General features: G+C 47.0%; 1 protein-coding gene and 4 non-coding genes across 5 annotated transcripts; all 5 read right to left on the bottom strand.

Moving 5' to 3' along the window:
- Positions 1–19,820: 19,820 nt before the first annotated feature.
- On the bottom strand, positions 19,821–41,818 carry dkc1 (dyskeratosis congenita 1, dyskerin). The gene is made up of 15 exons (XM_056295601.1): positions 41,801–41,818; positions 40,911–40,963; positions 40,616–40,702; positions 38,417–38,508; positions 37,510–37,694; positions 37,108–37,172; positions 34,295–34,421; positions 34,025–34,155; positions 31,860–32,003; positions 31,458–31,578; positions 30,975–31,093; positions 30,676–30,779; positions 29,849–29,909; positions 26,629–26,784; positions 19,821–20,186 (listed from the first exon to the last, which is right to left on the bottom strand). The coding sequence occupies exons 1-15, from the start codon at positions 41,814–41,816 to the stop codon at positions 20,115–20,117; spliced, it is 1,533 nt and encodes a 510-aa protein (XP_056151576.1). The 5' UTR covers positions 41,817–41,818; the 3' UTR covers positions 19,821–20,114.
- Positions 31,259–31,335, bottom strand: LOC130126934 (small nucleolar RNA SNORD83). The gene has a single exon (XR_008811781.1). It is a non-coding gene; the product is annotated as a small nucleolar RNA SNORD83 (small nucleolar RNA).
- On the bottom strand, positions 33,725–33,857 carry LOC130126940 (small nucleolar RNA SNORA36 family). The gene has a single exon (XR_008811787.1). It is a non-coding gene; the product is annotated as a small nucleolar RNA SNORA36 family (small nucleolar RNA).
- On the bottom strand, positions 38,223–38,300 carry LOC130126933 (small nucleolar RNA SNORD83). The gene has a single exon (XR_008811780.1). It is a non-coding gene; the product is annotated as a small nucleolar RNA SNORD83 (small nucleolar RNA).
- On the bottom strand, positions 40,041–40,254 carry LOC130126941 (small nucleolar RNA SNORD17). The gene has a single exon (XR_008811788.1). It is a non-coding gene; the product is annotated as a small nucleolar RNA SNORD17 (small nucleolar RNA).
- Positions 41,819–72,089: the final 30,271 nt, after the last annotated feature.

The following is a 72,089-nucleotide window of genomic DNA, read 5'->3' as shown; positions in this document are numbered from 1 at the left end:
AGAGAGTCGACCAGGGTGTTAAGCGTGCTAACATTAGCTTGAAGTTCGGCTAGCCTGCTATCGTGGTCGTTAGCCGAGCGCTCAAGGTCAGTTATAGTCTCAGTCTGAGAGGCCAGTTTAGCTTCGATTGACTCCAGAGCCGCCGTAATCTCTCTTTAGACAGCACCCGAGACGATGGATTCAAATTTATTGATGATATCGGAGCGCATTTCATCCATCATCTGCCTCATATTCATTAGCAGGGCTTCATTAGCATCTAGCTGCTGCTGCTGGGGCCCTGGCTCAGGAGAAGGCCGAGGCTTGTTGCCGCGACCTGATTTGGGAGCGTCGGATTTCCCTCTATTTGCCATCATAGATCGTCCGCAGTTGAAAAAAAAATCACTTGAAGCAAGTAGCTGCAAAAGTAAAGCTCAAAAAGCTACAAAAGTGTAAAATAGTGCAAAAAAGTATAAACTAAGTCACATTTCGGCGGAGCACCTGCAAAACACGTCCTACACCAAGCCTGCTCAGCAGCGCCGCTAGTGTAGTCTTTTTGTAAAGACTTTGGAATGACAGCCTTTTGACCTTTCATGATAACACCATTTTCAATAGTCAGTTCATCTCTGAAAGGATAATAGGAACGAATAGCATGAGGAAGGCTGGATGGTCTGCTAGGCCATCCATGTCTGATGATGGAGCTGAGAGTCTGCAGAGTTGTGTCAGTTGCTGTGTGTTCTTTCAACTCCAACAGCCGGGAAGAAGAGATGTAGTTGACCGTCATCACATCAAAGCTGTCCTCCTCTTCAGCTTCCTGAGCAGTTGAGCTTCTGGGAGCTCGAGACAGTGTGTCTGCCACATACATAAGTTTGCCACTTTTGTATACCAGTGTGAGGTCATACTTTTGCAGTCTGAGCATCATCTTTTGCAGTCCTGCTGGAGCTGCATGTATAGGCTTCTTTAGTATGGTGACTAGGGGTTGATGGTCTGTTTCTATGGTCACTGACTTGCCATAGATATAGTCATTGAATTTTGAGCATGCAAAAACTACTGCTAGCAGCTCCTTCTCAATCTGTGCGTATCTAGTTTCAGCGTCAGTTAATGTGCATGAAGCATAGGCTACAGGTTTTCCTCCCTGCAGACATGCAGCACCAAGTCCATACTGTGAAGCATCGCATGTGAGCGTCACTGGTTTACTGACATCGTAGTATGACAGAACTGGTGGACTAGACACGTGTGTTTTTAGCTGTTCAAAAGCATTTTGCTGCTGCTCATGCCATGTCCACGCTGTGTCCTTGTGTGTTAGTTGTCGTAGTGGAGCCGTAAGCTCACTAAAGTTGGGAATGAACTTTCCAAGGTAGTTAACCATCCCGAGAAATCTTTGTAAAGCTGGAACATCTGTTGGTGTTGGCATTTCACTGATCGCTTTTGTTTTGGAGGGGTCTGCCTTGAGGCCTTCACTGGAGAAAACATGACCAACATAGCTGACCTGGTTCAGCCGGAACCTGCACTTGAGAGGATTGAGTCTCAAGTTCACCTCTCTGGCACGGTTAAGCACTTTTCTCAAGTTAGCATCATGTTCTTCCACAGTCTTGAGTATAAGTATGTCATCCACTATAATTGCACAGGGATCTCCAGCAAAAATCTGTTCCATGGAGCGCTGGAAGACCTCACTGGCTGAGTTGAGTCCGAAGGGCATTCGCAGAAATCTGTAACGACCAAAACTGGTGCTGAAAGTGGTTAACATTGAGGATTTATGATCAAGAGGAATCTGCCAAAATTAATTCTTTGCATCTAGAACTGAAAATACAGTTGCATTTGATATGTGTGCAGCCACTTCTTCTACAGTGCACATGGGATGATGTGGTCTTTTTAGAGCAGAGTTAAGGTGTCTTGGTTTTATGCATATTCTGATTTCTTGCTTGTCCTTTTTGTTTGTAGCAACCATTGATGACTCCCAGTCAGTTGGCTCAGATACTGGGGTGATGACACCTAATTCCTGCATTCTGTTCAATTCAGCTTTGACTCTGTCTTTCATAGCCACAGGAATGTGATGTGCAGGACGAACAACAGGTCTCACCTCTGGATCAAGTGTCATGGAGTAAGTCACAGGTCGTTCCCAAGCTCATCTGAAAAGAGGTCGCTGTATTCAGTGTAAATTTGCTGCGACAGATCATCATCAGTAGGACCTAACTGATGAACATCTTTGCTGAATGAGACAAGTCCGATCTCTCTACATGCACGTAGACCAAGCAGTGGCAAAACATCCTCATGAACAATGAAGAACGGCAATGTGTGTTTGTCCCTCTAGGTGACACTGCAGCCGAACAACACCAACAGTTTTAATTTTGCTGCCCCCATATGCAACAAGGTTTGTGGGTTTCATTTTTACTTCAAATTGTTAATTTCTCTCTATCTGTTCAAATGTCCGAATTGACAGGACATTGCACTTAGCACCGGTATCAACTTTCAGCTCAACTGGACTTCCATTTACATGTACAGTAACAAAAGCTTCATATTTTTCACTTATGTGTACATCAGGTGAATCAACAGTCTTTGCAGTGTTAGGCCATCAAGATAGAATGTATCTTCAGCCATATTATCAGCTTGGTCAGGTTCAATCTGGTGAACAGCTCTCCTGAATTTTAACTTGTTGTGGCCCTGTTGTACAGATCTAAAACATCTTTTAAAGTGATTCCATTTTTTACAGGCGTTGCACTGTTGACCAAAAGCTGGGCATTTGTCTCTCCTGGCCGCATGGCTGCCTCCACAGTTGTTGCAGTTAGCAATGCTCTGTTTGACATATTTTTCTGATTGATTGTCCACTTTGTCTCTATCGTGCTTTTTTTATTCTCATGAATTTAGGTTGGACTGCATCAACATTTGTAGCATAATGCTGTGGTGAGGCTAGTGTCTTGTTGTGCTCTTCCGTCATCTCATGTATTTGACAGACAGAGACTGCTTTGGCTAGCGTCAAGTCACTATCACGCAATAGCACTTTCCTCAGACTGTCATTATTTATGCCACATACAATCTGTCCAGAACGAGCTCTTCACATAGATCTCCAAAGCTGCAGCTTTTTACTTTTATTCTCAAGTCACTGACATATGATTCAATGGACTCACCAGCCCTCTGATTGCGTGTGTTGAACTTGTGTCTTTCCGTTGTAATGTTGGACCGTGGGCTGCTGCAAATCTCACCAAACTGTCTTTTCAGGCGTTCGGGATCCTCCTTGGATTCAGCGGGAACGAGGACTTGTCCTCCCTCGCCGGGTGCTCTCACTTCTGCTGCATACACTAAAGACCGTTCGCGTCCAATGGCCTCCGGTCCTGCTAAGCTGAGGAGGATGTGTGCACGGCACGGGTACGGGCTGGCTTGTCAGAGTGCCGCCGCCGCCGCGACGAAAACGTCATATTCCTGTTGGAAGATCCGCCAGTTTTCACTGAAATCCGTCCGCCATGTTCGCTGATTAGCTCCGTAGGCTAGGCGGCTCCGTTGTCCTCGCTAGAAAAAATAAAAAGTATCGGCCGAAAAAATGTGCGTGAAAGTTCCAAAATCTTCCGCTTCTGACACCGTGTTTCGTGTTCTCATGAATGACGCAGGGTTAGTGCTCATAACCTGGTTTATTAACCAACACGACGAGGATGCAATAAGACGACATACAGGTAGCTGGCATCCAGCACTATCACCACGCGGGCCCCCACCCGGTAACCTGTATAACTGAGCGTTCCTCAGTACGGTGTCTGCAGTGGCTCAATAAACATCAGCAATAACACAGTGACTGATCTACAGCTGTCTTTCGTCCCCTTTAACATATCAAAAACGTTGTCGCAAATTTCAACTTATTTTTTAAATTAACAGTAGGCCTGGTGCCACACAGAACGAGCAGCTAGCTAGCATTTACGGGTTAGCTCCCGAGCAGCCTAGCTAGCATTTACGGGTTAGCTCTCTGTAGTTCGCTAGCCACATGGGCATCAAACGTCATAAAACAAAACCATTTTCACAAACTAACAACCTAAAACATAAAACGATATCTCTGGCACACATGTTTACATATAAAACTGCATGGATGACCATTTAAACATAGGGTTGCAGATGGATTTAACAGATCACCCCGTTTCAACATCTTACCTTTAACATATCAAAAACGTTGTGACCTAAAATGGCCACCACGACCAACGACGGCAGCCCAAACAGCTGTTCAACCAGGCATAGCAACAAACTGAGCGCCCCCCAGTGGCTACTCCCAGACTACCTTGTAAATTGAACCAGGAATGAGACATCTCAAAAATAAAACAGTACAGCATAAATGATGTGTCACCTTCACCATTTTACATGAACATCGCGTCCTTTTCCCCCTACCCATAACGGGAGGTAACGTGTCTGTGAATGTTCTCATTCATCCAGGTCATGGTTCTCCAAAGGAGTTGAATCAAGTGCAACTGGACTTGGTATATATCCGTGAAGACGTTTCCCCTCTCATCCAAGAGGCTTCCTCAGTTCCTGCCTAAGGGGGTAACTGCATTTCTCCCCCTCGGTCTTTTCGCGCAGGGGGCTTGCGAACATCAACTCTGCGTGCTGCCGGAATCGTCTCCATGCTTCGGGTAAATTCGCCGAATCCCAGGCTATCCGTGGAGCTGGAATGCCGTAAGATTCCATTTTCTCGGCGACGTGTGGGTAGTCAAACCTCTACTCTGACACCATGTAGTATTTGCCCTGTGGCACAATTATAAATGTAATAAAAGATAAAGGCAAGTTCCGGTTCAGCATTGTGTTTATTCATTCCACCATATTGGATCACATATATGACTGCCCCAATCTCGCGGGACTTGCCGATGTCACTATTCTATGGCAAGCTGTAAGGCACAAAGGTCATGCTGAATAGCATAAAAGAATGTTACACTACCCTTGCTGGACATGGTTGAGTGATTGTCCACAGCAGTGACAGTGATATTGTAGTGCTGGCCATTGCCACCTTTGTGGCCCTTGGACAGAGGATCGACCAACTCTCGATTGCCTTTGGAGTACAGCGCCACTTCAGGTACAGTCATTTCAGTAAGATGTGTTTATGCTATTGTAACCGAGGGTTTGTAGATGTCGCCTATACTGTATGAAACTATAAAATAACAAATACGGAGGTTCCACTTTCACACGAGGACCACTTTATTTGGATTCTTCCCCCAACAGAACTCCACAGCAACAACACTGCTTACAGCACTTCCGCTCTCTCTTCAGCCTTCAAAATAAGAGCTCAAGGCATATACTGTGGCAACAGCTTATAACAGGAACTTAAAATCACTAACAGGCTAAGTCCAGAAAAATAGGTTACACTATTAACTTTTATTTCAGCTCTTGTTTCAGTAGGCCAAGGAATAACTCATTTCTTTTTCCCTCACCAGGTACATTCCAGTACATGCCATTGCTCAGTCTTGGACCGTCCAAGGCAATGGCACCGCCAGCATTTCATGAACTAACGGCGTGTGACTCTTCCGCCGCATTCTTGGGCAAAGGCAAGAAGATAGCCTGGTCTGTATGGCAGTCCCTGCCTGAGTTCACCTTACCTCTTCAGCGGCTCTCATAAGAAGCATGAACTGACTGTTGAATCCGACTGTGTGATGTGGGGTTTCCGGGTAATCATACCAGAGGTGTTAAGACCACAGATGTTACGTGAATTGCATGAAAATCACCGGGGAATGGTAAAGATGAAGGCATTAGCCCGTAGTCACTTTTGGTGGCCAAACCTTGATTCTGACATAGAGTCACTGGTAAACAGTTGCCAGACATGCCAGTTAAACAGACACCAACCTGCCACAGCTCCTGTTCACAATTGGAGCTGGCCTAACCATCCTTGGCAGAGGATACATATAGATTATGCTCAGAAGGGAAAGTTCGACTTCCTAGTGGTCACTGATAGCTATTCACGTTGGCCAGAAGTAGCTTTGATGAGTAGCACTACATCTGAAAAGACCATAGAAGTTTTGAGGTGATACTTTGCCACTTGGGTCTTGCAGACGAACTTGTGTCTGATAATGGACCACAATTTGTATCTGCTGAGTTTGAAACATTCTTGAAAAACAATGGGGTGAAACACATTAAGAGTTCTCCTTACCACCCAGCTTCTAATGGGGCTGCGGAGCATTTGGTGCAGAACCTGAAAACAGCTCTTGAAAAGGGAAAGAGTAGCAATATGACGTTGCAGCACTGCATACACAATTTCCTATTCTGTTATAGGAGTACACCACAGTCTACTACAGGGAAAACACCTGCAGAATTGTTTCTCAGACGTCAATTCAAAATCAGGATGTCTCTCACCAAACCTAATTTCCCAGAGTCCATGCAACAGAGACACAGTCCAAGCAAGCAGATAAGTTGGCACAAGTCAGACACTTCCTACCAAAACAGAAGGTGTTGGTTCGAAACCACAGGGGAGGGGAAGGTGTTAAATGGGTGTCTGGGTGCATTGTAAAGGCACTTGGTCCTGTCACATATCTTGTGAGAGTGTATGGAAAGGTGTACAAGAGACATGTCATTCAAATGATCAATACTGAGATTGAGAACTGTAATGTGTCAGATGAATTACACTACATAAATTACAGTCATTTAGCCGATGCTTTTATCCAAAGCGACTTACAATAAGTGCATCATTTAGCATAGGAAATCAGGAGAACTACTAGTCATCAGCGGTCATAAGTGCATCTAAACAAGCATCTAAGAGCAAAACCAGTGCTAAAGTAAAAGTGCAAGAATGAGATTTTGAGTGAATACAATAAGGGCTAAGAAAAAGTAACAGGGTAGTAGTTCTTGAAGAGGTGAGTTTTCAACCTGCGCCGAAAGATGGGCAGCCACTCCGCTGTCCTGACATCAGTGGGGAGTTCATTCCACCACTGTGGGGCCAGGACAGAGAAGAGCCATGACCGGGTTGACCGGCAGCAAGGGCCTCTGAGCGATGGGGGAACCAGGCGTCCTGAGGCAGCAGAGCGAAGTGGTGGGGCGGGGGTGTAGGGCTTGACCATGGCCTGGAGATAGGAAGGAGCTGTTCCTTTCACTGCTCTGTAGGCTAGCACCAGAGTCTTAAACTGGATGCGAGCAGCTACTGGGAGCCAGTGTAGGGACTTGTGTTGGAGAACTTAGGGTGGTTGAACACCAGACGAGCTGCAGCTTTCTGAAAAAGCTCCAGAGGTCTGATGGCCGACGCTGGGGCGCCAGCAAGGAGGGAGTTGCCATAGTCCAGGCGGGAGATGACCAGAGCCTGGATGAGCACCTGTGCCATCTCATCAGTGAGGAATGGGCGAATCCTCCTGAAGTTATAGAGGAGAAATCTGCAGGAGCGAGCAACCGATGCAACGTTTGCAGCAAATGACAGTTGGTCGTCCAGGATCACACTCAAATTCCTCACAGTCCGAGTTGGCGTCACCACGGTGTTGTCAATGGTGATGGCCAGGTCTCGGTGAGGGCAACCTTTCCCCGGGAGGAACATCAGCTCTGTCTTGTCCCGATTGCGCTTCAGGTGGTGTGTCGCCATCCACTCCGAGATGCCCGTCAACCACGCAGCAATGTGTGTCTCTACTTGTGTGTCAGAGGGAGGAAAGGACAAGATCAGCTGGGTGTCATCGGCATAACAATGGTAAGAGAAGTCATGCGAGCGAATAACAGAACCCAGGGATGTCATGTACAGGGAGAAAAGGAGAGGACCCAGAACCGAACCCTGTGGAACGCCTGTAGTCCGTCTGTGAGGCTCCGACACAGATCCCCTCCATGTCACCTGGTAGGAGCGACCCGTCAGGTAGGTTGCAAACATTGAGAGTGCAGAGCCTGTGACACCCAGCCCCTTGAGAGTAGAGAGGAGGATCTGGTGGTTCACAATGTCGAACGCACCTGACAGGTCCAGGAGTATCAGAACAGAGGAGGGAGAGTTTGCTCTCGCAGAGTGCAGCAATTCTGTCACTGCAAGGAGGGCCGTCTCTGTCGAGTGACCGACCCTGAACCCAGACTGGTTGGGGTCCAGGAGGTTGTTCTGGTGGAGGTAAAAAGAAAGTCGGTTAAAGGCAGCACATTCAAAAGTTTTGGATAGAAAGGGTAGAAGGGAAACTGGTCTGTAGTTTTTGACATCAGAGGGGTTAAGTGATGTTTCTTGAGAAGGGGGGTGACTCTAGCAGTCTTGAAGGCAGATGGAAAACATCCTGCCTGGAGGGAGGTGTTGATGAGGTGGGTTAGATAGGGAAGGAGTTCAGGTGCTATAGACTGAAGAAGAGGGGAGGGGACCGAGTCAAGGCAGCATGTGGTGGGGCGACTGGATGTGATGAGGTTTAGAACCTCATCGGGGGAGAGGGGAGCGAGGTGGGATAGGGTGGGACGTGGAGAGGTGAGGGAGGGTGCAGAGGTTGGGATAGTGCAAGCAGCACTAACCGGGTGGTGAGAAAAGGAGGCTCTTATGTCATTTACCTTCTTGTCAAAGAAGTTAGCGAGGTCATCAGGGAGAAGGGAGGAAGTAGGAGGAGGAGGGGGTGGGGGTCGAAGAAGTGTAGAGAAGTTTTCAAAGAGTTTCTTAGGATTAGAGGCAAAGGATAGGATTTTAGAGCGATAGAAGGCAGCCTTAGCAGCAGAAAGGGAGGAGGAGAAAGTGGAAAGAAGAGATTGGAAGTTGAGAAGGTCCTCTGGGAGTTTGCCTTTTCTCCATTTGCGTTCTGCCACTCTCAGGCTCTGTCTGTCAGTACGTACTGAGTCGGTCAGCCAAGGGGCAGGTGGAGTTGGGCGTGCAGGTCTGGAGGTCAGGGGACAGAGGTTGTCCAAAGAAGAGGAGAGGGTAGAGACAAGATCAGTAGCAGTGTCAGGGGGTAGGAGAGAGAAAGATTCAGGTGTAGGGAGGATAGAGGTAACAGAGGAAGAAAGATCAGTGGCGGAGAGAGAGCGGAGGTGTCTACGGGTGGAAACCATGTGGGTAGGGGAAGGGGTGAAGAGAGGGAGAGAGAGTAGGACATGAAATAGGGGTCAGAGAGCTGGAGAGGAGGAACAGAGAGATTGGAAATAGGACAGTGTCTAGTAAAGATAAGGTCAAGCTGGTTGCCAGCCTTGTGGGTAGGAGGAGATGGTGAGAGGTGAAGGTCAAAGGAGGAGAGGAAAGAGAGAAGAGGATCTAGCTTGTTAGTGTGGATGTTGAAGTCACCGAGAAGGATAAGTGCAGAGTCATCAACAGGGAAGTGCGAGACAAGTGTGTCAAGCTCCTCCAGAAACTCACCAAGGGGGCCTAGTGGGCGGCACACAACCACAATGGTGAGTTTGACTGGATAAGAGACAGTAACAGCATGAAATTCAAAAGCGGGAGGAGAAAATTGTGGAATGGAAACAAGAGAGTATTTCCATTTCAGGGAGATAAGCAGGCCAGTACCACCACCCCACCTCCCAGCTCTGGGAGTGTGAGAAAAAGAGTACACATCAGACAGAGCTGCGGGTGTGGTAGTGTTTTCTGGCATGATCCAGGTCTCAGTTAGAGCAAGAAAGTTGAGGGAGAGCAAGGATGCGTAACCTGAGATAAACTCAGCTTTCGGCACCGCAGACTGGCAATTCCAGAGCCCTCCCGTCACCACCTGCTCACCGTGAGTGGAGAGAGTGGGATAGATGAGATTGGATAGATGAATCTGATGATGATCTGAGGGTTGTTCCAAATTTATCACATGCATGTGTAGCAATGCCTGTAAACGTTCCAGAATCCACTGAGAGGGTTGTGCAGCAAGGATCCAGTGATACTGCTCCCTCCTCAGTTGCAGAGGGTGTCCAGAGGCCGCAGCGGCATGTGAAGCCAACTGATAGATTAAATCTGTGAGAACCCAGTTGTTGTTATAACAATGTAATGTTGAAAAGATGTAAAAAAAAGAGGAAATGTTGTTGTACTGTAAATGTACTGGGTTCAGATTTCAGGGGAGTGTACTGTATGGAGATACACACGAGAGCAAATGTTTTTATTTGCAGTAATATGTATTTTATGTTTGACTTCTGACTCTCGATGTCTATTGGTTGTGTATGTTGTATAAATGTACGTGCGCCACTCTGGTGCGCGCCCTTGGAAGAAGACAGACAGTCACTCATGTGTTTTCCTGCCTGCTTAATGCAGTCGTTTTTTAATGTTACTAAGGTCTAGCAAATAAAAGAGGAAGACCAAGATACACCTTGATCTTTGTATAATTCAGTTATCCTGTAGATAAACGACAAACAGTCGCAAACCTTCGTTCTTTCTGCAGGTACCCCTATATTGGCAAACCTCAATAATTGGTGCATCTCCTCTTTTTCTCCTTGGTCCCACCGGCGGCCACACTAAGAAGTCGTTTTCACTCGGCATGAATTTATTTTCTCTGTGGCACCGCGATATGTCCCTTCAGAAACTGCTGCAGATTAAACTGGACTAATGAAACCTTTTCAGCGCCGACTGAGTAAAAGACTCACTAGAAAAGAGACTAAAAATACTCGCTAGCCTAGCAACATTAAGGCTACAAACGATGCATAATGCCACACCCTAAAAGACCGTAGATACTCCGGTCCTCTCAGTTCGGAAAGAATTTTGTACCATATCAGGATTCGGTAACCTAGCAACGAATGGGGGTGGGCTTTTTGGGGGTGGTTTTTGAGCGGGAGTCGGGAGGAAGTGGGGTTTTTTCATGTTTTGGTCTGCGTGGCGAGCAGTTAGTGCGAGTCGTGAGTGTAATATAAAAGGGCAATAAAACTCAGCGATTGACCCGACATCATGTCTCATTACGGATCTTAACGCTTCATTGGTGTCAGAAGTGGGATCCATGTCTGGTAATCCACGCCGGGGGAGAGAAGCTTCGAACCATCCAGAGCTAGTTATGGAGGCGCTAGCTTTGGAGGCGTAAGACCATTACAACGGGAGATCCGGGAGGAGGATAGCAAAGACAATGAGCCGGTAATAAAACTAAGCAGCAGACAGACTGAACGACTGGATAAACTCCTGGAGGAAACAGAGCGCCTCCTAGCCGACCTGGAGATGGAGCAGACAGGTGCGACTGCGAGATCCCCCACCCGTCAGAGCACTTCTGCTGCCGCAGCCGCTGATCAGCCAACCCGTTCCGGAACGGAGGGGGGCAGAGAACATTTTCGCCTTCGCAAACAGCCCCGTACCTACGAGGGAAAGTCCAGTTAGGAGGTCTTCAGAACGCAGAGATCGTAAGTGAACTCAACAGATGGAGCTATGAAGATAAAGGGGCTTATTTGACTGTAAGTTTAGCAGGGGATGCTATGTCAGTTTTAGCTAGCCTACCGACCCTGAAGCGATGCGATTATGTCATGCTATGTGAAGCACTAGCCCTCCGCTATGGAGAAGAAAACCAAACTGCAGTAGCTACGATCCGGTTCAAACACAGAGTGAGAGAGCGAGATGAGTCCCTGCCGAAATATGCAGGCGAGATAGAGAGGTTGTTCCGTCTAGCATACCCCGGTGCTAATTGTGAACTACAACAACAAATGATGACTGAACAATTCATTGGTGGGCTAAACGACATTGAAATGAGAGTTCGGGTTAAACTCAGACGCCCTGTGACAATGAGAGAGGCACTCAACAGCTATGGAGGTGGAAACTGTGTACTGGGCTGAACGTCAAAATGGTAGCTCCGTCAATCGCTCCAGCTGTGCTATCGCTCTCTTCGCTCACTCGCCTCAGATGAACGTTGCGCGAGTCCCAACAGGAAGTGACGTCATACCATGGCGCTCGAGAAAAACGCCATTTTGGGAAGGTCAAATCGCCCAAAAATGCACGAGAGAGCTACAGTAAGGGAAATTGACATAGAAAACTGCCAGTGTTACCCAATCAGTCAGCCAAGCTGGTTCTGTGGCTCTTGAGAACAACAGTGAACAGTCAGTGGGGAGAAATTTAACACAGAACCAGAAAATGATAACACCCCCTCAATACAACCCCACACCAGTGATGTAGAGAAACAGAGCCACTGCCACCCAGTACTGTGATGAAAAGCCACAGTTACTGCTCCCAGGGAGGGGGGTAGCCACACCCGCAACCATACATGCTGAAGAGGAGGAGTTCTATGCCATGGTCCGCGCTGTGGGAAACGTCCTAGCTACAAGGGGCGGGGGGCCCAGGAGGAGCAGACAGCAACTTGTTTGCTGGGTTCGTGGGAGCACTGAACATCTGGCCAGGAACTGTGATGAGAGGAAGGGACCTAGGTCTCAGGAACGGGCAGACTTCGTGACAAAGGACCAGGGGGAATACTAAGGGCCAAGCACAAGGGACAGTGCTTGGTCCAAACTGAAATAGTGGAGACCCCACAGAAGAACATCAAAGACAATACCACCAACCTCAAGCTAGAACCAGGCTGCCTAACACCCTATGGGGGCAGACAAAAACACAAATGGAGAACATATGCGCTGAAGATCACAATATGAGAGAATAGAGTGGAGACAATGACCAAGGAATAAGCATGGTGAAAAAGAAAACAAATACAGGAATGGAGAGCCGGGGGCCCCTAGGCGCTAACCACATCTACATAGACTGCCAGGTGAATGACATAGTCTGTAGAGGGCTGATTGACACAGGAGCTTCTGTCACTGTCGTTAGGGGAAGTGTGCTGGACAAAGGGGGTGGGGCGTGGCGCACCCAGGTGAAGCTCAGTCAGGGAGTGTTACATACGGCCACTGCAGAGGTCGCTGACAGCCAGGGGAAGATCACTTTGAAAATCCAGATAGGAGATGTGGCGGTAGAACAGGAGGCCTGAGTAGCCCCCATCCAGGATGACCTGATACTCGGGCTGGACTTCCTTCGGGCCACAAAAAGTCATCTGGATCTAGAAGCTGACCTTCTCATGCTGGGTCCGGGGGGACAGACTTTCCAAATCGCCGTGATTGGTCAGGCACCCCAGATAGGATTGCTGGATCCTCCAGTGGAGGACACCAAAATCCCCATTCCAGAGTTCCTAGAGGCAATGTGTAAACGTGCTGGGGAGCATCTTACAATGTCGCAGGAAAAAATGGTGTGACAGTTAGTGGTGGAGTTCAAGGATGTTTTCTCCACAGGCCCCGATGATATTGGCTGCACTTCAGTTGTGCAGCACCACATCGACACGGGGAAAGCTTGCCCCATCCGCCAAGCCCCATATCGTCTGCCCATCCACAGAAAAGCAGCGGCCGAAAAGGAGCTGCAGAGGATGAGAGATGCTGGCATCGTTGTCCCATCCAGGAGCCCATGGGCATCGCCGGCTACCCTTGTCCCAAAGAAAGATGGATCGACACGGTTCTACATGGACCTGAACGAGACTCAACGAGGTCACCATAAAGGACGCCCACCCCATACCCTGCGTAGATGATGCCCCGGACAACCTGCCCTGGATGCCCTGGACAACCAACAATGTGTTGGTTCGCTACACTTGGCCTGAGAAGCGGGTACTGGCAGGTACAGTTGGACAAAGAATCAAGGGAGAAAACAGCCTTCTCATTGGGACAGGGCTCTGGGAGTTTACAGTAATGGCTTTCGGTCTCTGTGATGCCCCGGCAACCTTTGAAAGGCTGATGGAGATGATATTTGAGGGCCTGCCTAAGTCTGGCTGCCTGGTCTACTTGGATGATTTGCTGATCGATGCCTCTGCCTTTGAAGAGGAACTTGCAAACTTGAGAGACGTTCTGGGAAGACTGCGGCAGGCAAACCTGAAACTCCACCCCCAGAAGTGTCAGTTTTTCCAACGCCAAATGCTGTTCCGGGATCACATTGCCAGTGGCGCTGGAATAGCCACCAACCTAGAGAAAGTCAAGGCTGTGGCAGAGTGGCCTCAGCCAGAGAATGTCCCCCAGCTACAGAGCTTTTTGTGCTTGGTGAACTATTACAGACGTTTTGTAAGGAGTTACGCAGACATTGCCAGCCCCTTACACCAGGCAGAGACGGTGAAACAGTGCCAGTGGACAGAAGAATGCAGTTGGGCATTCGTGGCTCTGAAGGAGGCCCTGGTCACCTCCCCAGTCCTAGCCTACCCCTTACCAGACTGCCCCTTCATACTGGATACAGATGCCAGCGACAAAGGGGTGGGGGCAGTACTCTCACAGGTGACAGGGGGGGAGGAGTGGGTGGTGGCATCCTACAGCCAAACCCTTAGCCAGCCAGAGCAAAATTACTGCGTGACGAGACACTAGCTGTTAGCAGTGGTGAAGGCTAAGGAGCATTTCCATCCTTACCTGTATGGCCAGGCATTCACAATCAGGACAGACTACTCCTCCATACAGTGGTTGACCAACTTCAAACACCCGGAGGGCCAGCTCACTAGGTGGCTGGAACAGCTCAGTCAATACGACTTCCAGATCCAGCACAGAGTGGGGAGGCTTCATGGAAAATGCGGATGCCCTTTCCCGCTGCCCATGTCTGGAGACCCACTGCCTACACTGTGAGCGACAGGAAAAGAGACAGGAAGACCTGCAGGAAGAGACCTGCAAGAAGAGCACCACTTACTGCGCAATGTGGAGGAACTTCCGGAGGGGTTGGAGAGGTTAACGTAGGAAGAGCTGGGTTAGATGCAGGCTGTTGACAGCGAAATTGCACCTGTGTTGGAGTGGAAACTCAACAGACGACGACCAGCCGGGTGTGAAGTGGCTGCACGGGGCCAGCTGGTGAAGAGTTTCTGGGCCATGTCGGACTGCCTGGAGCTGAAAGAAGGAGTCCTGTACCGCAAATGGGAGTCCTCCAGTGGAGGTAGGGTGGTGTGGCAACTGATAGCACCAAATATCCTCAGACAGGAGATCCTCAGGCTAGCTCACGACCTACCCACTGCAGGGCACTTCGGAGTCGACAAAACCCTAGCCCGCGTAAAACAGAGATTCTTCTGGGTTAGGCTGCACAGTGATATAGAGAGCTGGTGCCGGAGATGTGATGCTTGTGCCGCCAGGAAGGGCCCACCGTGGCGTTCCCGGGCCGAGATGCAGCAATACCACGTGGTGGACCGGATGGAAAGAGTGGCCATCGACATTCTCGGCCCCCTGCCTCTCTCAGAAAAGGGGAACCGGTATATCTTGGATGCTATGGACTACTTCTCCAAGTGGCTGGAGAGCTATGCCATCCCAAACCAAGAGGCAACCACAGTAGCTGAAGTCCTGGTCAACAGGTTCTTCACAAGGTTTGGTATACCTGATGAAATCCACCGCAACCACGGTCGAAATTTTGAGAGTCAAGTCTTCAAAGAGATGTGTCGCCTACTACACATCAAGAAGACGCGCACAACAGCGTTGCACCCCCAAAGTGATGGGATGGGATGGTCGAGCGGTACAACCGCACCCTCCTGGTGCAACTGTCATTTTTCGTCCAAAAGTACCAGCGTGACTGGGACGACTACTTAAGTTGTTGATGATGGCTTATCAGAGAGCAGTCCACCGAAGCACCGGCTGCACTCCAGCTTCGATTATGTTTGGCCAAGAACTGCACAATCCAACAGAGCTCCTTTTTGGGCGCCCTCCGGGAGAAGAGCTGGGTGAAACAGGGCCCGTGTATGTCCAGCGCATCCAGGAGCGGATGGAGAGGGTTCACGAGTTTGCTCGACACCACATCCAAGGAGAATCCAAAAGACAGAAGCAAAAGTACGATACCCGTGCTCATGGGAAGCTGTACCAGCCAGGTGACCGTGTGTGGCTATACTGCCCCCGACTCCAGAGGAAGATGCCCCAAACTGGTGAGTCAGTGGGAGAGACCCTGCACTATACTGGAAGCCCTGTCCGATGTAGTGTACTAGGTACAGAAAAATGGCCGGTGAAAGAAGGTTGTGGTGCACCAAGACCGTCTAACTCCATACAGAGGAGGCAGAGAAGTTGAGCCAGGCTCTACACCTTCAGGACACTACTATGGCAGACGACAGCCAGCCAGACTTTGAAGCAAGGGTGACAGCAGCTTCAGATGGAGAGGAGACAGAGGCGCCTATGTGGACAGAAATGGATGAAGAGGATGAAGTGTCAGCAGGGGCCAGTTGGGAGGAGGAAAAGAAGACTTTTGAGTTGAGAAGATCAAAGCGACAGCGGCACCCAGCTCAGTGCTACTTTTGTGCAAGCATAGCTGATGACGAAATAGACTGAGAAAGAAAAAAATTAAGATCTGAAAAGAGAAGAGTTCCTGGAAAAAAAGGGCTCCTAAAAAGAGAGTTCCTGAAAAAAAAAAAAACTGAAAAAAAGTTCCAGAAAACAACAAAAAAATAATTCCTGATTTCCCCCCCACCCCCTTCTCCGTTTCTGGGTTCCAAGGGCCAGGCGAGTTCAAGATCCAGGGCCATCAGTTCAAGTTGCTGTTACATAGAACTGTCACATTTGGGGACGAATGCTTTCTTTAAAGGGGGGGGGGGCAATGTAGCATATCAGGATTTGGTAACCTAGCAACGAATGGGGGTGGGCTTTTGGGGGGTGGTTTTTGGACGGGAGTCGAGAGGAAGTGGGTTTTTTTCATGTTTTGGTCTGCATGGCGAGCAGCTAATAAGTCGTGGGTGTAATAAAAAAGGGTAATAAAACCCACCGATTGACCTGACATCGTGTCTCTGGGCCTCATTATGGATCGAAACCCTTCAATATGTGGTAAGGAATGAACATGCAATCATCCAGTCCTGAAATAAAAAAAAGCCTTTTTTAAACTGACATTTCAGAAAAAATTTTTTTGTTTTACGTTGGGGCCAATACAGCATCCTCTCTCTCCAGAGCGGGAGAGAAATCAGCAGGTCTTTCGGTTTAGGCGCTAAATAAGTCTTATGAGGAAAACCTTGTACCGATCTCATACATGACCTCAAACCCTGGGCTTCTTATTTTGGATGTTAGACTTAATTTCAGTACAACTTCTCTTCATAAGAATATAGTATATTGCCATTCTATCTGTAGTTTAGTTTACAGACAAGAATAGCACATTTGTTTTAAAGTCCACCATTTTCCCCCCCACCAATACAGCACCGAGGTCAGCTCAGTTGATTTCCAACAAGGGATCATGCCAAGAGGACTTTTGTCGAGGGACACTAAGCAGTACCAATTGCCTCTTTGTAAGTTATTGTGTGCTCACAATATGTGTTTACCGTAGTGCAATAAAGCTATAATAAATACTATAGCTCATGTAGAAGGCGCAATCTAAAAGGGATTGGAGACTGCAAGGTGGTGACAGGGGAGAACGTAGCTAGGCAGCATCGGATGGTGGTCTGCAGAATGACTGGAGACCAAGAGGAAGCGAGTGAAGGCAGAGCCGAAGACGAAATGGTGGAAGTTGAAGAAGGAAGACTGTTGTGTGGAATTCAGGCAGGAGTTAAGACAGGCACTGGGTGGTAGTGAAGAGTTTCCGGATGGCTGGGCAACCACTGCAGACATAGTGAGGGAGACAGCTAGGAGGGTACTTGGTGTATCATCAGGACCGAGGAAAGAAGACAAGCAGACTTGGTGGTGCAATGAGGAAGTACAGCAAATTATACAGAGGAAGAGGTTGGCAACGAAGAAGTGGGATAGTCAGAGATGAAGAAAGTAGACAAGTGTACAAGGAGACACAGTGTAAAGCGAAGAGAGGTGGCAAAGGAAAAGGCGTATGGTGAGTTGTATGACAGGTTAGACATTAAGGAAGGAGAAAAGGACTTGTACCAATTGGCTAGACAGAGGGACCGAGCTGCAAAGGATGTGCAGCAAGTTAGGGCGATCAAGGATAGAGATGGAAATGTGCCGACAAGTGAGGAGAGTGTGCTGAGAAGGTGGAAGGAGTACTTTGAGGGCCTGATGAAGAAAATGAGAGAGAGAGAAGGTTGGATGATGTAGGGATAGCGAATCAGGAAGTGCAGTGGATTATCAAGGAGGAAGCGAGGGCAGCTATGAAGAGGATGAAGAGTGGAAAGGCAGCTGGTCCTGATGACATACCTGTGGAGGCATGGAGATGTTTAGGAGAGATGGCAGTGGGGTTTTTAACTAGATTGTTTAACACAATCTTGGAAAGTGAGAGGATGCCTGAGGAGTGCAGAAGAAGCATACTGGTACCGATTTTCAAGAACAAGGGTGATGTGCAGAACTGTAACAACTACAGAGATATAAAGTTGATCAGCCACAGCATGAAGATATGGGAAAGAGTAATAGAAGCTAGGTTAAGAGGAGAGGTGATCAGTGAGCAGCAGTATGGTTTCATGCCATGAAAGAGCACCACAGATGCGATGTTTGCTTTGAGAATGTTGATGGAGAAGTATAGAGAAGGCCAGAAAGAGTTGCATTGTGTCTTTGTAGATTTAGAGAAAGCATACGACAGGGTGCCAAGAGAGGAGGTGTGGTATTGTATGAGGAAGTGAGGAGTTGCAGAGAAGTATGTAGGAGTGGTGCAGGATACGTATTCACCACCTCACCACTGTCACAGTGTGACAGTGGTGAGGTGTGGTTGGAATGACAGATGGGTTCAAGGTGGAGGTGGGATTACATCAAGGATCAGCTCTGAGTCCTTTCTTGTTTGTAATGGTGATGGACAGGTTGACGGGCAAGATCAGGCAGGAGTTTCCATGGACGCTGATGTTCGCGGACGACATTGTGATCTGTAGCAAGAGTAGGGTGCAGGTTGAGGAGAGCCTGAAGAGGTGGAGGTATGCACTGGAGAGAAGAGGAATGAAAGTCAGTAGGAGCAAGACAAAATACCTATGCGTGAATGAGAGGGAGGACAGTGGAATGGTGAGGATGCAAGGAGTGGAGGTGACAAAGGCATATGAGTTTAAATACTTGGGGTCAACTGTCCAAAGTAACGGGAAGTGCAGAAGAGAGGTGAAGAAGAGAGTGCAGGCAGGGTGGAGAAGAGTGTCAGGAGTGATTTGCGACAGAGGGTACCAGCAAGAGTTAAAGGGAAGGTTTACAAGATGGTTGCGAGACCAGCTGGTATATGGTTTGGAGACAGTGGCACTGACGAAAAGACAGGAGGCAGAGCTGGAGGCGGCAGAGTTGAAGATGCTAAGATTTTAATTGGGAGTGATGGAGGAGGACAGGATTAGGAACGATTATATTAGAGGGACTGCTCAAGTTGGATGGTTTGGAGACAAAGCAAGAGAGGCAAGACTGAGATGACTTGGACATGTGTGGAGGAGAGATGCTGGGTATATTGGGAGAAGGATGCAGAATATGGAGCTGCCAGGGAAGAGGAAAAGAGAAAGGCCAAAGAGGTTTATGGATGTGGTGAGGGACGACATATAGGTGGCTGGTGTGATAGAGGAAGATGCAGAAGACAGGAAGAAATGGAAACAGATGATCTGCTGTGGCGACCCCTAACTGGAACAGCCGAAAGTAGTAGTAATAGTGCAATAAATCTCATTGTAGCTTGCCACTTGTCTAGCCTAATGCTTAGCATTAGCAAAGGCTCATTAAATTCATCTGAACGTTAGCTGTACCCAATATCAAACTTTTGGATTGCCTCATCTCCAGGGTTTCAAATATCTCGCCCCTACTAATTTCAAGTGAGAAGGGAACCTCATGAGGGGTAGAAGTTAATGAGGGGAATAAAATGTGATAAGTAGGAATACTGGTTACACTTGAAAGGGTTAAGAGGTGCTAGAAAATAAGTGAGAATTTGAGCAGAGAAGTCACATTACAGGCTCGAGCCAGTCTGTGTGAAGGCAGACAGTACAGGAGCCATAACATATATCGTCATACATCTCCTAGGTTCACATCAGTACCTGGTGTAGACAGCTGCTAAATGTTTTATCTCATGAGGGGTATAAGTTCATATGAGGGGAATAAAATGTGGTAAGCAGATACCGCGTCCTGTTGCTTTGTGGCTCACCGTGAGAGTCGATTCTAACTGTCGACAAATACCAAGGATTTTACTCAGCTCCTCCCACCTAAGGAGAAACTCAACTGTATAACTGCAATTCAACAAATGGTAAGAAAACAAATAGTTTATTTTTCAAATTACAAATGTAGGCTACATGGCCATATACAGCTAGGAAAAAAACTCATTATAAAAACAAAAATAATTGTCCAAACGAAACGCCATCATTCCCCCTTCCCGCCAAAAAGCGGTATGCTTATTACAGTTACGGCCCAGGATGCGTTGAAAGTCACTGCATGGTGTCCGAGAACCACACCCTGCTCATGTTGACTGATTAGAGCGATGGGTGGACCATAGCATCTGGGCAAGTCCTTTTAATGTCCATTTTTTAACGGGCTGAGCAGAACTATCATTCTGAGCCACCATCTTCTTCTTTCTGCTTCTTTTTCTTCTTCTTCTTCTTCTTGGCACTTTCCCCCACCTTCAGGGAAAACAAAGACAAAGTTCAGCCCTAAAAGTTTCTTAGAGGAGTCACAAGCACGTGAATTTTAGATTAACCCAGCAAGAATTTCATAACTCGGGAATTTCAACAACCCATTCCGACCACAAATTTGGTCCAACATCCCCATTTCACTGATAAGGAAAACATGAATTAGAATAAATAAAAGGTATGATTTGAGACTGACCTAAAAAAACTTTTGACTATTAAGGCACAAAAAACAACGCCGAGCTGACCATGCTACTCTTGGACAGGTTGGCAGCATTGTCATGTGTGATTACTTAAAATACTGTATAGCGTTTCACATGATTACTTCTTTACTTGACATTTATATATTTGGTAGCTTACAAAACTGTGAGTTTGTATTAGTGTAAGTTGTGTCACCTGTGAGCGACTGTCGCTCAAACTTGCTGTCGCTTCAATTCCTACTGGTCACTGATAATGGCTACTACAGAAAATGTTTTACTGATTGTGCCTTTGAATCTACATTAGGTGATTTTCTGACTGCTAGATTTGTCTGATGGTAGTGTAGATTAAAAAAACACAACTAAGCCGCTCCACACCCCTCCCCTTGCTACGGTTGTCAAAGTGGAACAACAACATGCCTGGGATCCATCTTTTTTGAAGTGGATGTTTGCTAGCGAAAAACTTTGCACTTGTGTTGTCCCCTTAGGGTAAAACCTCAGCTTTTTATGGGTATGCTCATAAACACTCAGCATATGCATCAGCTTTTGGTTTCATTAGTTTAATTTGTCGTTGAGTTGTGGCCAATTCTATGTTATGCTGCAGTCACACCAGAATTGGTATGGCTGGCTTTCTGGTTTGTGACTGCAGAATTTTAGTTAGGGGCACATATGAGGCTTGTGGCTTGACGGGGTACAGCCATAGACAGAAGTGAAATCTCGCCGGGCGTATTTTGTTGCTATGGCGCTAGCTAGCCTCCTGAGAGACGAGGTGGCAAATTCAGAAGCAGCCCACGAAGGCTATTTTCACAGCGTCTAAACCAGGGGTGTCAAACTCCAGGCCTCGAGGGCTGCAGTGTCTGCAGGTATTTGTTGCAACCGTGCACTACACCACCTGATTTAACTAATTAGCTCACCTCCTGGATCAAGGAGGGAAAGGAACTAGTTTAATCAAGTGGTGTAGTGCATGGTTGGAACAAATACCTGCAGACACTGCAGCCCTCGAAGCCTGGAGTTTGACACCCTTGGTCTAAGCTGATATCTAATTTTAATGGCCTTGATGATTTTGAAACTCAACTGCAACTTTACCATATAGGCCTGGGTTTTGTTAGTGCACATAAGAAATATGCCTTTCAAGCTGACAGTCAATTTTGATGCTTTTATTGGAAAGCTGTAGTTCAACAGAATCTGTGTTCAAAGTACAAAAAAAAAAAAAAATCTATTAGCCACTAGTAAATGGACTGCGTTTATATAGTGCTTTTCTAGTCTTCTGACTACTCAAAACATTTTACAACACGCTTCACATTCACCCATTCTCACACGCACACGGATGGCTTAGGCTGCCATGCAAGGCACCAACCTGCTCATCAGTAGCGGTAGTGGTTAAGTGTCTTGTTCAAGGACACTTTTGACATGCTCTCTGGAGGAGCCGGGGATCGAACCAGTGACCTTCCAATTACTAGAAGACCCACTCTACCTCGTAACCCACGCTGTCCAAGTACTTGAATTTCAATACATTCCTTTGTGTTGATTCTATATGATGTTTACAGTTAATGTTTACAGTTAAATATCCAATACAAGCTCCATTCAGTCTTAAGGGAAAAAAAGCAATTAACATCATAGCGAACTGGGCAATTAAAAAAATAAATAAATAAGGAGCAAAAATAATCCAGTGATATATATATATATATATAAAGATAGATGTAGGATTTTTTTTTTAAATTCATAGCACTACAAGCCTGTTTTGTGCGTCACACATTCATCAGCTGCCAAGTTGGCGATACCACAGGAAAAAAAAAAAAAACAGTGAATAAATGCTGTATTGCCTCGCACCACACCCCTAATTGCGGTACACAACAACCAATGGGAGGGTAGGAAACATTTGAAAAGTAACATCAGGGACATTACAACCAACGAGGGAGGAGCTGGGGCTCGATTTGGAAAAAGTCAGGGCTTAAAGGGGCGGGGGCACTGTTGGAATAGCTTTTAAAATATAACAAAATAAAATAACATCCATTGGGGTACGTCATCTAGCGGAGTGGGTCTGGAGCACAGCCGAAAGAGCAGACAGACAAAACATAAAAATACCACATCCAATAACGGCCATCACATGTATATCATCCAATGGGGGGATAATAAAGACAATGGCTTATTTGTAATTGCAAAGCAGATTTTATTTTTCAGTGTCTACAGCTGGTGGGCAATTCATTTCTACTGTTCAGGGTGGACATAGGCTTGCAAATGAAACAGTTCTCTGCTAGACACAGATTGCGTCTTTTGTTGTCAGGTGAATATGCATTGCTCTTTGTGAGGGCTTTCCATGAAATAGAGTAACTAATGTCCTTGTCCACCAATGACCAAATGTGGCGGCTTAAGGCCGTTGCATGTTCACGTCTGACGCTACTCATATGGGCGTTAAACCGCATTTTAAAAGGGTCCTCTGTTAGTCCAACGTCAAGTGTCCACATCGCAGTTGTCTTCTCTTGTCACCGGTGCCTGGTAGATGACTCCCTCTGTCTGGCATTTTCCTTCAAAAGGACACGATGCCTTAACACGGCAGTTACAGTTGGTGGCGTCTGGCTGTGGTGAGGGGGTGTGTGTCTTGGCCATGATGCTTGTGTTGTGGGATGAAATAACCTGCTGAACATCTGGCCTGCAGCTGTAGCTCATTTTGACTGTGTTCCTGTTGAATATTTTTCTCAATAGATGGTCTGGGGTAAAGCACTCATCCAAAAGTTCGAAAAATAGCTTTCCAATATTAGAGGCCACACGGTGTCGCTGTAGGAGGATTATACCAGGTGATGTTACGCTTTCTGCTGTGGTTTTTTGCTGTTGTTGCTGGCTGTCGCTAGCTGATGGTGGATTGTACTAAAGCCTGAAATTATATCCACATGTTTGTAAGGCTTCCTGGTATGGGGGGCTGCTTCATTAAAGATGGCTTCGCTGGATGATTAACATGAGAGTCTTTTGTTTATGCTCGCTGGGATATTTTTCCAGATGGAGGGTGGATGATTGCTTTCTCTGTGGATGTATTGCGGTGTGTTATTGGGCTTCATGTACAGCCTGTATGTACCATTTCTAAGGACTAATGAGATGTCAAGGACGTCAACGTGGTTTTGTTTGCTGCGATTGAAATTTTTAGCCCAATTGTTTGAGAATTTACTGCACATTTTCTTTTTTATTCTCTCGACTTCTCTTGCCGGTTTATTATTCCATACCGCCCCCTCCCCCCATTGGATGATATACATGTGATGACCATTATTGATATGGTATTTTTGTTTTGCCTGTCTGCTCTTTGGGCTGTGCTCCAGACCCACTCCACTATATATCATTAAGTACCCCATTGGATGCCATTTTATTTTGTTATATTTTAAAAGTATGCTATTCCAACAGTGCCCCCGCCCCTTTAAGCCCTGACTTTTTAAAATCGAGCTCCAGCTCCTTCCTCGTTGGTTGTAATGTCCCTGATGGTATTTTTCAAATGTTTCCTACCCTCCCATTGGTTGCTGTGCACCGCAACTAGGGGTGTGGTGCGAGGCAACATAGCATTTATTCAGTTTTTTTCTTTGTGGTATAGTCAACTTGGCAGCTGATGAATGCGCAACACACGAAACAGGCTTGTTCTGCTATGATCTTTTTTTTTTGCCTACATCTATCTTATTAATATTCCGCTCCTCATTTGTTGAGCACTTTCATCAACGGTTTCCGAAAAAAAAAAAAAAGGGAAACCCCCCGCTACATATATATAATATATATATATGTGTTGAGCACTTCCCCTACCATTGAGTGTTTCACTTTATATATATACAAAAGTTTTGGGACACCTGGCCATTACACCTACAGGAGCTTTTATGACATCTCATTCTAAATCCATAGGGATTAATATGGAGTTGGTCTTCCTTTGCAGCTATAACAGCTTCCACTCTTCTGGGAAGGCTCTCCACAAGATTTTGGGGTGTGTCTGTGGGAATTTTTGCCCATTCATCCAGAAGAGCATTTGTGAGGCCAGGCACTGATGTTGGATGAGACGACCTGGCTCGCACTCTCCGTTCTAGGTCATCCCAAAGGTGTTCGATGGGGTTGAGGTCAGGGCTCTGTTTAGGCCAGTCAAGTTCTTCCAGACCAAACTCACCTAACCATGTCTTAATGGACCTTGCTTTGTGCACTGGGGCACAGGCATGCTGGAACAGAAAAGGGCCTTCCCCAAACTGTTCTCACAAAGTTGGAAGCATAGAATTGTCCAAAATGTCTTGGTATGCTGAAGCATTAAGATTTCCCTTCACTGGAACTAAGGGGCCTAGCCCAACCCCTGAAAAACAACCCCGTACCATTATCCCTACACTGTCTCCAAGTAGCTGCTCGCATCCAGTTTAAGACTCTGGTGCTAGCCTACAGGGCAGTGAAAGGAACAGCTCCTTCCTATCTCCAGGCCATGGTCAAGCCCTACACCCCCCACCCGACCACTTCGCTCTGCTGCCTCGGGACGCCTGGTTGCCCCGTCGCTCAGAGGCCCCTGCTGCTGATCAACCCGGTCACGGCCCTTTTCTGTCCTGGCCCCAGAGTGGTGGAATGAACTCCCCACTGATGTCAGGACAGCAGAGTCGCTGCTCATCTTTCGGCTCAGGTTGAAAACTCACCTCTTCAAGAACTACTACCCTGTTACTTGTTCTTAGCACTTATTGTATTCACTCATTAAAAAAAAAAAATCCTTGCACTTTTACTTTAGCACTGGTTTTGCTCTTAAATGCTTGTTTAGATGCACTTATGACTTCTGATGACTAGTAGTTCTCCCGATTTCCTACGTTAAATGCACTTACTGTAAGTCGCTTTGGATAAAAGCATTGGCTAAATGACTGTAACGTAATCCACCAAACTGTACAGTTGGCACAATGCAGTCAGGCAGGTAACATTCTCCTGGCATCCGCCAAACCCAGACTTGTCCATCAGACTGCCAGACAGAGAAGCGTGATTCGTCACTCCACAGAACACATTTCCACTGCTCCAGAGTCCTCCATCCGACGCTTGGCATTGTGCTTGGTGATGTAATGCAGCTGCTCGGCCATGGAAACCCATTCCATGACAGTCCCGGCGCAGTTTTTGTGCTGATGTTAATGCCAGAGGAAGTTCGGAACCCTGCATTTATTGAGTCAACAGAACGTTGGCGACTTTTACACACTATGTGCCTCAGCACTCGTTGACCCCGCTGTGTGACTTTATGTGGTCTGCCACTTCGTGGCTGAGTTGCTGTTGTTCCTAAACGCTTCCACTTTTCAATAATATCACTTACAGTTGACCGTGGAATATCTAGCAGGGATGAAATTTCACCAACTGACTTATTGCAAAGGTGGCATCCTGTGACAGTACCATGCTTGAATTCACTGAGCTCTTCAGAACGACCCATTCTTTCACAAAGGTTTGTAAATGCAGACTGCATGACTAGCTGCTTGATTTTTATACATCTGTGGAAATGGGTCTGAACAAAACACCTGAATTCAATGATTAAGAGGTGTGTCCCAATATATAAATCAAAATGAAGGCAATTGAAAGTGGTACATTGGTTGAAGTCAGCATCTTCCAAAGAATCTATGTACACAAGGTTTACCTCTACGACGAACAAAAGTTACTGGCCAAAACCTATTACTGGTTGTAGTGCCACAATATGGCTATAATTGATATAGATTGTGACCGAACTAGTGGGTCAGACTGTATTCTGAGATCTAGATACCTTTAGGACAGAATCAAAGAGGATAGAATCAGTTCATCTGGATACCATGTTTATTGACAAATAGGTTTGTCAATAAATATGGTATCCAGATGAACCGATTCTACCGTCTTTGATTATTGTACCTGGATCATTGAGCATCCTAAATTGCGTGTGGGTCCCAGCGCATGGAGTGCTTGGGCTCCTTTTCTAGCTGTAGCGCCAGTCTTCTCCAAAATGACAAGTTTGTCTGGCTAGCTTTTGGAAGTATCATTTGAAAGGATTAAGACTACCGTTTCCCAGTGTTGGTCTTCCAAGTACCCTGGTTATTCATTTTTCCAGGAAGTTCACTACATTCATCTGTCAGGTATTTCAACCTCCAATTAGGGAGGTTTTAAACCTGGCATTACAGGTGACTGTAATTTGTCTGGTAAAAAAGAAAACCAGCGGGGTTGGGGGGTAAACGAGGACAAAGACTGGGAAGCACTGGATTAAAACTTTATCTAAATCTGGACAAGTGTGTGAGATGTCCAAGTCTTACCTCTGTTTCAGGTTCTTCAACCTCCTCCTGTGTTGTCTCTTCCAGTTTTTCTCTCTCTTTTCTTTTCTTCTTCTTTTCCTTCTTGACCTCCTCAGATGGAGTTGAAGGTGCAGTGGTCGCGCCATCATTGTCACTGTCAATTGCCTCCCTCTTCCTCTGCAAGAAGTTTGTTAGTCAGATGGGCCGAATCAAACCAGTGTAATAACCAAATAGTCCTTAACGCCTGTCCTTAACCCTCACTTAGTTCGCAACTTAATCTTCGTTTATCAATACACAAGCTACATGGCTACACTGGGCCCAGTTCATTAGTGAATTTCATGACTTCATTGGGTAAAATACAAATGTTCAGTCCAGTAGATTTATGGTGTTTAAATACACCGATGAGCCAAAACGTTAAAAACCACCTGCCTAATACTGTGTAGGTTCCCTTCGTGCCGCTAAAACAGTTCTGATCCATCAAGCCATAGACTCCACAGGACCTCTGAAGGTGTCCCCTGGTATCTGGCACCAAGACGTTAGCAGCAGATCCCTTAAGTCCTGTAAGTTGTGAGTTGGGGCCTCCATGGATTGGACTTGTTTTTCCAGCACATCCCAGATGCTCGATCAGACTCAAGTCTTGGGAATTCAGAGGCCAAGGCAACACCTTGAACTCTTTGTCATGTTACTCAAACCACACCTGAACAATTTTTGCAGTGTGGTAGGAAGCATTATCCTGCTGAAAGAGGCCACTGCTATCAAGGAATGTCGCTGCCATGAAGGGGTGTACTTGGTCTGTAACAATGTTTAGGTAGGTGGTACGTGTCAAAGTAACATCCACATGAATGCCAGGACCCAAGGTTTCCTAGCAGAACATTGGCCAGTGCATCACACTGTCTCCGCCGGCTTGCCTTCTTCTCATAGTGCATCCTGGTGCCATCTCTTCCCAAAGTAAACAACACACATGCACCCGGCTGTCCAAATGATGTCAAAGAAAATGTGAATCATTAGACCAGGCCACCTTCTTCCATTGCTCTATGGTCTAGTTCTGGTGCCCACTGTAGGTGCTTTTGCCGGTGGACAGGAGTCATCATGGGCACTCGACCGGTGTGCAGCTATGCAACCCCATACACAGCAAGCTGCGATGCACTGTGTTCTGAAACCTGTCTGTCACAGCCAGCATCAACTTTTTCAGCAATTTGTGCTACAGTAGCTCTTGTGGGAATGGACCACACAGGCTATCCTTCACTCCTCACACACTTCAGTGAGCCTTGGGTACCCATGATCCTGTCGCTGGTTCACCGATTATCCTTCCTTGGACCACTTTTGGTAGGTACTGACTACTGCATACCGGGAACACCCCACAAGACCTTCCGTTTTGGAGATGCTGACCCAGTCGTCTACCATCACATTTTGGCGGTTGTCAGTCATTCGGATCCTTACACTTGGCCAATTTTCCTACTTCCAGTACTTCAACCCTAAGAACTGACTGTTCACCCAACACAGAGATCACCGGTTTGAATCCCTGTGTTACCTCTGGCTTGGTCAAGTGTCCCTACAGACATAGTTGGCCATGTCTGTGGGTGGGAAGCTGGGTATGTGTCCTGATCGCTGCACTAGCACCTCCTCTGGTCGGTCGGCGCGTCTGTTTGGGGGGTGGGGGCGGGATCCTCCCACATGCTACGTCCCCCTGGTGAAACTCCTCAGTCAGGTGAAAAGAAGCAGCTGGCGAGTCCACATGTATCGGAGGAGGTATGCGGTAGTCTGCAGCCCTCCCCGGATCGGAAGAGGGGTGGGGCAGTGACCGGGATGGCTTGGCAGAGTGGGGTAATTGATCAAGTACAATTGGAGAAAAAGAAAAGAAAAGGGGGGGGGGTCAAAAGAACTGACTTTTCACTTGCTGCCTGTTAGAGCCCACACATTGACAGGTCCCGTTGTAACAAGAAAATCAATGCTCTTCGTTTACCTGTCAGTGGTTTTGATGTTTTGGCTGATCGGTGCATGTCCCGGGAAGCATATCAGCTTTTAAGGACAGGATTACTTTTTAAAAAAAACTAGACCTCTAGTAAAAAAAAAAGAAAAGAAAAAAAGGCATAATTTAGAACCATACAAAGACCTCACAGATGTTGATTGTTTTGTTAAAATTGAAAAATGGCAATTAACTTTAAATAATAAAAAAAATGGCTGAATCCTCTCACTGAACTTCAGTCCAATGGGGGAAATCAATACTCTGAAACCATGATATATCTCACTTTCAAAAACAGGAAGCACAGGGCAGTAATCACTATGTTCATTTACTCTGTTAATTCAAAATATGTTTTAAACAGGAACTACTTTTTACGGTTGACAGTACATCCCAACTATCTTTAAACTTCTACACTTGAGAGCAGGAAGTCCTGTAGCCTGGCAGTTCTGTAGCATTAACTACATCAGTGTACTTCTGGAGTAAACGTATTTGAGGAAAAGCAAAATAAAGTAATTTTAACTCGAAAGAAAGCATGTTTCAAACATGTTTGACTATACTGTGAATTTATATTTTCAAAAAGATATGCTATAGCTCATGAAGCTTTAATGATTCTCCCACTGGACTGTGCTGAAGTCCAGTCAGGAGATTCAATCAAGTTAGGTTTCTCATTACCAAAAGTCATTAGGTTTTTGACTGTACAATTCTAAAATTATGTCCAACAACATTAATGAAGCCTGGGATGGTGACAGGCATGGGCACATGTCCATGAATACTGGGATGGAGGAGGAGGAGGAAGAAGAAAGGGGGGGGGGTCTTGGGGGAGGGCAGTGTATCCCTAAAGAACAATTTGCCACTACTCTGACTAGAAAATGTGGCCTGACTGATGGGCAACTTTCCTTTTGTACACTTCCCCCAGGAATCCAACGCAAGCATGAACCTTTGCTGGCCTCATGCTGTAAAAATAAACAAGACTGGGTTAAAACCTAGTATATGGCTGGACCGTGCCTACATTTATTTAATGGCTGTTTTTGCACAACTACATTAATAAAGCGGCTGTTTTGACATTGGTTCAGTAAACAGCTGATGATGTAACAGAGAAGTGCTCATGCTGAATTAATTTTGAAAAAGCAACGGCGAACGGGGAGGGTCCAACTCAGCCATCCGACCAGTGGTGAAACTCTACTCACGATTAACCGCATGTGTAGAGCTGGCCCCACTATTGCAGTCCAGCCCTACACATGTCCTTGTCTAGAGTTAAATAGAAATACTACAGCATACCTTTCCTGAAGGTGTGTCACATGACTCAGTCTGGGCCGACTCCTTTGATACCTTGGAGACACTGGTGTGGTGGAAAACAAGCTAGGATTATTTTCTACATGAGCAAATTGCTTCATTAAAACAATTCAAATGAATTTGAAAGAGCAGATATGCTTAATAAATTTGACCAAATGCTTCCTTTAAATTCAAATATGCACTGCTAAGTAGTCAAGTTTATCATTAGACAAACCAGAATCATTACACAAACTAGTCCAGTTTTACGGCGAGTCTCTGTAAATCTGGTCTGGATACTTCATGTGTAACTATCAGTTATATCTGTACCAAGCCCAAAACAGACATCAAAACAGGTCTGTTGTGGTCAACTACTTTCCTGATGACAGCCGAGCATCTAATTTCTAATAAGTGGGAATCATTAGGCTAACAGGTTAGTTGTAAGCCTGTTTTAACTGTTCTCAGGTCAGCAGGCAGCACTTCAGACTGCAGGCCACACTAAAGCTGAGAGCTGAGACTTTTTATAGCAGACTGACTCCCTCAAAGAGCACCAAACAGCCCAATAAGAGATAACTGTCTGCCACCTGGCTCTCTATCATATCCATCTTTTCCAGGTCCGGATACTACGCAGCTCATGAAAAAAACAAAACAACCCCCCCATTAGAACCAGTGAATGAATTCCTCTGTCTACTTCATGCTCATGGCACTAAACTGATTTGTATTTATTTATTTCATTTACAACCAGGTGTTCATGTCAAATACAGTCATGCCAACATGGCCAAGCATGGCTATGGCCTCAGCTAGCAAAAAAAGTGTGGTTAGGATATGGTGTGTACCTGTAGTCAATGTACTCATTCTTCCAGTCTGCTGGGGTGCTGCCATTGGGTTTACCATGTTTGTCCAGAAGACCTTTCTGAATCATCATTTTCTTTTGGCTGGCCTTTTGAATAATATAAAAAAATCAGTTTATAAATATTTACCTTGGATTAACAAAGATATCAACAGAGAATTGTTCAGTTATCAATTTGACAGTCTTGAAGTTTGTTTCAGTCCCTTCTCCCCAAAAACAGACCAAATGAAATTCAATCTAAGACTAATGGTGCTGAGAAAACATCAACAGCATCAGAGTTCTAACCTTGGGTCCCAGACCCCATTTCCGAGGATATGTGTCTCGCTCCATGATGACCCTCTTAATTTTGGCTACCAGACCATGGTCACATGTGGAGATTACAGCAGTGGTCATCAGGGCAACAGCTGCGCAAGAATGAAAATAACATTCGGGCTCAAATATTACACTTCAGATATAGCAAGTGGGCTGGTTATGATCCAACATTTCCATGATAGAACTTATTCATAAATCAAAATTAATCTTCTTAGTCAATTAAATTCTTCAATGCCAAGACAAATCTTATTTAAAGAAGCCATCAGACAAGGGTGATAGATACCAGGTCAACATGGCAGAGTGCTACTGCAGTCCATTTAGATCATCCTATGGCTTCATTTTGACAAAATCACCAGTTCAGTTGTCATCTATATGCATACAACTCAAGCAACTTCAACAATCCAAGTTGTGCATCTCCAATGTTAGAACCTCAATGATTGATGGTCTATTACTTACCTATACAGATCGCTTCGCCCTTGGTCGTTATGACAACAATATCCTGATTAACTTCAATTCCGTCCTCATACCTCAGGAGACCAGGGAGCATAATTTTTGCCCCATAGCAGATAGCATTCACCTTGAAGAGAAAGCTACTGATCAAAAAACCAACTCCCTTTCCCACATGACTTATATCTATGGTAAAATTGGGTGTTAGGGTTCATCTAGTTTGTTTTTTCAACATCATGTTCACACTTCCAAAACTTCTGATGAACAGACTTAAGCAGCAGGTAAAAGTTTTTTATGCCAATTTGTGGTTTGGGGGAAACAAAGAAAATTTAAATTCAGCATTTTCTCTTTCAGTGGCACCACTTTGACTCTACTGTTTTAGCTGCTCAGAACTGTTTAAGGTGGACTCACTGCGCTGTCTTTCATAACCAGCCTCTTGTAGGAGACCAGCAGCTTCTCAAGTGGGAAGATAACTCTCCTCAGGTAAGACTCGTCTTTGTTGTGGTCAAACTGCCACTGGGCATCCAGTACGTCATGCATGGTCACCATGTTGTCCTGGGGAAACAGCAGCACAAACCAAGAGCATAGTCAGAATTTAGTTTGATTGAAGGACATACATTTTATATTTTGTCATTCAACATACAATTCTATTGTGAAGGTGACACGCCAGACTCACGACTCAACATGTATTCAGGTGTCAACGTACAGACAATGTAGCACACTAAACAGTAAAACAGTAAAGTGTGCATGTCGTCTTAGTGCAATTCGTGTGAGTGCACAACAGGTAATAATAACTTTATATAGCACTTTTCTAAAACAATGTTACAAAGACCTTTACAAAGACAAAACCAGACAAGGCCAAATAAAACTAAAAACAGTATGAAGAAACATTTGTAAAAGCTTTCATAAAAAAGCCAAGTTTTAAGACGAGATTTAAAAGAAGCTACAGACTCGTCTTAGTTCAACAGGAAGCGGTCCATAGTGCGGGGGCTCTAACAGCAAAATCTGGCCCCTAGGGAAAACTGATCCACTCTGTGCATAACTGTAGTCCACTGACTTCTGGTTTCTACTGCACCGGTCATACCAGTTTCCTGTTTGTTGCCGTGTGCTGTTGACAGTGGCATATTTTTGGCGATGCCCGCAAGATTTACCATGGATAAATGTCAACGACATACACAGAACTGTCACCTACCAGCAAACGGGTGAAAAGACGCAGTTGTGGACATAACTTGATATGTACAACTTGAAACTTTTCACTCGTTTGCTGGTAGGTGCAGGTGAACGTTTGTCGACAATTCTGTGCGTGTAGTTGACATTTATGAATGGTAAATCTTGCAGGCATCGCCAAAAATATGCCACTGTCAACAGCACACGCCAACAACAGGAAACTGGTATTACTGCTGAAGTAGAAACCGCAAATCAGTGGACTACAGTTATGCACAGAGCCGACTGGGGAACCCTGGTCTAGACTTTTAAATGTCAATATACATTCAAAACAAAAGATGGCGCCAAATATAATAATGTGTAAAACGAGTGTTGCCTTCCTGACCGAAACGATCCAGCCTGTTTGCCCCCTGTCAGATTTGTTTCAAGACTGTTCTACAGCCTCACGTCACTTCAGTGGTTATGCAGTTGCTGACATTTTGATAAGCTATATGGTCGTTTTTTCACCATGAGATGGATGGCCCACTTTATATTAGAATGACCAATAGACTAGTTTATTCTAATTTCCATGGTATTTAAATACAAGTCACATTTACAAATGTGATTACATTTTATTAAATGTTACAATTTCATCTAAAACATTGAAAAAAAATGTTTTATTTTAATAGATGTTAAAAACAGCCTACCTTGTTTTATTTCAATGGGTTTTTATCAAAATGTTCAAATTAAATTATTTTCTTTATAAAGCCAAGATTTGGTCTTCAAGAAGTCCTTCAAAAAATGAGTCGGTGTGTGTGTGTGTGTGTATTATGTTCATGTCATTATGGTGTTTTAACGGTATGAGCTCTTCCTTTTCAATCATGAATTGTCAGTTTATGTCAAAATCTATCTTCCTAACCATTTTTTACCATGACTTAACATTCCTTTCAGGCAGATCTGGGAAAGACATGAAGTGATAAAGTAGAAGTTGTGCAGAGCACTAAAACATTGTTTAGCTTCCCCAAAAAGAGCTCGGGGTCCTTCCATTTTGCAGATGATATTTTTCACCTTGCCCACAAGACTTCAAAACTGCCCCCCCCCCCATACAACAGATAAGCTGCCCATGACTAGTAACATGTTGGGAAGAGTGTCATCCAATGCCATATGAAGGTGACACCAGAACAGGAACCTCTGTCCGCTTTGCTGTTCCAAAGTTCAATTACCAGACTGGGACAGAAACCCAGAGCTGAACTCAACACTTTGGATCTGTAGTCTCTGGAAATGTACAGGAAGAGACTAAACACAAGACTTTACCGAGCTGAAAGCTGAAGAAATTCCTCAAGGGTAAGCTAGTTGCCAGTCAAGTTAGTTTTACGTTGCCCTGCCAGTGGTACAACCTCTGATAAACCTGAACAGAGTGGATCCTGGTTTACCTTCTCCCCTAGAACTCCTGAGCGCACTCTCCTCAGCTCCTGCATCTGACCACCCACTCCCAGCAGAAGGCCCAGGTGGACACACAGCGTCCGGATGTACGTCCCTGCCTCACAGCTGACCCAGAAAATACCTGAAACACACATTCAGCATAAAAAAACCTTTCAATTCTAAACCCAGATGAAAACATAATCCTGATGCTTAAACTTCATTCCCCCTGTCTTTTATGAATTAAGATGGTATTTTCTGAAGAGAGATGCTCTTCTTCTTACCCAGCCTCTTCTCCGAGTCATATTCAATCAGCTTGCTTTCATAGATAGTTCGTACTCGTAACTGACGCTTCACGGCTGCAATGAGGGGCGGCCTCTGGAACAAGGCTCCGGTCAGGGTTTCTAAAGCCTGTAAGAGGAGAGACCATTAACACAACTACAGAGAAGGAATGAGTCACTTCACTCAGCACTGACCAAGGTGTAATGTTGACACTTGGGGTGCACCCCTGTATTGAAATAGACCAGTTAAGGTTTCTTTAGAGCAAATGTGACCCTTAAGTTTTTTTTGTGGCTGCCATGCCAAGTGCTCAGATTTTCTACTTGACAAAAAGGGAAAGAAGCCTTGTTGCCCCTTCTTAGCTCCTTCCATCAAGGAAACACGGGACCAACCTTGGCAGGGGGAAATAAGATTTCAGGCAATCTAACGCAAATTCAGTATTTGTACATCATATATGTATGTCATTGACGCCTCAAGGGTTTCCAATAAATTCCAGCGGACAATCAGTTAAGTTTGGACGCTAGCATGGTAGAGAAAGGACGGAAGTGTTTGTTAATGAACTGCTCGTGGCACAGAGTGAGGAGGGGGACCCATAGATATATACGAGGGTGAATCTTATAGAGATATGTATATATGAGGGGGAACTGTATAGATGTATATGAGGGGGACCCATATAGAGATATATATGAGGGGGAACCATACAGATATATATGAGGGGGAATTATCCATCCATCCATTTTCCGAACCGCTTATCCTTATGGGGATGCTGGAGCCTATCCCAGCAGTCATTGGGCAGCAGGCAGGGAGACATGAGACACCCTGGACAGGCTGCCAAACCATCACACAGGGCAGGCGCGCACGCACACACACCCCCAAGGACAATTTAGTACGGCCGACCTGACCTACATGTCTTTGGACTATGGGAGGAAACCGGAGCCCCCGGAGGAAACCCACAGACACGGGGAGAACATGCAAACTCCACACAGGACGACCCGGGACAACCCCCAAGGTTGGACTACCCCGGGGCTCGAACCCAGGACCTTCTCGCTGCAAGGCGACCACGCTAACCACTGCACCATTGTGCCGCCCATGAGGGGGAACCATATAGATATATATGAGGGGGACCCGTATAGATATACATGAGGGGGAACCATATAGATGACCATAAGCAGCTCCTGTTCTTTTCCTTATGTGTATTATTCAGACATTGATTTCAGGCTACAGAGCATGTCTTGTTGTTTCGTTCTGAAACCCAATCAGGCCACAATCATACAGATTTTAAATCGCCTTAAATTGATTAATTAAATGAGAAATAATAGATTACGTGTATTTTCTGTAGGCAATTTCTTTGTGAATTTGGTTAACAGCAATGTTAAAATCGGTCGACATCAGATTCATGACATTGCAAAGGAAAGATGTCCAATTGCCCAAACATATGCCCAAGGTACTTTTGAAGTCTCAATTTTCCCCCTGACCTCTGTGATGTTGTCAAGCAGGGCTGCACAATTAACTAAAAAAAAAAAAAAAAGTAAGAAAAGACAATCTTGATTAATTTTTAAAGTGATTATGAATCAGTAACAGCATCAATTCTGCAGCATTTGGACAACCCATGCATAAAATAGAGTGCCCACTTATTTGTGACCAATGACATTGTGCCATGCAAATACAAATACGCAACATGTAGAAGCAGAAGGCAGTCGAACGTGGAGCAAACGAAGGGAAGCTAAACTTTGGATAAGTCAACATTAATAGAGTCTCCATAAACATCTTCATTACCGGCAGCTGCTGCCTATTCCAATTCTCAGCCAATGCCCTATACAGCATCGGACAGGGTTACGGTTGGGTAGCACTTAAGTGAGGTTGCTATATACCAACTTGACTACCCATGTACTCATGTGAGGCATGAGAATCATGCAGACTCCCGGCTCACCCATTTTGTTGTGAAGAAGTTGATGTGAAAAGTCACACACCAGTAACAATTTTATTTTAGGTTTTTTTTTCTCCCAATCATATCCGGCCAATTACCCCACCCTTCTGAGCTGTCCCAGACGCTGCTCCACCCCCCCCCCCCCACGCTGACCCAGGGAGGGTTGCAGACTACCACGTCTCCTCCAATACATGTGGAGTCGCCAGCAGCTTCTTTTCATCTGACAGTGAGGAGTTTCACCAGGGGGACGTAGCGCGTTGGAGGATCACGCTACTCCCCCCAGTTCCCCTTCCCCCAAACAGGTACTGCGACCAACCAAAGGCGACGCTAGTGCAGCGACCAGGACACATACCCACATCCGGCTTCCCACCTGCAGACGTGGCCAACTGTGTCTGTAGGGACGCCCGTCCAAGCCAGAGGTAACACGACGATTTGAACCAGCGATTCCCATGTTGGTAGGCAACGGAATAGATCGCTACGCCACCCGGATGCCCCTACACTTTTCTTCTTTTTTTTTTTGTAAAACTTGTTTTTATTCTATAGCTGAGTTGCTATCATGCATACAAAGCATGTTAGGCAAGAGCTGTTTTATTTATATTTATTTTTTCAGGACTTGCGTCCAAGAGTTGTGATCTCACGTCATAATTTGAATTTAATTCCCATTTAATCCATGATCATAAGCGCTATCATCACGAGAGGACAAAGAAAAGTCAAAATGTGTGTAAAATTTTGTGTTTTTTTTTTTTTTACATATCTGGGTCAACCCGCAGCTTGGATTATGGACGGTTTTGTTGTCAAGACTGGAGACTTGGTTGCAGTGGCTACATTACCTGCAGTTGACATGGGTCTATTAAAACACGGAAACCATTAAGTTCTTCAGTGAAGACTTACCCTAGCAAGAGCATGTTCATTTTCAATTGCATTGTGCAGCCGTAAAATTCCCACATACTCTTTGCCTGTAAGACACAGCAGAAGAGTAGTAAGGAGGGGCCGTTAACATTTTTACTGTTCTGACAGCTGTCAGCTTGGTTCCAACTAACGTTCTCAAACCAGGGGTGGTTTCAGTGGACTTTGTTCAAAATTTGAAAAGCACTCTTCATTGGTACCGAGAGTTTGAAATATCCAATCTTTCAAAGTTTTGAAGTTGATTTACATCACTTGTTCATGCACTGACCCCAGCCCTGCATCCACACAAAAGTAGGTACAATTTTATGAACATTTAGCTGGTGCTCTAAATTTCTTTTATCGAATGAAATGTTATCCAATTTTCTCCAGGGTCTTATAAGCACCTACCAGCACTCTGCTGTGATTTGACCAGGCGTGTTGCTCTGTCCACACAGACTATCAGGCAGCCTGTGACCTTTGGGTCGAGGGTTCCACTGTGACCCGTCTTTTCCACTCTGAGAATCCGTCTGATCCAGGCCACCACTTCATGAGATGATGGGTTGGCTGGTTTATCCAGGTTGATGAAGCCAGACCTGAACAAGTGATCATGGCAACAACACAGGCAAGTCTACAAAAGATGTCAGAGTGCAGGAGAGCCCTCGATGTTGCTGACCAGACATATGTGATATTCAAGAAGACCTAGGGTACATTCATAAATCCACTCATAGAGGGAATAAACGACAACCATCACGTTTTAACATCTCATCTGTAGCCACAAAACTCTTCTGCCCTGGCACTGCAGTGACACGAAGGACAGTCTGTTAGCTTGACTAGTACTGCTTATGGAAACTACAGTCACCAGTTAGCAGCAGGCAATGCTGATTGTAGTTGGTTCTCAACTCCAGTTAACTGGACTTCTAATAAGTTATGACAGTTCGACATTAACATTTGCCCCCACATTCGAAAGAATGTTCACATTTCAGATAAAAAAAATGACAGCCGTAGTCTACATAAAAAAAATAAAAAATAAACGTTTTGCATTAGTGTTGTAACTTTTCCGTCCCCACAGACTGACAGGTATATAAAACAGGTTAGAGGTTCTCTACACGTGGGAGGACACAGGCCATCAGACATGGGTGATAGATACTGGTCATCTTTGCACATGGTGCTAATGCCATCTATTCAAGTCATCATGTGGCCTGCATATGATACATCAGTGATGGTTCATTTAATCTGACACGCGTGGTACTTAAAGCTAATATACAATTTTACTTCATGTTTAAGATGAGGCTGGAGAAGTTGTCCAGAGTATTACCTGACATAGTCTTGGATGCTCCTCTTCAGAGGATTGGAGCCATTGGGTAGGGGAGTGTAATGAGCCGTCCTGATATTAAGTTTATCAAAATTCTGTGGGGGAAGGGGTCATGTTATGAGAAAAAGCATTTCTCAATGAGGAAGAACTAGTTAGGTTGAGTCATCTTTAACAATGTGAGGTCAGCTTACATAGCAGAATAAGGCAGGGGTCTGCAACTGATGACACTCGTGCCCACTGTGGAACACAAGGCCAGTAACACAGGCACATGGAGCAATTAAACAGAAACTCTTTTTAATATACTTTTTTGATAACAACCCCCCCCCCCATGAAATTTAGCCTAATGGTGAACTAAACCAACAATTCCATTTAAAATAATAAATAATTTAGAAATGACTTGGTCTGACAGCAAGAGAGTGCACACAATAGACACGGTCTAATACTCCTCCCCCCTTCCGCTGATCTGCTGAGTAGCGTACTATTACAGCGGTAGTGACTACAGCTAGCTAGCTTTCTTTTTTTCTTTGTCAAGAAAAACTGATGATGACAGAAGCAATATTGTCTAATATTTGCCTCTTTCAGCCATCTGGGCCAAACGATGGATTTGGTTAAAGGACCGAGCTGCATGCACTCTGCTGTGAAAACGTGTGTCGAAATTCAAGTGTAAAGCATAATTTTGAAACTTGGCAGGAGAAAAACATCAAAGACAAGGCTGATAAAGCTGAATCAATCACAAGGACAGCGGCCCAGTATGTAAAGCAAAGCAACTTGTTAACAACCCTAAATGCCGCCCAAAACCAAGCTACAGAGGGCGGCTATGAAGTCCCACAGTGCATTGCTTAAAGCCATTCTCTGATGGAGAGACTATAAAGAGGCTTTCCTCAGCAGTTCGCAGGTCATATTTGATGGGTTACCAAACAAAGACACGATCATCAACAGGACCAAAGAAATGCCTGTTTCTGTGAGAACTGTATCAAGGCGCATTACAGACATGGCTAAAAATGCAAGGCACCAGCAAATTCCTGCCTTGAAAGATGCGTCGGTATTCAGCGTAGCTCCTGACGAGTGTCTGTAAACAACGTTCAAGGGTCACACTAAATCGGTAAGACTGAATTATTTTTTGTGCCCTAGATTAGAATTCATTCAGTTCTAGAATTCACACATTTGCACAAATAAAGTGTGTGTGTGTGTGTAGAGCGCAGATCTTTTGACATGCAGAATCTAGATGGGGAGACAAGCAGCAGCCGTAAATAAATAAATAAATGCTCATTATGACAATGAACTGGCACTCGGGTTTGCGAAAAAATTTTTTTTTAAACTTTGTGAAGTGGCATGGGACATCCAAAAGGTTGCTGACCCCTGATTTAAGGTACTGATCTTATTAAACATTGACAACAGGCTTTCATAATGTTAACTTAAGCTGAGGGTAATGTTTTTTTAACCAAAATTTGCTCTTCAATGCTCTCAATGTCATTTATCAGCTAACTGTTGAAAAGATTGTTAAAAAAAAGGGGGATTCTGTCCCTTAAAGCAAACAAACTTGTTTCTCAACCACGATTGCGTGTCGTTTTTTAAAATTTTACCAGTTAATTAAATTTTATTTCTGCTAGGGATGCCATGGTAGCATGTGATCAGACTGTTACACTCATCTTTGTTATTGCCAGGTCACAGACCTTGCTCCTAATAGCATGGCCCCAGCTAGCCAGCCCAGTAGAACACTGGGATAGCACCAAGGCCAGACCACTGGACCCCCCTCCCTGTTACCAGAACAGAAAACAGGGGGCTGCAAAGCCTGGGCCCAGCTGCACTCTGAGAATGGATAAACAAGTTCATCATTTCACATGGCTCTACCAGACAGCCTAGGTTAACACATTTGATGTCAGTGGACATCTGCTTTATTTCACTCTCGGTGGATGAAAAAGGATCAGCATCTCCAGAATCTCTGCTGCTGTAAACACTACAATAATCGAATTTTCTTTCAGTACTGTTCTTCTTCACTGAAATAAATTGTTAAGGACTCATCAAATTTGGATGTTGTCTGAAGCTACACTACAGGATAGTTAGTCAAGATACTGTATGTAAAAACTCGACATGGCTGTGCACGAAAAAGCATTAAAGTACTGAAATTATGTTCGAATACCAACCTGCCTAAGAAGTATCCAAATATGCAGGAAATTACTTAAAAACAATAAGGTTACTCACTTTAAGCAACAGCGGCCACTGAGAGGTGTCCAGGCAGGGCACTTTTGATTCTGGTTTGATGAAGAAATCGCCACTCTCTTGGATGTCCTGATAAAAAGCAAAGTCCCTTTAAGTACTAATCCGACTACATATCTTTTTTTTTTAAATCACGCAGGGGGTGACAAGATTCAGTCTTAATAAAAAGGTATGGCAAACAAAGAATATTCTAAAATAATCAATTGCATGCAAATGTCATGTACAGTTACAATCTCCATTGCCACGTATGACCTCAGCAGGTAAAGTCTTGGTGACATACCCCAACTTCATCTTCAGCAACTTTCTTTGCTTTTCTTTTCTTCTTCACTGCGACTGTTGAAAGATATTATAAAGTTGACATTTTCAGACACGTATCGTCTAGACGCAGTGCGAAAGATTCAACTACTGCTGCCATGTCCCACACCGGAAAGGACACACACGTGGTCATTCCACCAGCACGTGGTCGACTCCAGCTAGTTAGCATTATGCTGCTAAGGCTAACTAAGCAACGGGCCATTTGTGTAAATTTCATGTTGGGCCACGCATAATTGGATATGAGCTGTTGGCTGACGGACGAAGTCTATTACTAAATCATCTAATTTAGCAATATCTCGATAGCTAAAATAGCCCGACCACTTACCGCTAAACTAAAGTTTAACGCCGCGGCCTAAGACCACGTTGTGTGGTGGCTGTTATACAGCCAGACGTCCGTCTGTCTACTCGGGTTCTAACAGCAGCGCTCATACGTCAGTCAGCAGGAACGGATCATTACAAATCAAAAGACATAATTTGCCGAATCCCAGCGTGTGTCGGCCCTGTGATGGCCTGGCGGCCTGTCCAGGGTGTCTCCTCGCCTGCCGCCCAATGACTGTTGGGACAGGCTCCTGCATCCCCGCCACCCGGAGAGCAGGATACGCGGTTCGGATAACGCACGGACGGAAATCAGAAACCGGAGGACCGCAAGCAGCTTGAGCTTTACAATACATGCTGAATACCTGGCGCTCATGCTGCCCTTACACGCCAAGGAATTTGACTGAAAGTAGGCGAGTAGCTAGCTTTAACATAGGACAGTCCTCGATCACTCTAACTATTTTATAATGGCTAAGACATTCAATAAAATGAAGGCTTATCGAGACTTTAAAAGAACATAAGAGCTCATCGCTGCCTCACCCTCCGTGTCCGCCATCTCCGAGCACTAAAGATGGCGCCGGAGGAAGAGGAGTTGCTAAGTTAAAATGGGAGTTTCAGACGCGGTGGGCGTGGAACAGAAAAACTGTGCTGACTGGACTGAGTCAGTACCGCCTCCAGACGCAACTAAACGCACGTCCCACAGTGATGACGAACGGTACATAAGAGCGCTGATTGGTTAAGCCTTCCGTCGCTCCAGTTTTCTCATTCTTTATTGAACACATTTTCATGTACAAAGGTACGAGCAAAAGACATAGACAATAGAAAACAAAAATAAAAAGGAGACAAAATAAACAAAAAAGATGGCATTTGACAATGCCAGAGTCTGTGTTATATGCAGCACATTAAATTCCGTCGCTCCAGATTTTTCAATAACAACATTAATGAACTTACAAACATTGAAGAACAATCAAGAGCATAAATGCTAGGGGGTGAAAAATAGATACAATAAAATAAGTAAACAAAAGAAAAATAACCGTAATATACCCAGCAAGCTATCAATTCTGTCCCCACAACAAAAAGTCATTAAATAAAGTCATTGTTTTTACAGCCTTCTAGTTGTAACTTAAATATATTGTGTCCATGTAATGTTCCAAGTCCTTTGTGAAAACACTGTAAGGAGGAGTCCTTTTAGAAGACTTGCACCGATGAATGTGACATTTTGCCAGAAAGAGAATGAGGTTAATCACAAAGCAGCCCCCCCCCAAATCTTATCATGAGTATGAAAACCAAACAAAATATGTCGTAACGTGCATGGATCGGGTCGGACCCTTTAGTCGACTGGTTTACGTTGTCGCCTGCAGTAAGGGAGATACGGGTTCGCGTCCCGGCTGTGGCGACAGTTCTCGGGCTGCCCCCCTGAATTTGCTGCATTTATCTATAAAATAACTCAAAGTTGTCCAATTAGTGAGGGAAAGTTAGCAGGAATTTGACCAATCTGGCAAATAAAGTGTTACCAATAAATTTCTTCACCAATGTGTTCCTTAAGGTGTGTAGTAACATGTATTAAAATGTTGAAATTCAACTCCCGGGGGTAACCTCCGAAAAAATTGCTCAAAGTCAGGGTACCGATAACAGATTTTCGAAAATTGAAAAAAGCTTAAATTGGACTTAACTTACGTTTGAGGGGTCAAACTAGGAATTTGTCATGATTCTAAGTTGTTTGCAAGCATTTATTTTTCACCAAGACCCTGGTAGAAAAACATTCATATCCACTTTCCCACTCATCACCTCCCCCCCACCCCCACATGCCGTAGGGGGGAACCGGCATGTTGAAGCCATTTACATCCTTTTCTCTATTGATCACGGGCTGACTGAATATACTGCTTTCAACACCTGATACGTACGTATTCTCAACATTTTTTCTAACAAGCTGAAATGTTTCTCTGCACAACACTAATAATTCTCTTTTGTTACATAAAAGGTATAACTTTGCTTGTTCTTGTTAGCTAGCTAACAGTAAGTAATATGATCGGCTAACGTAAATGTTAACTTCCACTAAAAGTTGTCATTACTAGCTTAACAATACTTGTTAGCTGGCTCATAGTTGTCATAAGTTGTCTGACTCTCATGTGTGTACTATACTCCAAAACCTACATCTGATTTATTTATTTAGTTAAATGCTAGCTGTCTGCTCCATTAACTACCTAGCTAGGTTAAAGTGGTGTAGCCTGTACTGCCTCAGATTTTTTTTAAATTTATTGTTACGGTTAAGCAAATCTATTCTTTTACACCTCAGTACAATATTTCGGAAACTAAGCCTCTATGACAGATTCGGTCTTTATTCTACTTTGTGTAGGCTATGGGTCTTCAGTAGGCAATATGGAAGATGATGTGAACCCACTTCTGCTCAAGTGCTTCTTCTGTGAAGGCCTGGAAACGCCAGGTGAGAGGCTTTTGCAAGGAACTTCTAAAGGCTACGCTACTTTATTGAAACATGCAGAAGCCATGGAAAATGCTACAATTTTGGAGCGTATGAAGAAGGATGAAAATGAAGGAAGACTTAGATACCACATAAAGTGTAAAGATTATTTGTACAACAAGTTTGTCAAGGTCACCAAGACATCAGCTCAAGCATCAAAGGCAGAGGAAGAGACAGCAAAGCTGAAGCGAAGGTGCACTTGCTCTGAGTTCAGTGCATCAACTGCATGCACCTCTTCAAGTTCACGGTCCGTTCAGCTTCTGTACAAGAATGTATGCATTCTTTGCAACCAACCCGCTCATCTCTATGAACATAAACCAGCAGACGCTAGAAAGAAATATAGAGTGCCTGATAATGTGACTGCAGATAGACTAAAGGCAAGCTTGCTGAAGATAGCAAGGAGTCGTGGAGATGACTGGGACACAGAAGTCCTTGGACGTGTAACCAGGTTAAAATTAATGTTTTTATTTTATTTTGTTTGAGTATGAAATATCACCAAATCCTGTCTGTGTGCTGTTATTTGTGTTTACTACATTTTATTTTATGTCATTATTTACTTTTATGTATGTTTTACAACGACCGTCATATACGTGTACTGTCGCTTTAAGAGAGAGGTCTTGTGGGTACACGGAAGAGGGACCGCGGGAGAGGCCATTTTTGTTTTGTGGGAGGAGTCTCAAGCAGCGATCGAGCCGAGCCACACGTGTTTCTTACCGTAGCACAGTTTTGCTGGTTGAGGAGAACGTAACCTTGAGTATCCCTGTAAGAAGATACTGCAAGCTGTGGGATAAAATACTTGTTTATCCTTTCTTACATCGGAGTCCCGTGGACGGTTTCTCCTTCTAACGCACACGAGTGAAGTCCGGGCAGTGGTTGAACTTCGACCCCCACGTCCGTAAGAAACACCGCTCCCGCTGGAGGACTGGACGTTTGTCGAAGGGTTTGAAACCAAAATAAATGGCAAGGTGGGCCAAATAGAGTCCTGTGTGTCCCCCCTCCTTCCTTGATCATGATGATGATGAGAGACTGAGGGCCCCCCACAACACCTGGGGCCCCACCCAACTAGAACACAACGCAGAGCTAATGATGAGAGTGACGGGCATGCAGCAGGCTCACCAACATAGAACAGCATAGGACTGCCCCCGTTACATTGGTGCCGTGACCCTCCTGGATCCTGAGAGTGACATCAGTTGCTCGCCGCGGGAGGCTGCTGTCGTCATCTAGCCCCAGACGTCCTCAGGTATTTCTATAGACTGTACGCTCATGTTACAGTGGAATGGAGTTGAGCTGTGTGGACACTGGACAGTCATAGCTGTGGTTACCATGGACTGGGCTTGTGAACAGGACATTTGTATATACTGAAGGAAGAAAAACACACGAAAAAAAAGGAAAAAAGGTTAATGTTGATGTGATTGAAGGACTCGTGTGAATAATCTATTGATCTAAACTACTGTATATGTGCATATGTGATTAATCTATTGGTGAATTTGTTGATTGTGTGTGATTGTTTCAATCTCTTAGTGATTTCTAGATTCAATTATTTAAATGAATTGAGCTTTTCACTTTTTTATTTTATTTTTTATTTTATCTGAGTGTTAGAGGTAGGAACATGGCAGAGGGTGGTTCGTACGTAGGTGGGGGTAACATTGCTGATCAGGATCTTTTGGATCGTCAGTATGCTATGGAGAGGGGGTACCAGTTAGATGTGGGTGGGGGTTTACGGCTAGGTGTAGGTAGGAGTTTCGGGCAGCTCTTAGAGGGCGGGGAACCAGACACCAGAGCACCAGGACCTAGAGACCCGACCTCATTTGGCACTCCTCAGTTCACCTCCACACGCTACGTAGAACGGGCCAGGCCAGGTATCAGCGAAGGGGCTGTGCTAGGTAACAGCGAGCAGCCAGTGGGTGAGTTAGCCATGCTCATTACTCGGTTAGCAGAGAAGATAGGAGAGTCAATCACTGCTAAGCTGCAGGAAACACAAATGCTTAGAAACACACACACAGACAGTGCTAGGTCTGCTGAACAGCGTTTGGAGACAGCTCCTAGTGTTAGAGTAGTAATGCAGACAGACGCTAGGGAGCCTCCTATTTTCAGGGGCGATAGCTCTGATAAGTTTACAGTTCATGAGTGGGAGAGCCTTATGACTTTGTATTTGAGGAAGCGAGCCATTCCAGTTAGTGAGCAGTCACATGAGATTCTAGCTAAGCTTATGGGGAAAGCAGGGGACGTGGTGAGGATAAAGCTGCGCAACACATCTGTCGACCACATAGCGAACCCCCACATTATTTTTGATGTACTGAAGCAACACTTTAGTGACCTCACATACTCGAGCATGCCCCTGGCGGACTTTTACAGTACGCTGCCCAAGCCAGGTGAGGACGCTATGGAGTATTGGATTAGGCTTAATAAAACAGTGGAGGTGGCTGACGAATGCTTGAAGTGGCAGGGCCGTAGTATTGAAGAGCCAAGCCACGAGGTAAGCATGATGTTTATCAAACACTGTCCAGATCAGTCTCTTGCCAATGTTTTTAAGTTCAAGTCTGCAGGGAAATGGTCTGCTAGCGAGATCCAGGAGAGGCTTGATGAGCATATGCTGGAGAGGAAGTCCCGTGTTGCTGCAGGTGGACAACGTGAAGCAGGCGCGGTAGAGCGTAGGTTCCATTCACAGGTTCATGTCCCTGTAGTCGACGTGGCTCCCGACTTGAACATGACCGTGCCGGTGGTGCCATCTCCCGTCCCGGCTCATGCGTCATCTCCTATACCATTTTGTGCAAGGTCTCCTACACCGTCTCCCGCACCGTCTCCCGCACCTGTCTCTGGCGGTGATGACTATATGAGGAGTTTGGTGAGCTTGCTAGACCGTTTGGTCACAATGCAGACTCAGGTTCCAGTTAGCGCTGCAGTCCGGACACCGACGCTGACTCAACCGCCAGCTAACGCCGCAGGGCGGGTGCCAGATGCACCACAGAGGTTGTGCAGGGTTTGTAAGTCTCCGGATCACTCCACATTTTCCCACTGCAGCCGGGACAACCGATGTATAAACTGTTTGTCTCCGGGTCATTGGAAGAGGGACTGTCCTCACCCTCAGCCGCCCAACCAGCTCCGTTCTCAGCCTGGTGGAAGAGCTGGTCGTCAGTCTCGTCCGTTAAACTACTAAACCCACACCTAGAGAGGGATGGTGTGGGTAATGTAGATGTATCCCTCACTGATGTCTCCGACCTGGCTCACTTGTATGAAGACAAGTGTGCCAAAGCACCTCAGGGTTCGCGTATGGTCATTCAGGCGACACAGAGGATCCAGGCTTTCAGTGACTTGTTCTATGCTCCTGTTCTTGTCAACCAGAGTGTGCAGCTTAATGGCATGTTGGATACTGGCTCTATGTCATGCAGTATCAGTGAAAATGCAGTAGAGAAGCTCCGCTCTGGGGGTGTTTTACCTGAGAAGCAGCAGCCTGAAGAGAACATTGTCTTGATTGGCTGCGGTGGTCTGGAGACTAGGCCTGATGGTTTTTATGACCTCAACATGCAGCTTTATGGTGTTTCCTTTGTCATACCCACTCTGGTCGTGCCCGGTCAGCATGATGATCTGATAGTCGGCACAAACGTCATTAAACATGTGGCCCATGTACTCAAGAGTGGTACTGAGTACTGGGACATCGCGTCCAGACAGGAACATCCGTCTAGTCCTGACGTTGAACAGTTCTTGCCCATGTTCACGAATGTAGAGCGCTGGAGGGGTGGTGCAGTTCCTGAGAAGATAGGTACTGTTAAGCTCACCCAGGCCGTGACACTCTTACCGAGGCACGAGCACTTAGTCTGGGGCAGACTTCCTGCTAAGGTGCCTATGTCAGCTGGAAGCACTGTTGTTGTGGAGCCGACAGACTCCAAGGCCATGCCACGCAGTGTCCTCGTAGGTCGACTTGTCACACCGCTCTGGGGTGATAGGTGGGTACCCATGACTGTTGTCAATCCATCTGACAAAGCCATCACACTGAAAAGGAACTGCAAGTTGGCTGATGTGTTTCCATGCTTGGCGATTGAGGACTTTAATGTTTTCCAGGGACTGAAATCAGTTTCAGGGAGGCATGAGTCCAACGCCACAGATAGTCCCTGTCCCCCTGACCAGCCGGCTAGGAGTTTGTCAGAGCTCGGACTCAGTGACATTGACCTCAGCTCCTGTCAGGTTAGTGAGGCATGCAAGTCCCAGCTCACTCAGCTGCTCACCGAGTACCATGACATCTTCTCCAGGGACTCTCTGGACGGTGGCGAGGTCACAGGATACACACATCGCATCCATCTGGTGGATGAGCGCCCCTTTCGCTTGCCCTACAGGAGGGTTCCCCCAGCCCACTATCAGAAGTTGAGACAGGTTCTCACTGATATGGAGGAGAAAGGGATTATCCGGAAGTCCTCGAACGCATACGCTTCACCGCTGGTTATGGTATGGAAGAAGGATGGCGGGCTTCGGATCTGCACTGATTTCAGATGGCTGAATGCTCGGACCTTGAAAGACGCTCATCCCTTGCCACACCAGTCGGACTGTCTTGCCGCGCTGGGTGGTAACTGCCTCTTTAGTACGATGGACCTCACCTCTAGCTTCTTCAACATCCCAATGCATGAAGATGACAAGAAGTACACTGCTTTCACGACTCCCCTTGGGTTGCATGAATACAATCGCATGCCACAGGGCCTTTGTAATAGCCCTGCAGCCTTCATGAGAATGATGATTGGGATCTTTGGGGATCTGAACTTCACGAAGCTTTTGTGCTATCTTGATGATCTTCTTGCCTTCGCGCCGTCAGAGGTTGAGGCTCTGTCGAGGCTCCGCACTGTGTTTCAGAGGTTGAGGGAGAACAACTTGAAACTGGCTCCGAAAAAGTGTCATCTGCTGCAGAAGCGGGTGCGGTTTTTGGGCCACGTGGTTGATGGCGGAGGTGTGTCTGTCGATCCCTCCAAAGTAGAGGTCATCTCCAACATGACAGTGCAGGATCTCATGGAAGGTGATGGGTGCACGCCTTCTGTTCGTAGGATCAAATCTTTCCTTGGTATGGTATTTTACTACCAGCATTTCCTCCCGAACTGCTCCTCCGTGGCTAAGCCCCTGTTCGCCCTTACAGCTGGACAAAAGAGGAGGGGGAGGTCGCCTAAGGATAAGAAGCCCCATGGCAGCTTCCGTAAGCTTACCTCCGCAGACTGGACGGTGGAATGTGGGGAAGCATTTGATCTGTTGAGGACGATGTTACTGGCGTGTGTGGTGCTTGCCCATCCAGACTTTGAGGTGCCTTTCATTTTGTCGGTCGATGCGTCTTTGGACGGACTCGGCGCGGTGCTGTCTCAAGTGCCCCGAGGAGAGTCCAAGGCCAGACCTGTTGGTTTTGCAAGCAAGTCCCTCAGTGCCTCACAGCGGAAGTATCCAGCTCATAGACTGGAGTTCATGGCGCTGAAGTGGAGTGTTTGTGAAAAGTTCAGCCACTGGCTGAAGGGTCAAAGCTTCACCGTTTGGACAGATAATAATCCGCTGACTTATCTCCTAACGAAGCCGAAGCTTGACGCGTGTGAGATCCGCTGGGTGTCTAAGTTGGCGTCTTACACTTTCGATCTCAAACACCTGCCAGGGAAGAAAAACGTGGTGGCGGATGCCTTGAGTCGCGACCCTTTTTCCAAGCCCGTCAGTCAGAGGCTACTTAGGGAGCCCTACCCGGCCCTTGTTCAGGAAGCCGACGAGGTTGAGGGGGACTCTGTGCAGGATGTTTTCAGACTCAGTTGCCAGTCCCAAACAGTGAGTAGTGCGCGATCTGGGTTTGCTTGTGATGCAGCTGAGGTCAGGGCTTTTTGTCAAGCCAAATGTGACTGGCCTGATGCATCAGTATTCACAGCACTCAGTTTGGTCCAGCACGTTCAGCATCTGTCGGGTGGTCAGGATACACTGCCAATGTTATCCACCGAGGAGCTCAGGTTGAGTCAGGAGCAGGACCCCTGCGTCTCCAAGGTGTTGCCCTTTGTCGCTGTTCGGAAGCGGCCATCGAGACGTGAGAGGCATGGTGCTGACCAGAAGGTCCTCAGGCTGCTGAAACAGTGGGAGAAGTTGGAAGTCAATGATGGTGTCTTGTACAGGGTGACAAAGGACCCAGTGTCCAAGCAGAGGAGGTCTCAGTATGTTTTACCTCTGAGTCTGAAAGACAAGGCACTGTCTGGCATCCACGATCACGCTGGTCATCAGGGCCAGGACCGTACTCTCTCTCTTGCAAGGCAGCGTTTTTATTGGCCTGACATGGAGAGGGATATCAGAGCATATGTCAGATGCTGTCGGAGATGTGTGTTTGGGAAGACCCCAGAGCCAGCTGCTTGCGCGCCCCTGGAGAGCATTAAAACCTCCGCACCGATGCAGCTTGTGTGTATGGATTTCTGGTCCGCTGAGGACAGTAAGCAGCGGTCGGTCGATGTCCTAGTGGTTACTGACCACTTCACTAAGCTTGCTCACGCGTTCCCCTGCGCCAATCAGACAGCGAAGCAGGTCGCCAAGAAACTCTGGGATCATGTATTCTGTGTTTACGGGTTTCCGGAGAGAATACATTCTGACCAGGGCACAAACTTTGAGAGCAACCTGATTGCAGAGCTTCTCAGGTTGGCGGGTGTAGCGAAGTCCCACACGACGGCCTACCATCCTATGGGTAATGGCGGGACAGAGCGGTTTAATCACACGATGGGGAATATGCTCCGTTCCCTTCCGCTTCAGCAGAAGCAACAGTGGCCTCAGCTGATCCATTCTCTCACGCTCGCGTACAATGCCACTGTTCACGAGACCACGGGTTACGCGCCTTTCTTCCTGATGTATGGGCGTGTCCCAAGACTGCCGGTGGATGTTATGTTCAGGCAGGTTTTGCATGACCCTCACGTTGTTGATTATGACTCTTATGCTCAGTCTCTGCTTTCCTGTCTAAGGAGTGCAATGGAGATCGCTCAGAAGCACTCCACGGCTGAGCAGCAGCATCAGGCGTGACAGTACAACAGACACGCCAAGGGCACTGTCCTGTCTGTCGGGGATCGTGTTTTCGTTGCAAACCAGAGTGAGCGAGGGAAGAGAAAGTTGGCTGACAAATGGGAGAACGGAGTGTACACGGTTGTCGGTGTCAACCCCAATATCCACGTCTACAAGATTCAGGATGCAGAGGGGCACACCAGGGTGGTGCACAGGAACCGTTTGTTGGAGGTCAACTTCTTGCCCCTCCCTGAGTTAGATCAGGGTCAGGAGTCCAGTACAACCAGTGAGTTGCTTGACTGCGCAGAGTCCGATGAGGAGGACAGTGCAGATGGCCTGACGGTCTCAGGGGATGCAGTGGGGCTAGCAGTCTCATCACTTGGAGACTCGCCTAGATCTGAGTGGGCAGAAGCGGAAGAGTTCATTCCGTCTAGTCTGGTTGTCAGTCCTGTGGGGGCCACTGCTCAGTCTCCACCCAACACACACGCACCACACAACACACATGCAACACACATAGAGGCATCACACTCACTCGATGTAGGTGTTATATCTCACACTGATTCGCACACAGGGGCACCACCCTCACTCGATACAGATGTTGCAGCTCGCACTGTCTCACGCACACAAGTAGAGATCGATGGTCGGGTTAGGACACGCACAGGGAGGGTGGTGACGTCAGTGAACAGGTTAATAGAATCTATGGCTCAGATGCCATTTCTACGGAGTGTGAGGGTTTGAACTTTGATGGAGGTTGGAGTCATTCAAACTAGTTTAATGTGAGTTATTAGGTGTCTATCAGACAGGGTTGTTTTGGGGCAAAGTGCATGGTGTGGCGTATCAGGCGTCACATTGATCTAGGGGAATACTGAGACTTGATCAACCTCATTATTTTCTGAACCTCGTAACCGAGGTAGCTCCTAAGTTGACTGGAGGACTAGGTCCTTCTTTTCACTTGTGCCAGTAGTCAGTGATGGGCTTTTCCTTTCCTCTTTCTCTTTTTATCCTGCTGTCAGGATGTTGGTGAATTTCAGGAGGGGTGAATGTAACCAGGTTAAAATTAATGTTTTTATTTTATTTTGTTTGAGTATGAAATATCACCAAATCCTGTCTGTGTGCTGTTATTTGTGTTTACTACATTTTATTTTATGTCATTATTTACTTTTATGTATGTTTTACAACGACCGTCATATACATGTACTGTCGCTTTAAGAGAGAGGTCTTGTGGGTACACGGAAGAGGGAACGCGGGAGAGGCCATTTTTGTTTTGTGGGAGGAGTCTCAACCAGCGATCGAGCCGAGCCACACGTGTTTCTTACCGTAGGACAGTTTTGCTGGTTGAGGAGAACGTAACCTTGAGTATCCCTGTAAGAAGATACTGCAAGCTGTGGGATAAAATACTTGTTTATCCTTTCTTACATCGGAGTCCCGTGGACGGTTTCTCCTTCTAACGCACACGAGTGAAGTCCGGGCAGTGGTTGAACTTCGACCCCCACGTCCATAAGAAACACCGCTCCCGCTGGAGGACTGGACGTTTGTCGAAGGGTTTGAAACCAAAATAAATGGCAAGGTGGGCCAAATAGAGTCCTGTGTGTCCCCCCTCCTTCCTTGATCATGATGATGATGATGATGATGGTGATGAGAGACTGAGGGCCCCCCACAACACCTGGGGCCCCACCCAACTAGAACACAACGCAGAGCTAATGATGAGAGTGACGGGCATGCAGCAGGCTGACCAGCATAGAACAGCATAGGACTGCCCCCGTTACAGACGTCTGGAAGGGATCAATGACTTAGTAGCAGAAGAAACCTTGTATCATTTGCACTGCAAACTTCTTTTTGAAAAGGGTAGGCCTTACTCCACGACTGCAGATGAAGGACCAAGGAAGAGAGGACAAAAGAAAATAGATGATGAGCGAGAGGTTGTTTTTATTGAATTATGCGAATGGCTAGACACAGAACTCGAGCATGGGGTGATGACGCTTGACGAAGTCCACGAAAAGATGCAGCAGTTTGATCAGTCACCCGATAAGAGCCTCTCTTATTCAAAGACATGGCTAAGGATGAAACTTCAAGAGAAATATCATGACACACTGTATTTCACATCACATTCGAAAAGGTCAGATGTACTCTGCCTCAAAGATAACACAAGCAACATTCTGCGAGAGCGTCATGCTAATCTTCAGCAAGGAGATGAGAAGACACAAATCATAAAGACAGCACTAAAGTTCATATGCAACGACATTGCCATGATTAATCTAGATCCAAAGTCATACCCCACTGCATACAGTATGGCTGATATCCAGAGTCAGCTGGCACTTGTTCCTGAGAGCCTCCAGATGTTCTTGAGACCAATAGTGAAGACCGATGAAAGAGTAGCTGTTTGGGGGCAGAACTTTATCAAGGCTCGCCGGCCTCGATCAGGAGTATTGCCATACCAAATGGGGCTTGCCATACAACTTGATCATAGATTTGGGTCAAAATGGAAGATCGACAAGTTACACCGGCTAGGATACACTGAGTCTTACTCAGAGACACAAAACTACAAATACTGCTTCCTCAATGACAGGAATGGAGATGGCATCCCAGATACATCTGGCACACTTGATACCATTGTAGAAGAAACTGATGACCAGATCAATGATGAGGCTGCGATTGATGCCGCACTTGGGGATCCAATGGTTCTGACTGCCAGTGAAAGTGACAATCAGGTGGTCTCCATGGAGGTTGCGGAAGCAAACAATGCAGTCACTCAGTTCGTTGGGGGCAATATAGATTTAAACATTGTGTCTGTCAGTGGAAACACCCCGTTTCATTCAATGGTTTGAAGAGAACAACCCATTCGACCACGATCGAGACAAGAATATGCTTGTATCTTTCTCTACAGGATTCACAACTACGGGGGATGACTCAGTCAATGCGGAGAGAGCAGCTGAAGTAGGTAGAGAGATGCAGATAAATTTGGATGGACAGTCAGCAACATCAACCATGGAGGTGAAGTCAAATGTACAAGCCCTGTCATCACTCAGAAAGATTCCCAAGATCAACGAGAAGAAGATTCATCTTGACTCACTCAAGTTGTTCAACCGACTGATCATTTTTGCTCAACAGGATATGACAGTTGAGACAAGCTTGGAGTATGAGCTAACTCCCATCCCATTGTCCCTTTTCAGCAACAAAGATCACTAAATTAACAAGGCAAACAAGGCAGGGTTTTCCAAAACTAGCCTGAAGGAGTTGACTGATCCACTTGAACTCACTAACTAACCCTGTTCCACTTTGGTGGTTGATGGAGGATGGCTTCTCTACATGATGAAGTGGGAACAAGGCCAGACTTGGCAGGAGATTGCCAACAGTTACCTAAGGTACGTGCAGCGTCTTGGCTATAACTCTCAAAGGATCATTGTGGTCTTTGATGGCTATAACAGATCACCAAAAGATCATGACCACATCCGACGTAGCAAGAAATCATGCTGTGATCTCCAGATTCAACCAGATATGATGCACTGGACACCAAAAGCAAAGTTCTTGGACAACATCCACAACAAGAGTGAACTCATTCACCTCCTCTCCTCAACGTTCAGAAAACTTAACATCACTGTGGAGCAGACTGACAATGATGCTGACACTTCGATTGTGAGAGAGGCATTGGTTGCTGCTAAAGATGGCTCTGTTGAGGTCAGTAGTTTGTGTAGATATTTAACTTTCATTTGCTTAACTACTTTAAAATAAGAGTTTTGATTTTTTAAAATATTTTCACACGCTCTCTTTACAGTTGCGAGCAGAAGATGCAGACGTGCTGGTAATGCTGGTGCACCATAAATCGAGCACCAACCACCCACGCTTCTTAACCACATCCAAGGGCTCTTATGATGTCAGGAAGATCCGGGAAGCTCTCTCAGAAAGAAAGAGACGCTACCTGCTCTTTTGTCATGCGTTCACTGGGTGTGATACAGTTTCTGCTATTTCAATCCATGGGAAAACAACTCTGTTTGACAGGTAATAATAGTAGGCCTATAATAATAAAAGTAATTGTATTTTAGTGAAATATTTGTATATTGAAATATCTTTAAAAAACCTTGAAATGCACTTTTTCAGGTTTTGTGCAGGGGACATTGATAAACATATGGAATTCTTCATGGACATTCATGCTACCAAGGGTGCAGTGGTTCAGGCTGGAACTGTGATCTTCCAATATATTTACAATGGATCAGGTACTACTCTGGGTGAAATTCGGTACACCATGTTCTCACGGAAGGCAGCGGCTGGGCTGATCAAACCAGAGACTTTACCTCCAACAGAGGGTGCGGCTGCACAGCATTCTCTCCGTGCCTATACCTACAGACCCGGGACTGGATTCTTCTACAGAGCATGTCTCTGGACCCCAGTGACTATGGATGGACATTCGGTGTTAATGGTTATGAGCCAGTTCCAACACTAGACCCAATGGCTCCTGAGGAGCTCCTCCAGTTCACAAGCTGTAATTGTAATGGAGATTGCAGCAACAGGCGATGCAGCTGCAAGAAGAATGGTGTCAAGTGCATCTCAGCATGTGGAGTTTGTAAAGGCATTACATGCAAGAATGGTTTTCATGATGGTCTTGAAGAAGACTCAGACATTGACTTGTGAAGCATTTGACATGGATTTTCTCTGACTATTGCAACTATTGTAATAAATGCAAAAAATATATATGCAAAAGTTGGCATGGCAGTTATTCCACTGAGTAGATCTAGAGAAAATTAAATGCTAGCAATCAACTCAGAATCATGAAAAAAAAGAAGTAAGTCTCTACAGCATTGCTGTGATTTGTTATGATAAAAAATGATTTATCTAAATCTTTTTCAAAAAATCACCCTCACCCGGACTCCCCCCCCCTCCCCCACTTCCTCTCTATTTTACTACAATATTTTCAAAACAAAAAATTAAAATAAAAGAATAGATGAATTAGAGAACAAGGGTCTCTTACTGGGAGGGGGTGGATGGAAAGGGCCTTAAGAACGGGATAAAAAAATAAAAAGAATAAAAAATCTTTTAAAAATCATAAAAAATCACACAAGTGAGTTAGAGACTTACCCCAAAAGACTTTTTTGTTCAGAAAATTATGTACAAATTTTTTTTGGTAGCCCTTTTTCCTAAACCGGAAGTTGATTTTTTTTTAATACTGGTGTCAATACCCCAACTTTGATCAGGTTTTTTCAGGGTTTCCCCCTGGAGTTGAATTTCAACATTTTAATACATGTTATTACACACCTCTATGAACACATTCATGAAGAAATTTCTTAGTAATGCTTTACTTCCCAGATTTTCCTAACTTTCCCTCACTAAATAGCTTCTCTCTAATGAGCACTGATATGTCTTGCCATAGTTTTTTCGTATACCGGCAGTACCAAAAGATATGTGACATTGTTTCTGGATGGGGAGAACAAAAAGAGCATAATGTATTGTATCGTATTCGGGGGGCAGTCCGGGTACCGCCACAGCCGGGACGCGAACCCGCAAGTCCCACTCCGCAAGCGACAACGTTAACCAGCCGACTAAAGGGTCCGACTCATCAGTCCGGGACCGACGTGTCTACTTATCCATGCACGTTACACTGCCCCCCTCCTTCGGGAAGCGCACATATCAGTTCCCTCACGTCTCTGGGCGCACGCACTTCCGATGATCTCACGGTCTCACCATCCCGACACTAATGTAGTAAATTCGGGGGGCAGTTTGGGGGACCGTCGCCACAGCCGGGACGCGAACCTGTGTCTCCTACTCCGCAAGCGACAACGTTAACCAGTCGACTAAAGGGTCCTGAAGTAATACTTGGGGTAGTATTGGTAGAGGATCAATGACCACATCGGGTTATAGAACTCAGGTTTAATCGTGGCTCAGTAGGCAGACGTAATAACCATACATGGTAGAGGTGTTGTGGCGGACACTAGGGGCTATGCCTCTCACCCAGCAGGACTGTGAGCTGGGGTTGTGGTTTACGTTCCCGGGCTCGCCGGTGCAGGGTTGTTCCTGCTGCAGTTGGTTTTTGGAGTTGAGGAATAAACATCAAACTCGCCTTCGTCTTCTGTGTTTTTCCTCATCCTGCCACATCGGTGACCCCGAATTGAACATGTTTGGAGCAGAAGAACAGTGTGAATCCACTTCGGCCACGCCGCCCCAACTCTCACAGCCGGCCGTTCTCGCCGCGCCTGTGAAACTCCCAGAGTTCTGGCAGAGCGACCCGGCCTCGTGGTTCCAGCATGTCGAGGCGCTGTTCCACCTGCGTGGAATCTCCGCGGACGACTCCAGATACTATTTGGTCGTCGCTGCGCTGGACCAGCAGTCCACACGCCGGGCCATGCAGCTGTTGCGCGCCCCCCCCCCGCAACACGATAAATACGTCGCCCTCAAACATCTTCTGCTCCGGAGGTACAGCCTATCTGCCGCAGAGAGGGCAGATAGAATCCTTTCCCTATCCGGTTTGGGCGACGAGACGGCTGTGGATCTCATGGACAATATGCTGTCGCTGCTAGGCTCGGACGAAGGTGGGTTCCTTTTCCCGCACGTTTTCCTGCGCCAGCTCCCGTCTCCTGTGCGCGCGGCTTTGGCTAACTCCCCGTGTCTGGCCGCTGGTGACTGCCGAGGTTTGGCTACCAGACGGTTCTCTGTGCAGAGTGTGGCATCGGAGCCTCTGCAGCCGACGTCGGAGGACGCGGACCCGGCAGTGGTGGCTGGAGTGACTTTCTCTGTTTCTTCCACCAGCGGTTCGGCGGCAAGGCGAGGCGCTGCTTCCCTCCGTGCACGTTGGAGGCGCTGGGAAACTCCCGGGCAGCGCTCAGTAGCAGCTGTGGGCGCTGGCGGACGTAGTGAGCTGCTCTTCATTAAGGACACGATGTCAGGAAGACGGTTTCTGGTGGACTCAGGCTCACAAAAGAGCCTGCTCCCTCCTGCTAAGACAGACAGGTCGGCCGAAGGCGGCGGCCCACAGTTAAGTGCAGCTAACGGTTCATCCATTGCGACGTTTGGCACAAGGTTAGTGACTGTTTGCTTCCACCGGCGCCATTTTGAGTGGGACTTTGTAGTGGCCGCCATTACGGTTCCTATTATTGGCGCGGATTTTCTGTGTGCTAATGGTCTGCTGGTTGATGCTGCAAACCGCCGTTTAATTGATGCTGTGTCTTTCGCCACTGTTCCGTGCGAGACAGGGGGAGCCGGGCCGTTAACTCACGCTAACTTTTTAGCATCAGGGGATGTTTTTCAGCGTTTGCTGGCGGATTCTCCATCGGTGACTACACCTGCCTTTTCCACCGCGGTTACTAAACACGGGGTAGAACATTTCATTCCCACTCTGGGACCGCCAGTTTTGGCGCGCGTGCGGCGCCTCGACGCGGTAAAATGGGCTCCAGCTAAGGAGGAGTTCGCCATCATGGAGCGTCTGGGTATAGTGAGGCGTTCCAACAGCCCGTGGGCCTCGCCGCTTCACATGGTGCCCAAGGCGGATGGGTCGTGGCGGCCTTGCGGCGACTTTCGCCGCCTGAACAACGTCACCGCCAATGACCGCTATCCCATCCCACACATACAGGACTTTTCCATACGCCTGGCAGGTGCCACTATCTTCTCTAAGGTGGACCTGGTGCGCGGCTATCATCAGCTTCCCGTGCGCGCAGAGGACGTGCCCAAGACCGCAGTGATCACCCCGTTTGGGCTTTTTGAGTTCATGCGCATGCGCCTTTTGGCTTGAAGGGGGCAGCGCAAACCTTTCAGAGACTGATGGACTCGGTGTTGCGTGACCTTGCTTTCGTGTTCGTTTATCTCGACGACATATTAGTGGCCAGTCCGTCAGCTGAAGAGCACCTGGCTTACCTGAAACAGGTTTTCCGCCGTCTGGACGAACACGGCCTGATAGTCAACCCGGCCAAGTGTCAGTTTGGACTGCCGGTGATTGACTTCTTGGGTCACCGCATTTCGCCGCAAGGCGCGGTCCCGTTGCCTTCTAAGGTGCAAGCGGTGGCGGAATTTCCCCGCCCGGTCTCTGTTAAGGCATTGCAGGAATTCTTGGGAATGGTGAATTTCTATAACCGTGTCCTCCCTCGCGCTGCCCACCTCCTTCAGCCACTTTACGAAGCCCTGCGGCTTAAGAAGGCTAACGACCCTGTCGACTGGACTCCCGAACAGGTCCAGGCCTTTGACGGAGCTAAGTGCGCCCTGGCTAACGCTGCCCTCCTCGCCCATCCCACACCCACGGCGTCCATAGCTTTAACAACCGATGCGTCTGACATAGCCGTGGGGGCTGTGGTTGAACAGCACGTGGCGAATGCGTGGCAGCCACTCGCATTTTTTAGCCGCAAACTGCGGGATAGCGAGCGCAAGCACAGCGTTTTTGACCGGGAGTTGCTGGCACTGCACCTTGCAACCCGGCATTTCCGCTTCCTGCTGGAGGGTCGCCCATTCACGGCTTATGTGGATCATAAGCCGCTGACTTTTGCCATGTCCAAGGTGACTGAGCCGTGGTCTGCTCGTCAACAGCGCCACCTAGCGGCGATCTCCGAGTTCACAACGGACATTCAGCATGTGGCCGGGAAGTCCAACCCTGTTGCTGATTGTCTGTCGCGTGTGCTTGTGTGTCCTGTGCACCTCGGTGTGGATTTCTCCGCTATGGCTGCCGACCAGCCCAGTGACCCGGACGTCCTTGCCCTTAGGTCAACGCGTACCGGCCTCAAGCTGGAGGACGCTGTGATGCAGGAAGGCAGTCCTGCCCTCCTCTGCGATGTCTCCACCGGCCGTCCCCGCCCCGTTGTTCCAGTGGCCTGGCGCCGTCGAGTTTTCGATTCGATTCACTCCCTCTCGCACCCTGGAGTTCGGGCGTCGGTGAAGTTGGTCGGTTCCAAGTTCGTCTGGCCTGGCCTCCGCAAGGACGTCAAGGGGTGGGCAGCTGCATGTGTAGCGTGCCAGCGCGCTAAGGTCCACCAGCACACTAAATCGCCCCTCGAACCCATACTGCTGCTCGCTGATCATCACCTCTCCTCTTAACCTAGCTTCTATTGCTCTTTCCCATATCTTCATGCTGTGACCGATCAACTTTATACCTCTGTAGTTGCTACAGTTCTGCACATTGCCCTTGTCCTTGAAAATCGGTACCAGTATGCTTCTTCTCCACTCCTCAGGCATCCTCTCACTTTCCAGGATTGTGTTAAACAATCTAGTTAAAAACCCCACTGCCATCTCTCCTAAACATCTCCATGCCTCCACAGCAGGGCTTAATTTGTGCCGGAGCAAGCTGGAGTGCCCTCCGGGACCTCCCAGGTTTGGACTGGCACCTATTTGATTGGCTCCGCCATCTTTTTCGTCATTGTAAAAATATGTAAACACATTTTCTCTAATATTTAGTGTCATCTGATCTGTCACTCTATTATTTCCCATTGACGTTTTTCGTAAATCGCTTGTTTGCCTACATTTGATGCATTTTAAATCCGTTATTTTCAGACTAGCAGGTCAGCCGAACCCTAAGAAAGCCATGGTAATTTCGGCAGACCAACAAGGAAGGGCCCAGCACAGCAGCAGATAGCTAGCCCAAGCGTGGCAGCACCTGCTACTAGCAAACTGTGGTGGCACTAACGAGCAGGAGGAAAAAGAGGATAACGAGCCAGAGGTCAATCTGTTGAGATATGACCCCAATGTATTTGTATGACTATGTGTTACTGTGTACTATTATTTTGTTTACGACTTTGTCCACAAGTGGGCGGTGTTGCGCTTGCATGCGCGGATTGATTACGTCACTGAGACGCTGTTCATTTTCTTCTTCTCCCAAAAACTACCGAATAAACGGAGGCTGCATTTTTCCCTCCAGCAGAAGTTCGGTAGTCAGTACGATTCTTTATAACGGTTTAATAATCCACTTCATCTGCGCAGAGATAGACATAAAGTATTAGTCTAGTCTTCTAACAGGTTATGGGCCCAGATAACGTTGGATTATTTAGTAGCTTGATAAAAGAAGTACACAAAGTGTGATAACCTCGGATGGCGGGATGCGCGCAGGTTAGCACGGAGTAGCAAGTTAGCAAGTGTGAAGCTAGTTAGCATCGAGAGAGGCTATCGGGAAGCTAACGGAACGCTAAGCTAAGCTAACGCTACCTAGGGAGATGGAGCGAAAGAAGAGCAGGTGGCCCACATTCAACGGACAGGCCGATGAGTACGAACTGTGGGAAGAGCGAATGCTCTGTTGCATGCATGGTGTGGGGCTGAAAACCACCATTCTTACCGAGCCCGTGGGACCTTTGACGGTGGAAGAGCAGGCCCTAGACGAAGAGCGGAACGCGGACGCCTACTGCGCATTGGACAACACAAGCTTGGGACTGATCTTCAGAGAAACGAAGAACAGAGGTAGAGAGAGTCTACGGGTGTTGCGGGAACATTACATTGGTAAGGGCAGACCCCGGATTGTCAATCTGTATGTAACATTGACTGGGCTAAAGAAAGCTGATAATGAGACGATAACCGAATACATTATCCGAGCTGAACAAATCATTACGGCTCTCAAAGGGGCGGGAGAAGCACCGAATGAGGGACTAATGATGGCCATGGTGATGAGGGGGTTACCCGAGAGATATAAGCCATTCACTCTAATGGTGACACACGGCGACAGTGAGTTGACATTGGGAGAATTTAAGGCCAAATTGAGAAACTTTGAGGCGGCTGAAGATGTAGATGCTACAGCATCGGACGAGACGTCCGAGAGGGTGATGAAGGCCCACGCAGCGCCTAAGAAAAAGCCAGTGAAACGCTGTGAGGGAGATGATGAACAAACGGTGTGCTGGCGATGCGGTGACAAAGGCCATCGGAAATCGGACTGTTCACGCAGCGTGTGGTGCAGCTTCTGCCGGGTCAAGGGTCACACGGACAAAGTGTGCAAGAAGAAGGACCGCGCTGATGGAGCCAGGTGTGCACGCGAGCAAGGCGGCGGCGGCGGTGGTCACGGAGCAGGTCGACGTCAGGGACCGGGGAATGCTGCGGAAGAAGAGAACTATATCTTCAGAGTGCAGGCTGGAGAGACCAGCTCAGCAGGACCAGGACGACGGCAACAGTTCAAACCAGGATTGATTGTGGACTGTGGGGCTTCTTCCCACATAGTCAATGATAAGAAGAAGTTCAAGAGCTTTGACAGCTCGTTCGAGCCAGAGAAACACTGCATGGAGCTGGCGGACGGTAAGCGCACCTTTGGTGTGGTGCAGGGCAGGGGAGATGCTACGGTATGTCTGCTCGACAGTGAGGGGCGACGGTGTAGAGTGACACTGCGGAACGCACTATATATTCCATCGTACCCCCAAGAGCTCTTCTCTGTGAAGTCTGCGACAGCACACGGAGCCAGTGTGTTCTTCGAAGAGGGCAGAGATGCCCTGATGTCACCGGATGGTACCAGGTTTGACATTTTTGTACAGGGGAAAATGTACTATTTGCAAACTGAATGTGTTGTTGAAAAGTGCCATGTGAGCCATGATATAGAAACTTGGCATGAGATAATGGGCCACTGCAACTATGACGATATCATAAAGCTACAGGATATCACTGATGGTATGCATATAAAGGGTAAAGTGTGTAAACCTGACAAAGAGTGTGCAGTATGCATAGAAGGGAAGTTTACCCAAAACAGGAACAGGAAATCTACAGACAAAGCCAAGACACCACTGGAGTTGGTAAACACTGATTTAGCCGGTCCTGTGGCAAACGAGTCCATTAATGGTTTCAGGTACATGCAGTCATTTACAGATGTGTGCACATGGGGCTGTGTGTGTTTATTTCTTAAAAACAAAGAGTGACACAGTGCAAGCGACCGAAAAATTTCTGGCAGATGTAGCTCCCTATGGGACAGTGAAATGCATAAGGTCGGATAATGGAACTGAGTTTACAGGCAAGGAGTTTCAAACCCTGTTGAGACGGAACAAAATAAGACATGAGACGTCCTGCCCATACTCTCCCCATCAAAATGGCGTTGCAGAGAGAGAAGGACGCACACTATTCGAGATGGCAAGGTGTATGCTAATAGATAGTGGTCTACCAAAGAGCCTCTGGCATTATGCTGTACAGGAGGCAGCCCACACCAGAACAGATGCTTCAACAAGCACACAGGCACTACGCCATACACGGCAATGACAGGAAAAAAGTGCAACATGGCTAGAATGCAAGAGTTCGGGACAGAATGCTATGCTTACCAGCAGGACAAGGGAAAGTTAGATTCTAGATGTGAGAGGGGGCGTTTTGTAGGACACGACAAGAACAGTCCGGCCTACCTAGTCTACTACCCTGACCAAGAGAAAGTACAGAAACACAGACTAGTTAAATTTGTACACAAGGCAACTAGTGAAAATGAGACTCAGACACCAGGTCTGCACCCAGAAGACTGGGTAAGAGAGAGAAAGTCTGTTGAGACAGCTGCAACTCAGCCTAGAGTACAGAAAAATGTACAGACTGACGGTACACAGTCAGCACCCGAGGATGATGATGAGGAGCACCCAAGGGTGACATCACAAGCCTCAGCCAGTGGGAGGTACCCCCAAAGGGAACGCAACCCTCCGAGATACCTGATTGACTATAGTCAGGGCGACAGAGATGACAGCTCACTCACTACTATAGATTATGCATACAGGGCAGTGTGCGGTGTCCCTCTGACCTTTAAAGAGGCCATTGAATCGCCAGAATCAGAAAAGTGGTCCAGGGCAATGGACGAGGAAATGGAGTCTCTAAGAGACAATAAAACATCCACCCTTACGAAATTGCCAGAGGGCAAGAAAACAGTGGGAGGAAGGTGGGTGTATTCGATAAAGACAGATATAGACGGACACGACAAGTACAAGGCTAGATTTGTAGCAAAGGGATATAGCCAGAGAGCTGGGGTGGATTATGGGGAGACATTTTCGCCGACAGCCAACCTAACAAGTGTTCGAGTGCTTCTACAGAAGGCGGCTCAATATGACTTGATTTTACACCAGATGGATGTAATGACGAAGCCCGCATCCAAGGTAAAACTGAAGACATTTGCTTAGGCAATGTTTGGTGTGTGAAATGTGAGTGGTATGGGTTATACCAAGTTTTTTTTTTGTTCTATGAATATGAAAAGGTATACAGTAAGCTCATGATTCATAAGTGGGAGTGTTGAGATATGACCCCAGTGTATTTGTATGACTATGTGTTACTGTGTACTATTATTTTGTTTACGACTTTGTCCACAAGTGGGCGGTGTTGCGCTTGCATGCGCGGATTGATTACGTCACTGAGACGCTGTTCATTTTCTTCTTCTCCCAAAAACTACCGAATAAACGGAGGCTGCATTTTTCCCTCCAGCAGAAGTTCGGTAGTCAGTACGATTCTTTATAACGGTTTAATAATCCACTTCATCTGCGCAGAGATAGACATAAAGTATTAGTCTAGTCTTCTAACACAATCGAAGAGAACTTTTTTCAAAGTGTACCCCTACATACAGGGCGAACGAGCGATAGAACCTTGGACCAGAGGGCGTTTTTCGGAAGCCTGGCAAGGAATCTGGAGAAACGTATTGTAACGATCACGGATGAATAGGCTTGGTAGCCCTTGGCTAACGGGTCGGACCCTGGTTAACGTTGTCTCCCGCGGTGCGGAATACACGAGTTCGCACCCCGGCTGTGACGGTACTGTTATATCCGGTTCACGGAGCGTAAAGGAGACGCGTCAGGCATGATGTCCGGAACTAGAAAGATCCTTTATTTACCCGCCCAGTCTCGGTTATATATCCCACAGCTCCCCCTACGGGTGTCCATAAGTACCTAACACAACATGCCCCTTTCTGAGATGAAAACATTCAATTTTACTATTATTACAACTGACAAGAAATCAACATATCAATATCTGTAAGACTGAAACTCAGACAATAACATCGAATAAAATCACTCTTCTTTTCATCCAAGAGAATGTTTCCTTTTCCTTTCAAGAATCTAATGTGATTTATCTTTTTTTCTGATTTTTCCCTTTTTTCTCCGAATTTAGTGGCCAATCGATCCCTATTTTAATTCAAACACCCACCCTCGTACTGCATGCGTTCGCCAACTGCATCTCTCCCACCGGCAGTCTGGAAGGAGACGCCTCCCCACTTCCGTGACAAGGCGACTCCAGGCCGAACCACTGCTTTTTCCGGCATTCACGTGACGAACACAAACCGACTCCGCCCCCTCCCGAAGACAGCGTTGCCAATTATCGCTGCTTCATCGAGTCCGGCCATAGTCGGATCTGAAGAGACCGGGGCGCGAACCCCGGTCCCCAGTGGGCAACTGCATCGACACAAAGCTGATGCTTAGACCGCTACACCACCGCGGACTGCATGTAATTTATCTTTTTACAGAAGATACAGAACACTTCTTTATTCCTTTTTTTTCCTGAACAAAATGATTCAACAGAATTTTTTTTCTAAGGGGGGGGGGGTTAGACTGCCCCAGCCCTCAACTGAGTGAGGGGATTATTCTGCCCCTTCAACCACTCAGTGTGTCCCACAGCACCTGTTTAACTAAGTTACAAAGTCCGTCAGGTGGAGTGGAGGACAACGTTGCCTCACAGGGTACCTTCGGGCAGACCCAGTCTGTGGTTGAGGTGAGGTCTCACTGGGGACAGGTGTGGGGGTCGGGGGGGGGCACCATCTGCAGCTGTAATCTGCAGATCATCAGGTAGGTCGGCGGGCAGCTCAGGTGCTGCAGTGGCACTACTAGTGTTCTGCTGGCGTTGTGTTGTGCCAGGTGATTTAATAAATGGACCTGGTCTACAGTAAACTGGTCAAATCGTTGGACTATATGGAACAGATGAAACGAACTGCCTGGCAGGACAGAGACATCATGACACGTGTCCCTGGGTTGTCCTTCATCATGACACATGTCCCTGTCTTTTCCAGCTCACTAAACTGCCCTGTACTGCACAGACTTGCTGGGATCACAGTCACATCAGCTCCTTTGTCGATCTTGAATCTGTCTCTATGTCAGCTAATGTCAGCTTTATCAGCCACGGAGCTTCAGAATCTTCTGCATTAACAGAGCCGAAGAATGCAACGTCCTCTTCGCTGTCACTGTCGGCCATGTTCACTTCTCCTACAGTGTTTGACTTTTGCATAATGCCCCCTTTTCTTGCAGAAGTTACAGACCGCATCGCGAGCTGGACATAGTTGCATGCTATGCGCATCCTTCCCACATCTTTTGCATTGTGCACGGTATGACGTACTCTGGACTGGCGCCCTTGCTCCTCTCTGCTTCTCTCTCCCGCCGTTTCTCCAACTTGCACTAACAGCATCCAACTCTGTGCTTGCCTCTGCTGCTCTGAAGTTGCTTCTCTGCACGTCTTGCTGCTTTTTGACTTGCTCGCTCTGGCGAACCCTAATGACCGCTCTATCTGGCGTCAACTCCGGGTCCATTTGCAGCTGCTCAGATAGCTTTTTATCTCTTAGCCCCACTACTAGCCTATCACGAATCATCTCACTGTGTACTTCACCATAACCACAATGCTCTGCTAGGCAATGAAGTGCTGTAATAAAACTATCAGCTGTCTCACCTACTTCTTGTTTCTTTAAACTCAGCCCGTTCAAATATCACATTCACCACCCGTACTACCAAGTGCGCATCAAACCTGGCCTTCCCCGTGCCGCGCGCGTCTGCTTCATCTGGCGCGAGACGGAGTGAAGTTAGCACATCCTCTGCCTCTACTCCCATAGTGTATATAAGGCTGTTGATCTGGTTCTCTTCGGACTGTAGCTCCAAGCCTGAAGCTATACGGAACCTCTCGGATCTCTGGATCCATGTCGGCCACTCCTCTGGCTTGCTGAAATTGAATTGCGCCGGTAGAGGAACTTGAAAACGGTCCATCTTCTCCCCTCGTGTAGATGCTAGCCGGTGCTGTGACCAGAGTCCTAACGCTAGTTAGCTTGAAGCTCGCTAGCTATGGTGCACACACCACCACCGAGACTCCGGTTATTAACCCAACTGCTGGGTCCTTTTTTCCCTTTAGCACAAATGCCGAGATGTCTTCATCCCAGTTCATGTAAGTGGCTTACAGTGACCACTTCTGACACCATGTTATATCAGGTTCACGGAGCATAAAGGAGACGCGTCAGGCACGATGTCCGGAACTAGAAAGATCCTTTATTTACCCGCCCTGTCTCGGTTATATAGCCCACAGCTCCCCCTACGGGTGCCCATAAGTACCTAACACAACCCTAACCCGCCCTTCCAGAAGGAAGAGGGCAATGTAACGATCGAGGATGAATAGGCTTGGTAGCCCTTGGCTAAGCAGTCGTACCCTTTAGTCGGCTGGTTAATGTAGTCGCCCGCAGTGCGGAATACACGAGTTCGCGTCCCGGTTGTGACGGTCCGGCTGGGCTGTCCCCCGAATTCGCTGCAGTATTTTAGCGAATTCGGGAAGGTATTGTAAAATTCGGGCTGGGGGGGGGTATTGTAGTATCGTAAAAGTACTCTACCCACAACAATGGTCAGACGACCCTGGAGCACTGTTTGGGGAAGATGAAGTCGAAAGACTGCCAGCAGTTTAGAATCGATGGCGCGCGGAATGTTATTCGGGCATATAGAGAATATAGGGATGTAAGGTATGTTACGGGTCTAGATAGATCGATGCCATCGGCTATCCACTAGTTTACCTTAGATACACATGACCCGCGCTCAGGAACATGTTACATCACTTTGAATATACTTGGCTGCACTGAGCAACTCGTGTGTGTGTCATTCTTTATAAGATAGCCTACTGAAACATGGTGCCAGAAGTCGGAGAACTTATTTCTTATTTTACTAGCTCGCATGTTTAAGTTTGTAGGCCTGAGTAGGTCACATGTCGGAGGATTCCGATTCAGAGCAAAGTACTTCTGCTGAAGACGTTGTCACAGAGGAGCTAACGCTAGCATTACCGGCGCTGATAGCATCACATACAATGGCAGCTAACGTGAATATTCCACCACCGTCCCCGATGAGCTTCACAGGCGATTGGAGCGTCAATTGGGACATTTTTCGGGCCGAATATGAAGACTACGTCCTCGTCACGGGCATACTTGGCAAGGACAAGAAAATACAAGCGGCTACTCTAAGAAGTGTGATGGGAAGTGAATGCAGGCATATTTACCGCCACAATCTGAACCTCTCAGAAGATGATCAAGGGGATCCTGACGCCATACTGAGAGAGTTGGGGAAATACTTCAAGCCAGCAAAAAACACAATATACGAGAGGTACATTTTCGGGAGGTGCAAGCAGGAGGAAGGAGAATCGTTTGATACCTTTGTGACGAGACTGAGAGAGAGGGCAGCAACCTGTGAGTATGGACAGTTGAAAGATGAAATGATCCGTGATAAGATAGTCCTGGGAGTTGCAAGCGAGGCCGTTAGGCGCAGGCTGTTGAGAGAGAAGGATTTGAACATGGTCACAGCTATTGACATGTGTCGCGCAGCAGAGCAAACTGACATCCGTATGAGAGCAATGGAGTTTGCAACAACACCGCAGCCGGAGGCAGTGCATGCCGTTGCTAGGCAACCCAGAAAAAACCAATGGAAACAGAGCAATCCACCCGGAACAGCAGGAGATGCAGGCAATTGCAAATATTGTGGCAGCTCGCATTCAAGGGGCAGAGAGCATTGCCCGGCCTTCGGGAAACAATGTAGGTCATGTGGGACACTTAATCACTTTTCTAAAGTGTGCTTAAAGAGCAAAAAGGGGCATGCTGAGGGCAAGGTAAACTGTGTGGAATACACAGAAGAACCCCCAGAGCATAGTAATGATGCAGATGATCTGTACATGTTTGAGTCAATCGGCGCAGTGCACACCAAAGGAAAGAAGTGGTTTGTGACTCTGAAACTCCACGACAAGCCACAACAATGTCAGCTGGACTCTGGAGCCACCTGCAATGTAATGGGCTTTCAAGACAAGAAAAGGCTGGCCCCGAACACACCTCTCCGCCCGAGTGACACCAGACTGAAGCTGTATTCGGGGGAAACACTGAGCTCTATGGGCACCTTTGAGACTGACTGTACTGTGAGAGGCCAAACACACAAGCTCTCATTCGAAATAGTGAGGACCAGCCAACATCCTCTTCTGTCAGGCTCCACCTGTGAACGCTTAGGGCTCATGCATTTCACAATTCCAGAGGATGTGCTCAAAATGGAACACACACAACCAGGAGCCCTAACTAAAGAACAGCTTATCAACAGATACAGTGATGTGTTCAACTCCCCTGTGGAATCCGTGCCTGGGGAGGTCCATTTTGACCTTGATCCTAGTGTTGCTGCAGTACAGAGTGCCCCTCGCAATGTCCCAATCGCAATGAAAGCAGCAGTCAAAGCCCAGCTGGACAAGTACGAGGCTGACGGCCACCTTGCGCCTGTCACAGATCCTACAGATTGGATCAGCAACATGGTGATTGTTAAAAAACCGGAGAAGCTGAGAATATGCATTGACCCTAAACCATTGAACAAAGCCCTAAAGCGCTCTCACTACATCATGCCTACCTTGGAGGACATTTTGTATAAATTGCCCAAGGCCAGAGTCTTCACGTTAGTGGACGCTCGGGATGCATTCCTGCAATGCAAACTGGACTATGAGAGTAGCCTCATGACCACGTTCTGGACCCCCTGGGGGAGGAAGCGGTGGCTCAAGCTACCATTTGGAGTATCGGTGGCGCCCGAGGTATATCAGCGCAAGCAGCACGAGCTCCTCGCCGGTCTGAAGGGCGTTGAGCCCATTGCAGACGATATCCTGGTCGTCGGCTGCGGGGACACAGACAAGGAGGCTGGGGACGACCACGACGTCAAGCTTGCGGCGTTGATGGAACGCTGCCGCGAGGTCAAGCTTCGCCTCGGCCTGAAGAAGTTGCAGTTCAAGGTGGCTGAGGTGCAGTTTCATGGCCACATTCTCTCATCTGCTGGACTGAAGCCCGATCCAGAGAAGGTGAGAGCCATTATTGACATGCCGAACCCAACAGATGCCAAGGGCGTGCAGCGTCTCATTGGCTTCGCTAACTATTTAGCCAAGTTCATGCCTCATCTATCTACTGTCTGCGAGCCGTTGCGACGCCTGTTGGACAAGGACACACCCTGGCACTGGCTGCCTAAGCACGAGGCGGCGGTTCATGAGCTTAAGGCGCTGGCGACAGCCATGCCCGTCCTGCGCTACTATGATGTAACTAAGCCAATCGCAATCCAGAGCGACGCCAGCCAGAGCGGTCTCGGTTGTTGTCTCATGCAGGAAGGTCAGCCCATCGCATTTGCCTCGAGGGCTCTTACCCCCACCGAAAAAAACTATGCACAAATTGAGAAGGAGTGTCTCAGTATCGTCTTCGCCTGCCAGAGGTTTCACCATTACCTATATGGCCGCGACCCAATCACAGCAGAGACGGACCATAAGCCTCTGATCTCTATTTTCAGCAAGCCACTTCTCAATGCGCCCAAGAGACTCCAGAGCATGCTCATGACTCTGCAGAACTACGACCTGAGGGTAATCTACAAACCAGGCCCAGAGATGTTCATAAGCGACACGCTCAGCAGAGCTACGGCTGGATGCTCCGGCAGAGGGACTGCATATCAGCGACACGCTATCTGCTCTCTGCAACAAGAGCAGGAAGACATACAGCACGTGAACCAGGCAGAGTACCTGAATGTGACTAACCAGCGGCTGGAACAGATCAGACGACACACCGACAGAGATGAATGCTTACAGGCACTCAAGAACACTGTTCTCGTGGGCTGGCCAGATGTAAAGGAGGAAGCGCCCCTCATCGCTAGGGAGTACTGGCCCTTCAGGGATGAAATCAGTGTGCAGAACGGAGTTCTGTTCCGGGGGCAAAAAGTCATCATCGCAAAGTCACTCCGCCCAGAAATGTTGACGCGCATACATTCAAGTCACATAGGGGGTGATGCATGCTACCGACACGCTCAAGAGACATTGTACTGGCCCAACATGCAGTCAGAGATAAAGGACTTTGTAAGCAGCTGCTCGACCTGCAATGTGTACGCCCACAATCAGCAAAAGGAGACCATGCTCTCTCACGAAGTACCAACCAGGCCATGGCAGGTCTTGAGCATGGACCTATTCAGCTTCAGACAGAAAGACTATCTCCTAATAGTCGACCACTATTCCGATTTTTGGGAGATTGAGCTTCTACCCGACATGTCTGCAGAGACAGTCATCAAGCGATGTAAGGCACAATTCGCCCGACATGGTCAGCCAGAGAAGGTTATTACAGACAACGGCCCTCACTTCACAGCTCAGTTCACACGGTTCGCTTCTGAGTGGGAATTTGAGCACGTGACCTCCTCTCCCAGACACCCGAAAGCGAATGGCAAGGCCGAGTCGGCCGTGAAGATTGTAAAAAATCTTCTGCGTAAGGCCGCGCATGATGGTGAAGACCCCTGGAAAGCCGTGCTTCACTGGAGGAATACACCTACGGAAAACATGGGCAGCAGCCCAGCACAACGCCTCATGTCCCGCCGGTTGAAGACGTCCATCCCGGCGGCAAGCAAGCTCCTGGAACCAGCTGTTGTCGTGGGCGTCACTGAAAAGCTGCGCCACAGGAAGCAACTCGCCAAATCCTTCTATGACAGATCTGCCCGTGAATTGCCGGCACTTGAAATTGGGGAAGTCGTACGGATGAAGCCCCTGCCAGGTGATAACACTGGCCGCTGGAGAGTCGGAACTTGTCTCCGCAGGGTTGCGCCGAGGTCTTATCTTGTGGACATTGATGGCTCCCTGTACCGTCGTAACAGGATCGATCTCAGAGTGGCTGAGCCAGCTGCCCGAGCCGCGCACGATCCTGTTGAACCCGCTGCGGCACACACACACCGGACGGGGATCCAGCTACAGAAACTGTCATTGAGACCCCTCAGGCTGTGTTCGAGCCGAGCCCCATCAGGTCCATGCCCAAGGCGCCATCTACTCCTGTTGGCGCTCCGCGTTCGGATGGACACACTTACACAAGGGTTGGACGGCTGTCTAAACCTCCACTGAAACTCACTATGTAATCTGAATAATTTTGATGGTTGCTATGTGGGGGAGAGGGGGAAAAGAGGAGAAATGTTATCATACGCTACTGTGGTTATTACACTGGTATGGGATATGAAGAGATTTACTGCTGTTGCACTGTTATTGGTTGTTCGTATATGAAAGTAATTTTATTTTGCACTAACTTCATGTGTATGTGTTTATACTTGGAAAAGGAGGATGTTACGGGTCTAGATAGATCGATGCCATCGGCTATCCACTAGTTTACCTTAGATACACATGACCCGCGCTCAGGAACATGTTACATCACTTTGAATATACTTGGCTGCACTGAGCAACTCGTGTGTGTGTCATTCTTTATAAGATAGCCTACTGAAACAAGGTAGTTATGTAAATCCGCCACAG

This window comes from Lampris incognitus, chromosome 16, assembly GCF_029633865.1.
Source record: "Lampris incognitus isolate fLamInc1 chromosome 16, fLamInc1.hap2, whole genome shotgun sequence".
Classification (NCBI taxonomy): Eukaryota; Metazoa; Chordata; class Actinopteri; order Lampriformes; family Lampridae; genus Lampris; species Lampris incognitus.
The sequence above is the reverse complement of the archived record's forward strand: the minus strand, read 5'-3'. Positions and strand labels throughout refer to the sequence as shown.

Excerpts from the sequence above, each read along its gene's own strand:
- dkc1 (XM_056295601.1), bottom strand. Across the intron at positions 31,579-31,859 it reads TGGTTATGAAAGACAGCGCA|GTGAATGCTATCTGCTATGG; the intron begins GTGAGTCCACCT and ends TTTCTCTTCAAG. Across the intron at positions 20,187-26,628 it reads TTGAAGAACCTGAAACAGAG|GTGGGGGAAAGTGCCAAGAA; the intron begins GTAAGACTTGGA and ends TTTTCCCTGAAG.